This window comes from Emys orbicularis, chromosome 2 (genome assembly GCF_028017835.1).
Source record: "Emys orbicularis isolate rEmyOrb1 chromosome 2, rEmyOrb1.hap1, whole genome shotgun sequence".
In the NCBI taxonomy this organism is placed as follows: domain Eukaryota; kingdom Metazoa; phylum Chordata; order Testudines; family Emydidae; genus Emys; species Emys orbicularis.
Window position 1 is genome coordinate 76,996,100 of NC_088684.1, and position 60,438 is coordinate 77,056,537.

The following is a 60,438-nucleotide window of genomic DNA, read 5'->3' on the forward strand; positions in this document are numbered from 1 at the left end:
CAGTTGAGCTGACTCTGTTTGAACAAGTAGCAACCCCCCCGCTCATGAGGAAGAACGGACAGCTCCATAACACGAGGCACTGTGTTCAGTGACATAATCTCAGATTTGACAGTGATTTATTGTGACCTTATACTCGGTTTCCTCTCTTGTAAAATGGTGAAATGAGCTACCTTACTATCTGTATAACTACATGTTATGCTGAAAAGTACTGGAGACTGCATGTGTCACAAACCTTGTTGAGATTGATGGGTGTGAACATACACTTCAATTAACATAACTGTAAGAATAAGTTAATCACAAGTCCCTCCCTAAGACAAGACGAAAGGGGTATGTGAACCCACCCAGCAGCTTTGGACTGAATGGCTGGAGAGGCTTTGTTCAATATTGTTTGGGTAAGGATTGTGGGGGGTTGTGAGTGGGCAACCCACAAAGAATCAGACAGCAAGCCAGGAGCAGCTGAAAGCAAGGTGTTTGTTTGTTTGTTTTTGTTCAGGAAGAAAGTAAAAGAAGAAAACTACAACAAAGACTGGGGAGAATAACTTACTGTAGAAATGTTAATGAAAATAATGGTCGCAAATGGACTGCTAATAGCTCCATCTCCAGCCAAGGGTGGTTGAGAAAGAACTGAGGGGGGTTAGCCTGTGCATGCTGGCTAGCCTTGTGGCAGGGCAGGAGGAGAGACAGCTCACGTGCGGGCCTAATGGATGCTGTTACTGAAGTTCTCCAATCAGCAGTGCAGGAACACAAGCACACCTACAGTGGCACACCCATAGGGACACTACTCAAAGAAGAATTATTCCTTACACCAGGGATCGGCAACCTTTGGCGGCGGGAAGTGGCGCGGGCCGAGGGACGTACTGGCCGCCGCTTCCCGCCGCCCCCATTGGCCTGGAGCGGCGAACCGCAGCCAGTGGGAGCCGCAATCAGCCGAACCTGTGGATGCGGCAGGTAAACAAACTGGCCCAGCCCGCCAGGGTGCTTATCCTGGCAGGCCACGTGCCAAAGGTTGCCAATCCCTGCCTTACACAGTGTGTGTAGGATGTTCAGAAAATTGGGTCACTTACACCCCTGTTGATGTAACTGCTGAATTTTGCCCAGAGACTTTTAGAGTAAGCAGGTAAAATTTCTATGGACCTGAATTTGGCTCCAAGAGAATGTCTACATTTGGAGCTGGGTGTGTGAGGCCCAGCTCCTGAAGACACACTCGTGCTAGCTCTCGTCGAACTAGCATGCTAAAAAAATATTGCAGCTGCAGTAGTATGGGCAATGGCGGGAGGGACTAGCGGCCCAGAGTACAAACCTGTCAAGACTGGACCCCATGCATATGTTCTTCGTGTGGCTAGCCCAAGCCTCTGCCTGCACCACTGTGAGTGCCTGGCTATTTTTAGTACACTAGCTGGATGTGAGCTGGCATTAGTATGTCTCCTCAAGCTGGGATCACACCTCCAACTCCAAGTGTAGACATATCCCGAATGTTAATCTCTCGCTTTGCACACACAAGAATGAAATTTGCTTCAGCACATTGTCCCCTTGGAATGAGTGTACAAGTCTCTTAAACTGTACACCCTGAAAGGGCTTGGTTGAAACATAGTGCTAGAAAATAGCTATCTGAATTGTATATGTTTACTTACATTTAGACAATGCCAGTTATCCCAATCAGTGCTCTGGCTGTATCAGCTGCTCATGCAAAAGCCACAATGAGCAGGACAACAGACCTTCAAGATGCTGAAATGGCATTGGAGTTGGTCCAGGTTGCTTCCTTCAAGAAGGTGAAGCGGTAGTATTCTAATACAATTAACTTTTAGTTTAGAAATTAGATGGAATGACTAGACAATTTTAAATTATCTTAAAGGTCTTGGAGAACCAGAAAAAAAAGAAAAGTACATGAAGGGAACGTGGATGAGGGGTCAAGCCAAGAAGCGCTTAGTCAATATGGCATCAGATAAAACCAAAACAAATAACAACAAAAAGCCCTAGCTTCTGTGGTGCAGGTTAATTTTTTTTTTAATGTTCTCTTGAAGGAAGAGCTCCAGACATAAGAAAAGTCATGAACTGAAAGCACTTCAGGACTCCTACTTTTTCACCAGTAAAGATCGTACCCAGCCAGGGGAGCTGGAACAATTTGTACAGTAAGGGTGCTGAGAGCCATTGAACCAAACTGCAAACCCAGTATATAATGGAAACCATTCCAAGCCAGGGGATACTGCAGCACTCCAGCACCCCTAGTTCCAGCACCTATGTACCCAGCCAAGTATGTAATAATCTTAATAAAATATACCCAGTTGTTTTCTTCCTTTTTGAAACTCATGAGCCGGAGTGGGATGTCTGGTTTACTCATATAGAGCCTGATCTGTACATTAACTGTAACACCTTGATGTGTGTTTACTGCCAAAGTATTAATTAACAGCTTGAAATGTGTTCACTTCCTTCCTTCCAAGATTTGTTTTAGCTCATCTAAAAAGTTAAAATGTTTCACTAAATGTGATGGACCCAGTGCTAGAACCTCTGTAGGGAAATTTTCATTCTGAGACAACGTGAGTTAGGTCTTTGAGAAGACTATATAAGACCGGATCTTGATATATCTTTAGTACTGATTTTACTAGAAATGGTCATATTGCAATTCAGCTTCATCCCATCAAATTAGAACTCCAAGGCAAGTTCCTGTTGACAGTGAAGACATTCCCCAAATGCAGCACTTTATCACCCAACCCAGGTATGTGTTTTTAATTCCCCACCCTATTTGTATAAAAAAATAGTATTGCAACAGTTGGTTGAGCTCTGAATGGTGTGTTCTGATTGTTATCCCTCCCCGTAAAAAAGCACCTTTAGTCTCCTAATTTTATGCAGTCTTCATCGATTGCTATTTGAAGTCAGCGGCACTTAGTGTATGATTAAGTGTTTGATTGAATTGGGGCCTTGGTCAGTGGAGTACTATATACCTTAAGCTTTCTCGCTCTAATGATAGAGCTAGTCATGTTAGAGTTCAGGTGCCACTTTTATTTACAGGCCTCTTAAGAATAAATTGGATAAGCTTCTAGCTTAAAAAAATATTATATCTGAAGTCCTACGTCTTGTAGTTTGTTTAAAATTATGAAAGGCTGATTGTTTACAACATTCCATTCTTAAATATTTTTAGCCAGAGCTAGTTGAAACATATAAAATCATAAGACTTTTTTGTGTGTCTGCTGTTACATAAATCCAGGCAAATCTGTCTACATATTTTAAGAGCTGGGGCATTTTTGATTACTTACATGCAAATTGATCAGTGAGGTACCTCAGACAAGGGAAGTTATTTCAAGTCAGATACAGTAAGATACAGATATATATTTTTAATCCACCCTGCTTATTGCCTCTAATCACCCTTATTAGTTTTGCCTGACTGGTCTCTGTAGCCTTCAGCTCCAACAAAGGCTAATAGAAAATGGCTAAAAATGCTTTAAAAATATTAGCTGCATTTTCAGACAATGTTGTTGAAATGCCTTGATCACAGAGCCGATGGGGAAATGGTAACTGTTTTACACACACAAAAAATCTAAAGAAATTAAAATTTTTGGATTATGATTTTTGGGTAGAAATTTTCATTTTTCAATTGTTCAGGGCAGGAAGTTCTGTTTTTTAGTAAATTTTTTCAGTTTTCAAAAGTTTTCGTCTTTTTTTTGGACAAGTTGTATTTGCTATTATGTTAATACTTTTTTCAAGTACTTGGTATCTAAAATTAATGTGAAATATGTATTGGTGAATTGCCTACAGATCTGCAAAATCTCTTGGCACATTCTTTGTAGTAAGTTACACCTCTGGGCACTGTACATCCAAATCTACATAATCCAGTAGATCATTAATTTCTAGTGCTCAATCTGATTAGGCCCAGAGATGAAGGATGTCCTAATAGCTGGAGTGCTAGCCTGGAACTGGGGAGACCAAGGTTCAAATCCTCTTCTACCAAAGTCTTCCTGTGTGACCATGGTTTAGTCTGTTCATCTCTCTTTGCCTCAGTTTCACATCTATAAAATGGAGATAATAATACTTTCCTACCTCAAGGGGTTGTGAGGATACATTGAGATTGTGAGGTGCCCAGATACTACCATGGTGGGGCACTGTTTACACTGGCGCTTTACAGCGCTATAACTTGCTGCGCTCAGGGGGGTGTTTTTTCATACCCCTGAGTGAGAAAGTTGCAGTGCTGTAAAGTGCCAGTGTAGCCAAGCCCTAATACACACCATCATTAACACTCTGTCTGGAAATATAGCTAGAGATGTGTTTTCTGTGAAACAAGTACTCTGGAACTTGAGTGTTCTAAAAAGTCTGTCGTTTTTCCTTAAAACTGTTCTCACTTTTGCTAGATGTAAAGAGGTTAAAGCAGCTCTTCTGAAAGCATTCAGAGCAACTTGCTCACAATATATCCCTGTTCCTCAGCTTGTTCACTCTATAAAGAGTGGAAATAATCAACCTTTCGAATCTGAGGAAGTGTGGCATCCAGGGCCGGCTCCAGGCACCAGGCACCCAAGCACATGCTTGGGGCGGCACCTGGTAAGGGGTGGCGGGGGGAGCGCGGTGCGGCGCGGCATTCCGCCGGGGGGGCGCTCCGGCGGCGCTTGGCGGGGGGGGCGGGTTCCGGTGGCGCGGTGCTCAGCGGGGGGGCGGCGCGGGGCACGGCGCTTGGGGGGGGTGTTCCGGCGGCGCTTGGTGGGGGGGGGGCGGGCTCCGGCGGCGCGGCGCTCGGTGGGGGGGGGCAGCGCGGGGCGTGGCGCTCGGCGGGGGGGGCGGGGGCTCAGGGGGCGGCGCTTTTTTTTGCTGCTTGGGGCAGCAAAAAAGTTAGAGCCGGCCCTGGTGGCATCTCTTGGACAAGATGCAAAAAGACAGTCAAGTCATGGTGTCAGATAATGTTGTATTTATCATTTATTGCTTAGCTACTGTATGTACTCAGGTCTTTGATTCTAGTCTTGTTTTGAATGTTTTGTATAATAAAAATATGCAGCTGCCAGCAACATCTCATGAATCAGTTCATGAAAAGGCATCAGGAGCACTTAGTAAGCATATATATTTACTTGGATTTGTATGCCAAGTTGAGGTGCCAGCAGCACAATAAAACAGTGTCTCATTGTCGTCTTGGTAAAATGGATAATTGAGGCTGCCTGGTGAGACTTAAACAGATTTAAAAAAATCTAGTCTGTCTTTGTTCTGCAGATCTTCTTCATGTCAGACATCTCACACAATGACACATTTCCACGTACAATGAGTAGAAGCCTTAGGCCTACCAATTTCAGACACTTTATTGGTCTTGTCATAGTACACAGACTTTATCTAAGATGATGCTTAATTTTTCATTCTTAACAGATTTTAGCAGGATGGCTAAGATGAACAATAACTGTAAAATAATTGTGTGGTTGAGGCATCCAGGTGACTTCAAACACTGAGCTCTTGGTCATTGGTTTTTATGTCTCAGATTTCATTCATTTTATGTCACAGATGTCCATTCTGTTAAATGAAAAAAATGCATCTTATAACTAAGGGAAATGCCAAAACTTGAATGACTCTAGAAACACAAACAACAATTTTCAGGAACAACATTGAACAGTGTAATTTGAGTGCAGATCAAGACAAGGTAAGAGACAGAAATTTTAGGGGGTAGTGAATCTTTGTCAGTATGCTGTTGGAAGACTTGTACTGCATTATTGCTGTTCTCTACATTTACAGGGTACTCCCGTGCCTTGCTATGGATGCTGGGATTAGCCAGTTCTTCATCCTTGCTGTATTTTGAGGTTTCATCTTAATCAGATTGGAATAAAGAGTTTTCTCAGTTTAAGACTACATATGTACAACTCCCTCCCTCAAGAAGACTGCCAGAGACCCTGTTTTATTCAAGATTCAGTGAAGGCCACCTGATTCAGTGATTCTGGTTTTTAAAACAGTTTTAACCTGCTCTCTTCTTTATTGTTAATTATTTTTTTATTATTTTATTATTTTAACATATTATATCAAAAACCTTTTATTTGCAAAAGGAGCGGCCGTTGGACAGAGATGCTTGTCCTCCTGTGCAGAAACCCAGATGTTTTAAGATGAGCATTTAATAAAAATAGTAGAAAATGCAGTAGCAGATCAGATGTTTTAAGTTTGGGAATGACTGAGGACAGAGAAGATGAGGACAGTTACCAGTTGGAAATCAGGTTTACACACAGCGAGAGACAGCGAGAGAAAGGGTGTGTGTGTGTGTGTGTGTGTGTGTGTGTGTGTGTGTGTGTGTGTAAAATATATAATCCTGGCTTCAATGGAGTCAGTGGCAAAACCGCCATTAACTTCAATGTGGTGAGGATTTCACCCATCACGACTCAATGCGTTTTCCTTCACTTTTTAGGTTAACTTTAATTGCTACTTTACACAGGGATGAGTTGGAATCAAAAAACTTTAACAGTGGATATCTGAAAAACATTTTCTTATAATAGAATGGTTTATACCTTCTGGGGAAGCCGTATACACGTTGTTTGGATGTGTAATACAGAAAGTCGGCGTGTGTGTGTGTGTGTGCGTGCGCGCACGTGTACATACGCAGCCTGCGGCAGCAAGCTGCCCAGCCTGGGTTGACAGACTCAGGCTTGCACTATCGCACTAAAAATAGCTGTATAGACAGCGCTTTGAAATTGCAGCTTGGACTCTGGAGCCACCCACTCCCTCAGCTAGAGCTTGGGCAGTGAAGTCTGAGCCACAACTTCAAAATGCTGTCTATACCGCTCTTTTCAGCGTGCTAGCGTGAGTCTGTCTACACAGACTGGGAGGCTTACCATTGTGGGTGTGTAGGCATACTGATACAGGTTATATAAGCAAGGGCGGCTCCAGGCACCAGTGCAACAGCACGTGCCTGGGGTGGCAAGCCACGGGGGGGCGGCATATCGGTCGCTGTAAGGGCGGCGGTCAGGCAGCCTTCGGCGGCGTGCCTGCGGGAGGTCCGCCGGTCCCGCGGTTTCAGCAGCAATTCGGCGGCAAGTACGCCGAAGCCACGGGACCGGCAGACCATCCGCAGAAACGCCGCCAAATCCGTGTGACCGCGGACCGCCCACAGGGATGCCACCGAAGCCCGCCTGACTGCTGTGCTTGGGGCGGCAAAAAACATAGAGCTGCCCCTGTATATAAGCAACTGGCATTAGATGCAGGGATCGGATTTAGATAATACTATTTAGAGTGAAGGAAAGGAAGTACTTCAGATAAATGGATTGAAACCTTGCCACCTTGTTTAGTAAGTTACAGGCTTTTTATTTTATCTTTTTTAAGTATCAAGCCAGAGTGTCCTGGACATCTTCTTTTTTCCCTGACATTTGTTCAGCTCCTGTTCATTTTATATCACCTATTCAGCACACAATTATTTTGCGAAAAAGCCTTGTTTAGAAAATACCCGAATCTTTTAACTAAAAAGACAAATACTTACGTTTTCTAAAATCCAAGCTTCTTTGTTGTTTATCATTTTTTGGTGGTATTTCTTCCTCATGCAACATATACTTATAATAGTGACAAGTAGCATAATGACAAATACAGCAATTGTCGAAGAAACAGCTATTATAATATTTTCTTTAGTTGAGCCTCTCTTCTCACACTTTTCTCCCATATACCACCAGTCATCACCTGCTGGACATCTATAAAATAAGAGCAACACCTATTCAACAGCTAACAAAAATTAAAGAAAGATACAGTTCTGTAAACTGTAGGTTCGTTATTAGTATACACTAAACCTTCATGATGCAATCTAACTCTGAATTAAAGTTGCTCTATGGGGTATTCCCATCGGTACATACACACTACTTGAGCTGCCACCTTGCTGCTGTTGCCCTTTGCTATCCTGTTCCAAATGGAGCCACTCTAGTTGACAGCCTTCTAGGGAAAGCCTAAAGGCAAGACTGGTTGATCATTCTGATTACTTTAGCAGTTGTCTTGATTGTATGTGACCCTATTAAAAAAAAACAACCCAACACTGAAAAGGCACCACCTATGAGGAGAATTCAGTGTCCATGGACCTCTCTTCCCTCTGGCTGCTGTTTAGCTCTGCTTTTCCCCCTTGAACTGATGGCATTCCTGGTAATACAAAATTAATTTTCTACTCCGGGAAACTGGTGCTACTACCAGCAGAGCTGTTATTTGGTTTGCCTGTGTTACTGTTAATTCATCGTACTGACCTGCTGCAGTTCTGCCCCCCTGCCATGCTCATCTCCTCTCTGTTGCACTTCTGTTGCCTTCAGCCAATCACTTCAAAAGAGTGTGTGGATGGGAGCAGAGGGTTATCAACAAAAGCAGCTCAACCAACCCACCTGGTGGAACCATCCAGATGCCTTACGCTATCCTTACAATTCAAAAGAAATCAATTAGCATGTTCTAGCAACCCTCTTCTTCTGCACCCTCACCTCTTCCTCTCTCCCTCATTATCAATTAATCTCATCTATCAATTTTTAAACTGGAAGACAATCAGGACAGGAACTATGGGCCAAATTCTCAGGTCTGACCAAGTAGTGTTTGGCACGGGAGCTGGGGCCAAGGAAGCAAAGTACCCTAATTCTGTGGTTGGCCCAACTGAAGATGCTTCAGTCATGTCCCCTTTCCTTGGCCAGGCCTTCTCACCCAGTAGCTGGGTGGTATGTTGGTGTAGGGCTGCCACCTGGGGATTTTCCTTATGCTCGGGCAACTCCAAAAGAAATTGGTAAGACTCAAACAGAGCTGGACAAATTCCACCAAAAAGTAGAAATTGCCTTCTGTTCTAAAGAACTACTTCCTTCTCCTTAGCCAGGGCTGCTGTTGTCCCCAGGAGATATAATTTCTGGCACATGGAGCAGGTGCTCCTGAGGTCTTTATTGAAAAATATTACTGTAAATTTATAATACTACTGAGTTTACAACTGCCACTTTCCTTCTAATCCATAAGCCTGGCAGCCCTGTAGGCTGCCGTTTGTGGCTGTCTGGCCCCTTTAAACTCCCTATTAAATTATGGCCACAGTTCTAGAAAAGGATCCACTTGCATAGAAACTATGAGGTTACATGAAGTGCATTGGCTTCAATGAGATTTTGCATGATCAGGGCTTAAATTAAAAGCTTGATGCATTTGACCTTCAGAATTCTGCCTCACAGAAGTCCCAAGGTGTGCATGCTCTGGCATGACATTGCTGTACTACTAACCAACTGAAAGGATGATGATACTGAGATCTGGAACAATGTTAACCAATCAGATTGCATATATAAATGAATCCACCTTGCTTAGCTGTAATAAATTACATAAATGCTGCTATTCACGTCCTTGAAGGCAAAAACCTAGTTTAGTCATCAAGCTTCATGTCCCCTTTAGTTTCAAAGGCAAACAGTTAGACTTTTGAAATTCAGAGCCATAATCAGGACCACCTGATATTTCTGAAGAAACTGTTCAGAATGCATGTAACAAGACATATGTTGACTTCTTGTTTCAAAAATATCAGTTCCCTTGAGATTACATTTAACTTCTGTTTCATCTCCATTAATATTTAACTCTCAGATTAGGATGAGGTAATAATTATGACAACACATTAACAAATCTATTAAAAATAAATATAAATTAAAATAAATTAAAACAGAATACTTTAAAATAGGAAAAGGCTGAGACTGGGAAAAGCTGTGTTGCCCAATCTGGTCACAAATTTAGTCACCTGGATTTGTGATGTTGGAAATTCACTGTATTAAAACCTGCCAGTCTTCTCCGAGGGTAAAAAGTTTAGTTTATTTTCTTGAATAACAAACTCTACTACATGTTTTTTTTCTGATCATAAAATTAATCTTGGGATTGAATTAAGTCAGTTACCTGCACACTGGTTTTTCATCTACGACAATGGCGATACCACCATTTACACAGAAATTTGGAGTTGCTGTCACTGGTACTGTTGTGGGACTGGTGGTGGGACTGGAGTTGGCAACTGCAAAGCTTGGTTCAGTTGATATCAGATGTGAGATATCTAAAGGAAAAAAAAGAGCACGAGGTTTTCATGCCATACTATTTTTTAATAGACCAGCTGTAAGACTTTTCCATTACCCTGTTTTTGAAACTCTCTGATTTTCTGCAAATGGACACATTTCCCTACATGAAAATGAGAATACGTAACACACACAAGTTTGCATTACTGATGAAGTCTAAAAGTGAGTAGCAATAATCCACTGGCTGTGACACATCCTAAGCAATTTTCAGCTGTTATAAATACATAACTGGTATTTTCACCTTTCAGCAGCATGAAATTCCTCTGCCATGTTTTACAGTTTACATTCAGAAACAGACAAGAGACCAGAAGTGGTCTAGCTAAGAAATTTTGTATAGGAATAGCATCACATATTGTATAATTAGATTTTTAACCTAGTAATGAGCTAGCTAGATACAGTGAATATAGCTATCCATACATTTAGTCAAGCACATGATTAACTTTAAATACATGAGTAGGCCTGCTGATTGCCAGGCTACTCACGCATAAAATTAATCATGTGCATATATGTTTGTAGGAATGCAGCCTTATCTAGTACTAAAAACATCATACTGCATGCTTACTGCATTATAAAGAGTAACTTTATATAGCTACCATCAATGCTTACATACCTTCCATTGTTAAAAGAATGTAAACACCATCTTCTTTGATGAAGTTGAGGCTTCTAAGCCTTTCATGAGTTAGAAATCCACTAGTTCCACGTCCTGGCCCTCTCATGAATTGAGTCCCATTAGCGAAATTAGCAGGCGATCCTACTTTGTCTGGCCTGTCCCAAAAATAAGATGAGGAATCTGCAAGGGGGGGAAAAAATGTGTGTGTCCTGAATATTTAAACAGGAAGTTACTCAAAACTCAGCTAAGGAGTTATATTGGTTGTAGGATTATATATCAGAGGGGTAGCCGTGTTAGTCTGAATCTGTAAAAAGCAACAGAGGGTCCTGTGGCACCTTTAAGACTAACAGAAGTATTGGGAGCATAAGCTTTCGTGGGTAAGAACCTCACTTCTTCAGATGCAAGACATCTGAAGGATTATATAAATTACTGTCTCTCTCCCCACCATGCTTCCCGGGCCTGAGAATCAACTCAAGTGCGATGTGTCCCTCAGGAGGCTATATCAAGAAAGTCTTCTGGTGGTTTGCTAAATAGATTTTTATCTTGCGATAGGAGCAGAGGAACATGAGGCCTATTCTGTGCGTCATCCAAAAAAACTGTTGTGGAATCTTTTTTTGGAATAAAGTTGGAAGAAAAATTGATAACACCGGATTAGTTTTTAAAATGCATTAGTTTGGTGGTTCTCAAAGTGAAGCATTTGCTGGTAGGTTTCAGAGTAGCAGCCGTGTTAGTCTGTATCCGCAGAAAGAACAGGAGTACTTGTGGCACCTTAGAGACTAACAAATTTATTTGAGCATAAGCTTTCGTGGGCTACAGCCAACTTCATCAGATGCATAGAATGGAACATACAGTGAGGAGATAGATATACATACAGAGAACATGAAAAAAAAATGTGTGTGTCCTGAAGAATAAATATAAAGGATGCCACCTAAGGCCCCTGCTCAACCCTATTATCCTGCTCTGGGACACACAATTCCCCTGTGTCACGGCTTCCTTCCATTGCACCAAATTCCCTACTAATGTAAATAGGTGAAACTCCATTGAAGACAATGGAGCTGCACCTAGTTGTACCAGGAGAGAATTTGACCCATTGTCTTTTTGTTCTTTTCTTACAAAAGCAAGACAATGTGTTGGATAAACAAGACATTGTAGTCATCAGTTTTTAGCTAACCTGTTAATACAGATAGATCTGTTGTTACACTTCTTTGATTTGACATGCGTTGACGAATATCAGGATTTTGATCCAACAGCATCATAGTAGCTTGTTGCCATTCACAAGGCCACTGCAGATGATCATCATTTACTCCAGAGATTAAGTGCAAATATATCGCTAAGTTAAATGGGTTGCCACTGGTACCATTCACATACAAGCCAACCTGAAAAGCATATCCTTTACTAGAGTAAAAAGGCGGACTGTATATTTTCCTCCCTGCAGGACTTGTATTGAGGAGATGTGTGAAATTTCGTATATGCCACACATGATGGGGACACTGTGTTTCTGAAAGGTTAATGTCATCAATAGAGAGGCCTCCATTTGATGAACCATTTCCTTTTACGCCTTCAAATACAATCCTGAATTTCCTTGTGGCCTTCAAAGGAACATGGTAAAGCTGCCAATAATCCAGAGGTGAACCTGAAAAAGATGGCAAACAAAGCAGTCAAATGCTGTACAGTATTCAGGACCTGTTACGACATTACACAAAAATGTATTAATTCCACTAGAGTTGAGGTTGTGTCAATATCTCTCTTATAAACGCTGCTTATCATGAAATTTAAATATGCGTGCAGGAGCACATTCTTTTCCCTTCTAATTTTCTAACGTATGTTTAGTTCTTTAACATGCATAATATTTACTGAATTTAATAGTGGGAAAAAGTTATTGTTCTTAGACATTTCTTTTTCTTGATTATATATTTTCCAAAGAATTTGGCAGTGAGTTAATCCAAATGTGATAACTGGACATGCACAAAATACTACCTAGTATCTCTGTAACAAACCTCTCCTAAACAAAACAATCCACCTCTACCACCACCAAAACACAGCCCATGCACATAAACAGCTGCATATCTCAAGAACAGAAAAGGATGGATTTATTTTAAATCAGATCTATTTAAATTACCGATTTTAATCATGATGTAGATCAGCAAGCAAGAAACCTTGATTTAAATACATTTTATTTTTGTTTTGCCTTTGTACCATTTAGTTATTTTCCTAAAGAAAGACTGATTCTCATTGGTTGGTAACCATTAAAACATGTTGATTTGCAACTAAATATAACTTTTGCACTAAATTTGGTGCTTCTTTTTCCTAACCAGGAGAATACGCTGTACATATTTATTTAAGCAGTTATATAGCTTAATTTATACATAGTCAGATTCTTAATTTTTACATTTTTATATTAGAAAATGGTGAATGATGCATTTCTTGTTTACTAGATTAATTTTTACTTGTGATTTGTGTCAAGCTCTATTTGTATGGAAATTCAAATCAATTAAAATGCACAAGAGCAGCATTTTAATTTTTGTATTAAATAAAAAATAGCTGTGTGTACCTTAAATATTCTAGATGCATAAGGAAAAAAAGTTTATCACACATTAAGTATTGAAAACTACCTGATTTATTAAGCAAAGGAAATATTATCTGTATTTAGTGAATAGAATGGATTATTTCCTATCCCCATGTTCTCCAGGATTTTCGAACTAGCAGATCTCATCCTCTCACACCTGTTTTCTTGGTTGCCAACTGCTTTCTTAACTTTGAATTAATTAATCATTGAACTGCACCAGTTGAATAAACTGAAATGCAGAAAATATTCTCTGCAGCTGCAGAAGAGACTACTGCTATCAAACTCTGGTTTAGCATGTCAACAAACTGGTTCCAGGTGCTTAGCCAGTGACTTCCACCAATTCAGTGGTTTGACTTCCTTTAAAACTTGGCAGCAAATGTGTACTGCTTAAAGGTTGTTTTTTTGTTTGTGTGTATTTAGTTTAAATGATTAATAGATAATAAATTTAGGCCTTAACATAGGTTTTCAATTTCAAATTTAATTTTAAATAGCTTTGTTTTTAAAAAAAATCCTGTACTTAATATACATTTTTTAAAAAATCTGATTTAAATATTTTTTTTTAAATCCATTGACTTATCCACCCTGTACTGCAACCAAATATCCATGAGACAGATTTCAAGAAGTAGGCTGAAATATATAGAGAGTAAACTTTCTGTCAGGATAGGTTTAGTGAGAGTTAGGGGTTCCCTTTAAATTAACTTGAGGTCTATACAGGCCCTGAGAAGCCCTGATACCTGTTTGTATGAGAGGAATCTGACACTGTATAGGGATGCCAAGAGCACGAGAGCAACTAGCAGGTGAGGTTCATGAGGCAATCAAGCACGCAGGAAAAAAAGGCGTAGAGGACTTGATATTTGCTACAGGGAAGACCTTGCAAGCAAACAGGTCCAATTAGATGTAGGCTATGTCTACACTATGCAGACTATACCCACATAACCATGTCAGCATAACTATGCTGGCATAACCCTGTAGTCACAGCCTGCATTGACAGGTTTTTTCTGTTAGTGTGGGAATACCGCCTCCCTAAATGATTGATAGCTACTATTCTTTCCTCAACATAGCTGCATCTACACTGGGGGGAAGGGGGCGGTTAGATCGGCATAGCTATGTCCATGGATGTGTGGTGTTTTTCACACCCTTGGTCAACACATCTATATTGACTAACTTTTAAGTGTAGAACAAGCCTTAGTTGTAAAGGGGAACAAGTCTATTTATTATTATTTAGTATTTATCATTCTTCAGTCTAAAAGAGTAAGCATATGGATAACTGGGTAGTCTATGTATAATTATTATGCATTTACCTTTTCTAATGAGATCTGCTCTGACTTATTAACAATGACAAAAGGTCTTGTGCCTGATCCAAAACCTGATGAATCAATGAAAAAACTTCTGTAGATTTCAATGCATTTTAATTAGTCCTTATATGGGAAATACACTATTGTAGACTGGTCCTGTAAACCTGGAGATTGGTGAGGCTTTTATCAGTTTTAAAGTTTATTATATGTTCAAAAAAGAGGGAGGAAAGAAACAGGAAAGAAACTTGCATATTGAGTACATTTTTCAAAATTGCCCAAGTGACTAAGCCCTGTTGATTTCCAATCGGAGTTAGGTGTCTAAATCACTTAAAACTTTTTTACAGTTGAAAGCTCACAGAATATATCATGCTACGTGTCAACTGCAAATTATGATATGTTATTCACATACTTCTGTGAAGTTAGTCCAAATACTGTTAAATAAATGTCTGGAAATATTTTTTTCCAATCTGATAAGATCCCTCAGACCAGGGCACTAGGCTAATCTTTTAGAGTCACTCAGACTTTTCCACTTTTGTAATATTAATATCTTAACTATTAACATTAATTTGCTCTGCAACTTTTTATGTTGTCTAAGACACATCTACCTGCTGAGACGTTGCACCCCATAAGGCTTTATGGAATATGCTTATGAATGTGTATGTGACATAACTGGAATATGTTTTATGCTACATATGCCATGTAACATATCTATGTAAAGGTTATGATCTACTGAATCTATTCATCCTATTTGTATGCATGTGTCATTGTTGTATTCGAAGTTATGAATATTGGCTGTGTACTTGCTTGATTTCTAAGTAGCCTTAGTAAAGCATTTCGTCAGCTTCCTGAGAAAGGAATAAGAACAGGAGTACTTGTGGCACCTTAGAGATTCTAAGGTGCCACAAGTACTCCTGTTCTTTTTGCAGATACAGACTAACACGGCTGCTACTCTGAAACCTGTCATTATGCAAGGCACTGCATTTAGCCGTATGGAGTGGAAATCCATCAACTTCATGAAAAAACTCGTACAGATACAGACAGACATCATCTTCCTTTCCAAATGCAAGCAGATGGACATCATACCAAAAGGACTAAAGGTAAAAAATCCATTACAATCTACATATCACACAGACTATGCTGAGAGACTGTGTCACACACTCTCAAAGAAACTGCGAAACAAGTCTCTAAGGTGCCACAAGTACTCCTGTTCTTTTTGCGGATACAGACTAACACGGCTGCTACTCTGAAACCTGAGAAAGGAATGTGCAAGTTAAGTGCCCAATCAAGAAGCACTTAACGGACAATGGATCCTGGAAGGCTCCAATCCACATAAGAAGTCTACTTGAGGACGTTCAAGGCAGCAGGTGAACCCTGGTTGCTACCTGTAAGTTCTGAGTCATGCATGGACATGTGACTTGCCCATGTGACTCCAAAACTCCATCTTGGAGCTGGACTTTGCATAGAAGAGAGGAGGGGGCCTCCACCCACAAGAGAAAGTCTATTCAAACCCCTGGGAGACCCCTCCATTTTGTCTTCAGCTGGCTCCACCCCCAAGGATACCTGAGAGAAACTGGAACAAAGGACAGTAACTACAGGGGGTGTGAATGATTGCTGGACCCAGACTAGAAGGAGGGTAGTCTGTAAAAGGAAGCTTACTGGAACACCTCTGAAGGTGAGGTTTTATCTGTATTCAGTTTGCTTGCTGTATTAGACATAGAGTTGCGTGTTCTACTTTATTTTGCTTGGTAATTAATACCTGGGGGGGGGGCAATCAGCTGTGTATACCTATCAGTGTTATAGAGGGCAAACAATTTATGAGTTTACCCTGTATTATACCCTGTATACAGGGTAAACTCATAAATTGTTTGTCCTCTATAACACTGATAGAGAGGTATGCACAGCTGATTGCCGCCCCCAGGTATTAATACATGCTCTGGGTTAATTAATAACTAAAAAGTGATTTTATTAAATACAGAAAGTAGTATTTAAGTGGTTCCAAGTAGTAACAGACAGAACAAAGTGAATTACCAAGCAAAGTAGAGTTGCGTGTTCTACTTTATGTCTAATACAGTAAGCAAACTGAATACAGATAAAACCTCACCCTCAGAGGTGTTCCAGTAAGCTTCCAGTAATCTTTATACAGGGTAAAACGGATTTATTTAGGGTTTGGACCCCATTGGGAGTTGAACATCTGAGTGTTAAAGACAGGAACACTTCTTAACCTGCTTTCAATTAAGCCTACAGCTGTTAGGGGACATGGTTCAGACTTGGGTCTGGGTTTGCAGCAGGCTAGCGGGTCTGGCTCAAACCAGGCAGGGCACTGAAGTCTCAAGCTGCCAGGGCAGGAAAGCAAGGGCAAAAGTAGTCTTGGCACATCAGTTGGCAGTTCCTAAGGGGTTTCTGTGATCCAACCCATCACACCTGCAATTTTAGATCAGTTACCATGAATGCTTGTGGATCTTTAGCTATGTTAGGTGAGAGAACCATATTGATGGTAAGTGCAAGTCAGTTGTAGTACCGACTGTATTACTGGAAAATGACTGACTGAGGTTGCATCACATATTATATCCTCAGCTAATAGAATCACTGCAATAACAAGAGAGAAGAAAGCAAATAATGAAACTACAGAGGACAGGAGTTAAAAGATAAACAATGATAAAGGAAAAATGCCACTTCACTATACTATGCTTTTCCCTCCCAGCAGTCTGTTAAGCATATTGAATATATATCCAACCAGAAGGCACACATTTAAAAAGCAACTTTATTTCATACCTTGTATCCTTTCAATGAGTCTTAAACCACTAGTGGAGCTGGCTAAAGCATACTCCCTGACTAAGATGTTCAGCTTATCACTTTCATGACCACTGTTGTAATAATAGAATTGTAAGCACTGAAATCCTCTTTTGGGATACAGAATTCGGCTCTCCAGGGTAGCTGTGTTTCCCACGCTGCCAGCACTGGTATTAAAATGCATGAAGTACCCAGTATCTGTCAAAGGTGCATGAGAAATGCAAAAGAAAAAGAAAGAGTTTTCTGGTTACAGTTTTATTAATATTATTTAACATTACATTGTGATCATGCGTAGGGGACTCAGCGTGTTAGGCCCATTATAAATGTAGTAAATGATGGTCCCTACCTCAAAGGCCGTAGAGTCTCTGGGGATACAGTATTGGAGTAAAGAGAATTTTTCTCTTTTGCTGGCTATTTTCCCCATTTGCCTGTCTCTTATTATCCATGTTCCAAAGCATAGGCTTTTCGGGTCTAGCCATTTAGGGACATAGGACTCAGGAGCGGATTTACCATGAAACAAGCTGTTCGGTAGCATGGGGCCCCTGATGACAGGGGCCCCCCAAAATGCAGGACAAATCTCATCTGACAATCTTCCCCCTAGTCCCGGCAGGCGGCGCAGCAGGGCTCAGGCAGACAGGCTGCCTGCATGCTGTGGCCCATGGCCCCATGCTGCTCCTAGAAGCAGCCGGCTGCTGGCATGTCTCTGCATGCCCTTGGCGGGGGGGGCGGCTCCATGTGCTGCCCCAGCCCTGGGCGGCGCATGGAAACCTGCTGCCCTGCTGCCTTCCTCCCCCCAAGGGGCACGCAGAGATGTGCCAGCAGCAGGGCTAAGGCAGCTCCCTGCCCACTCTGCCTCCCTCCCTCCATGCCGCGCTGCTCCCAGAAGCGGCCGGCTAGTCCCTGTGGCGCCCTGAGTGCCAACTCTGCAGCTCCCATTGGCCGGGAACTGCGCCTGCGGGTAGCGATGCGTGGAAATCCCCTGTCCCCCCTGCCTAGGAGCTGCTGCCGGAGGAGTGTGTGCGCTGGTCGCTTTGGGAGCCGCGCCGCCCAAGGTAAGCGCTGCCCCCTCCTGCACCCCAGCCCAGAGCCCACTCCCTGCACGAAACTTCCTCCCAGAGCCCAACCCCTAACCCCTCCCGCACCCAAACCCCTTGCCCCAGCCCAGAGCCCGCACCCAACCTTGCTCCCAGAGCCCACACCCCAACCCCCCACCCCAGCCCAGAGTCCGCACCCAAACTTCCTCCCTGAGCCTGCACCCCTCACCCCCTCCCACACTCCAACCCCCTGCCCCAGCCCAACCCCCGCACACAACCCCCAAACTCCCTCCCAGAGCCCAACCCCCGCACCTCCTCCTTCACCCCAACCCTCTGCCCCAGTCAAGATACCTCACTTTATTTTCATTTACTTCCCATAATAGGAGGAGGATGAAGAAAAAAAGAATGAAAACAGGGAGGGGGGGAGAAGAGAGAAGAGAGAATGTTCTTTTTCTTGGGTGGGTCCTGAGGGGGGGCCCTGAAAGTGAAGCTGTGCACAGTGCTCCACTAACTCTAAATCCGCCACTGATAGGACTGCAAGGGGCCTCCTGATCTCTGAGTCTAGTCCCCTGCTATCTCAGGCAACCCCGTCATAGAATCCCATTAATAAACTATCAAGCTCTATCTTAAAACTAAGTCAAGTTGTTTGCCCCAATGACTCCTTTCCAGATGGCCCATTATTTGCTTGCATACACTACCTGGAGAGTTGGCTGATGCTGTTGAATCAAAACTCATGATGTTTGTTTTGGCAGGCTCAAAACAATCAGTTTTTATTCCCAATGAACTGTTTGCCCAACCCAAATAATATATATTCTCAAATCCCAACCCCTTCCAAAATTACTACTGAGCAGTTAATCACAAACAAGAATTTATGGTAATAGCAGAAATATTTTTCATATATCTGAACTACCATGGTTTGTAAATCTTTTTTTAAGCCAGTTAATACATCTTGTATAGTTCTCTTGTTTTATTACTATACCAAAGGCCAGAAAGCAGAGGAAAGAGATTAGAACTTTCAACCTTCATTAATATCTACAGCAAAAATGACACGTGTCCCTGATAATTTTATGCTGCTTGGTTAAAAATTCATCCTCAGTTGCACTCTGAAGAAGATCAAAGTCACAATTCTGCCCTAGCAGAAAACATTGTCAAGAGATAAGATTCCTTGACATTACCTTTGCAGTGTCCCATATTGGTATGATCAGTGTGTGGGCCAGCAGGTACCTGAGACACACGCTGCCAGTCACTGTTATCTTCTGAACTTTGAATCATGCCACACACATTTTCAAGTTCAAAACTGCATGTGTCCATAAAGCTTAGTGAGGAGGCTGCAAGATACAAAAGGAAGTAAGTGGTACATGTGAATTCTAGTCTTCCGAAGCTGGTGTCAGAGAGAATACTAAGACATTAGGCTCCTATGGAATCCTATGCATCCACCAATCCCGTCAAAGTCAATATGAGTTGCATGTTTAGCACTTCACATGAGTGGGCCTTTAATTAGCTGTGACAGACTGGAGTGGGACTGACTAATGTAAAGTTTGGGTTCTTTTTCAGCAATCGTGAACATCAAGTGACTCCATCGTACCTGAGAGATCCATTAATCATCTTCTGCATCTCTTAAGTGTTGTATTTATATTGTGCAATAGACAGTTGTTTATAAAAATGATAGCCCAGATCCTCCAGTCCTTACTCAATCAAAATGAGGATGGACTCTCCTTCCCCTTCAGATCTCCATCTCCTCCAGTTATCCCAGGCATGGCCACTGGTTTTACCAAAATTTCCCTGATGAATTGGTTAGACTACTAATTTTGGAATATCAGTTGAATGTAACACTAAAGAGCAGTAAGGAGGACATGATTTAGCTGGGATTTTTAAAAAATGTAACACAAAAGCCTGTTTGCATTTGAAACCTATGATTGCATCAGCCCATGGAAATTTTGAAAGTTTTGTCTGTCTCATATAAAAATAAACTAAAACCATACTGACTGAATGCACAACACGTGGTTTAATAATAAATATTAAGCAGACTGTAAGGGAAAGTACAGACCAGATTTAGGTCTCTGTCTAAGCTAGGAGAGAGACTGGTTGAAATCCTGGCCCTGATTAAATCAATAGCAAAACACACATAGACTTCAATAGGCCTATGATTTCTCCTACTGAGTGGATGTGAATGGAGATAAGGATAAGAGATATAGAATGGCACATATGTAGTGAGGAAATAATAAAATGTGGGGAAAAGACAAAGAAAGGGGTTGTACACAATTTACAAAAGGGGTAACGGTCAGAGTTGCAAGAGATAAGGGGAGGACCCAGCTATGATCCCAATTCAACAAAGAATTTAAGGACACTGTGACGGGGCAGAATGGCCCCGCACTTGTAGAACAGGGGTTAATCCTTCGTTCCTAGCAGAGGAAGCCACGCCCCGGAAGCTCTGCTGGGCATGCTCCAACTGGAGAACAGATATAAAAGCCTGCAGATCAGCTCAGTCTGGGCTGACTGCCGGAGGAGGAGGACGCACGCCGCTAGCTCCTGCAGAGGGAGGGCCTACAAGCCAGGATCCAGGAGTCAGTCAAGCCGAGGCACTACCTGAGACCCCGACGGAGGACCCCCGCCGCAGACGAACTGGTATTCATGGTAGGAAGTGACCCAGGGGAACTATAGAGATAAATAGCATTAAAGCTGTATTGACGCTCGACGTGTTGCGGGCAGATCCCCGCCGAGCGAGTGGCAAGGAAAGCTTGCCACTACCAGGGCCCTGGGTCGGGGCTCGGTGGAGAGGGAGGGCCTGAGTCCCCCTACCCCCTCACCCCAAACCGTGAGGGATCTTATATGGACTCTGGCCGCTAGGCCGCGCCACCCCGCTCGAAAGGGAGGTTCTATGGACTCTGGCCGCTAGGCCGCGCCACCCCGCTCGAAAGGGAGGTTCTATGGACTCTGGCCGCTAGGCCGCGCCACCCCGCTCGAAAGGGAGGTTCTATGGACTCTGGCCGCTAGGCCGCGCCACCCCGCTCGAAAGGGAGGTTCTATGGACTCTGGCCGCTAGGCCGCGCCACCCCGCTCGAAAGGGAGGTTCTATGGACTCTGGCCGCTAGGCCGCGCCACCCCGCTCGAAAGGGAGGTTCTATGGACTCTGGCCGCTAGGCCGCGCTATCCCGCTCGAAAGGGAGGTTCTATGGACTCCGGCCGCTAGGTTGCGCTACTGCTCCAGACGGGGGACAGTAGAGAGGGAGGCCAAAAGGCCGTAACAGGCCACCTGCAGAGGGGCAGCCACAAGGACTGGAGAGTGGTGAGGCGCCAACACCCCATCCTACCCCTGCCACAAGGGGGCGCTGTGGTGCCAGGCCCGCCACAACTGGTGGAGAATGTGGGCATCGATCAGGGCCTGACACAAGGATCCAGACGCCCAGAATAGACCCCGAGAAGCTTTTGAAATGGCTGCTGGAGAACCAGCAGCAGCAGGTGGTGCAACAGCAGCAGCAGCAAGCGCAGTTGCTCCAGCAGTTAGCAGCACAACAACAGTTGCAAGCGGTGCAGCTGCAAGAGCAGCAGCAACGGCTAATTCGAGAGCTGACAGACCAACAACAGGCTAACCAGGAGCGACTGGTTCAGCAGATGGCGACGCTGATAGGACAGGCACCGGGTCCTCCCCTAGGCGCCGCAGGGGGCAGCGCCAGTGAGGGGCTCGGAGGACTACCAGTGTGCCTAACAAAGATGGGGCCGGGAGATGACCCCGAGGCCTTCCTGGTGACTTTTGAGCGGGTTGCAACTGCCGTACAGTGGCCCCCCGCACATTGGGCCGCTATTCTAGCACCCTACCTGACCGGCCCAGCTCAAGCCGCCTACCGTAACCTCGATCCACAGGACGCACTGGACTATTTGAAGGTCAAGGCCGCTGTCTTAGACCAACCGGGCGTCAGCCCGGAAACCTACCGCCAGTGACTCCGTAGAGAACGGTACACGCTGGGAGCCAGACCACGAGCCGTGGCCCAGCGAATCCGTGACCTCTGTTGGAGGTAGTTGAAACCAGTAAGACGGACGAGTATTCAGGTAGCTGAAGCTGTGGCACTAGAACAGTTCCTGCAGACCCTTCCCACCGGGGGGAAAGAATGGGTACAAAGACACTGCCCCAGGACCCTCACAGAGGCGACCTCCCTAATGGAGGATTACCTGGCAGCAGAGGGAGAACCGAAGACCAGCCCCAAAGGGGGGGACCCGGGGGAGTGGAACCTGAACCCGGCCTGGGGGGCCCGTAAGGTGGACGGGGGAGGCCCCCGTCGATATGCCCAGCCATCAGGGACACACACGACCCACAGCGCCAAGGATCCATCCGGATCGGACCTCATAAGAAGTCAAGACGACGCGCCGGGGCGGCAGAGCAGCCCCCGCCACACCCCGACCGAAGAAGGGAAGCGGGACCGGTGCTACGAGTGCGGACAGGTAGGGCACTTCTGGAGGGAGTGCCCATACATGGATTGTAACTATGGACAGGTGTGGGTGACCAGACACCGGGCCCGGACCTGGGAGCCGGGGAAGATAGTCATACCGGTGAAAGAAGATGGGACGTCTACCTGGGCCTTGGTGGACTCGGAGTGTAGCCAGACGGTCATCCAGGCCGGGCTGATAAAGCCCTCTGGCCCCACCGGGGCCCCCATCAACCTGCAGTGTATTCACGGGGACGTGAAGCCATACCTCACCATCTGGGTGCAGCTTGAGGCAGCTTAGCACCGAGTGCGGTGTCTAGTTGGGGTGGCCCCAAAGTTAGCTTACCCCGTGATCCTAGGACGTGACTGGCCGGGCTTTGCTGACCTCTTGTGGGAGTAGGGTATGCAGCCTGGGAGGAAAAGTGGGGGGTGTGCTAGAAGGCCTGGATTATTAGGCCAACCAGTGGCGGACGACCCCCTAGAGGGGCCCTCAGGGAATCCAGAGATAGAGGAGGGGAGCCGAACCCCTACCGAGGCCCCGACGGGAGAGGACCATGGATGGCTGGAGGTAGACGCCAACTTCCTGGAAGAGCAACGGGGGGATACCACCCTCAGTCAGGCTTGGGAGCAGGCGATGGGACCACCCGGGGAGGAAGACTGGCCGCAACGCCGTCAGCAAGGACCCCAATTTGAGATCCATCATGATTTACTCTATCGGGTAGTCCAGGAACCACAGACGAAGGAAGACCTGTGCCAACTGTTGGTCCCGCGACGGTTCCGGCAGAACTTGCTCCACTTAGCTCACTCAGTGCCGTGGGCTGGGCACCTGGGGAGGGAGAAAACGCTGCAACGGGTAGCCCAGAGGTGGTTCTGGCCAGGCATCCATAGGGAGGTACGGGACTACTGTGCCTCCTGCCCTGAATGCCAGAAGACTGGCCCAAAAGGCGTACCAAGAGCCCCCCTTGTGCTCTTGCCGGTGATTGGGACACCCTTTGAACGGATAGGCTTGGACTTAGTGGGGCCCTTGGAGAAGAGTAGCTTGGGCCACAAGTATATCCTGGTCGTGGTTGACTATGCAACACGGTATCCAGAGGCGGTACCACTACGGTCCGCCATGGCTCCGGTCATCGCCAACGAGCTCTTGCAGATCTTCACTCAGGTCGGCCTGCCGCGGGAGATACTAATGGACCAAGGGACTAATGTGACTTCTAGACTAATGGCAGAGTTGTGCCGGCTGCTGAACATCCGGGCGCTTAAGACCTCAGTCTACCACCCTCAGACGGATGGGTTGGTGGAGAGATTTAATGGCACCTTGAAAGCCATGTTAAGGAAATTCGTGGACGACGACCCCCAGCACTGGGATAAATTGCTCCCAGCACTCCTCTTTGCTGTGCGAGAGGTGCCACAGGCTTCCACAGGGTTCTCCCCTTTTGTACTCCTCTATGGGAGGAAGCCCATGGGAATTCTAGACCTCCTAAAAGAAACATGGGAGGAGCAGGAGACCCGCGTCTGAGGATCCATCCAGTACATCCTCCACCTGAGAGAGTGGCTCCAAGAGTTGGGAGCCTTCGCCCGGGAGAATCTGGTGAAAGCCCAACATAACTAAGAGGCGCAATACAACAAAAGGGCCAAGATGAGAAGTTTTGAGCCTGGAGACCATGTCCTCTTGCTGCTTCCTTCCTCCAAGTCTAAGCTGCTAGCTAAGTGGCAAGGCCCCTTCGAGGTGACCAGACGCATTGGGCCTGTCGACTATGAAGTGCGGATGTCAGGGCGAAGGAAGGACACTCAGGTCTACCATGTAAACCTCCTCAAGGCCTGGAGAGATTGGGAGGGCCTGATGATTGCCCCGTACCCTCCAGAACCCGAGTTAGAGCCGTTGGCAGGGGAACCAGGGACAGCGGCCATAGGCCCGGAGCTTGACCCGGTCCAGCAGGAGCAGGTACGACAACTGATTTCAGCTTTCCCCACAGTCCTGTTGACACAGCCCGGGAAGACCATGCTGACCAACCACCATATTGCCACTGTCCCCGGCCACAAAGTGAGGGATGCCCACCGCTCACTCCCCAGGAAGATGTGGGAGACGGTGAGGAGAGAGCTCGATGTGATGTTGGCCCTGGGGGTGGTCAAAGAGTCGCGGAGCAAATGGCGGAGCCCCATAGTACTTGTTCCCAAGCCAGATGGAACGGTCAGGTTTTGTATTGACTTCCGCAAGGTGAATGCGATCTCACATTTCGATGCCTATCCCATGCCCCGGGTGGATGAGCTGCTGGAGTGACTAGGCAAGGCAGAATTCATCTCCACCCTAGACCTGACTAAGGGATATTGGCAGATCCCATTGACACCGGCCTCCAGAGAAAAGACAGCATTCCCAACGCCATTCGGCCTCTATCCATTTACAATTATGCCTTTCGGGTTGCATGGGGCCGCGGCTACCTTCCAGCAGCTCATGAATCAAGTGCTGAGCCCCCACAACGCGTACGCTGCAGCATACATCGACGACATCGTCTACAGTGCCAATTGGGAGGAACGTTTCCAGCACCGTGCCAAGGTGCTACGAGCATTGGGAAAAGCAGGGCTCACCGCAAACCCAGCCATATGTCAGTTGGGCCAGAGAGAAGTGACCTACCTGGGCTATACGGTAGGTCGAGGGAAAATCAGCCCTTTGGTAGGCAAGGTGGAAGCCTTGAAGAACTATCCAACGCCCACAACTAAAAGGCAAGTACGACAGTTCTTAGGGCTGCCCAGATACTATCGTAGGTTTGTGCCTAACTTTGCCACGCTCACTGCCCCCCTGACGGATTTGACGCGGAGCTCCCAGCCACGGAAGGTCCAGTGGACGGAAGACTGCGAGAAGGCCTTTTGCGCCCTGTGGGAACGATTGACACGGGAGCCAATACTGATCCAGTCTGACTTCGCAAGGCCCTTTATCCTCCAGACTGACGCCTCAGAGGTAGGGTTGGGGGCCGTACTGTCGCAAGAGGTGGGGGGAGAAGAACACCCCATCTTGTACCTAAGCCGTAAGCTGTTCCCCCCGAGAAACACGGTACTCCACCATAGAGCGGGAGGCCCTGGCAGTGAAATGGGCAGTCGAGGCCCTGAGGTACTATCTATTAGGGAACCCCATCTCTTTGGTAACAGACCATGCACCCCTCAGGTGGATTAACAGCATGAAAGACGCAAACACACGGATCATGCGGTGGTACTTGTCCCTCCAACCCTACTCCTTCCGCGTGTTACACCAGCCGGGAAAGGCTCATGGGAATGCAGACTTCTTTTCCCGAGTCAGGGAAGAGGAGGGGGAGGAGACGGTCAAGGGTCAGCCGGCCCAGGCGGCTGTCTTAAGGGGGAGGGTGTGTGTCGGGGCAGAGTGGCCCCGCACTGGTACAGCAGGAGTTAACCCTTCCTTCCTAGCAGAGGAAGCCACGCCCTGGAAGCTCTGCTGGGCATGCTCCAACTGGAGAACAGATATAAAAGCCTGCAGATCAGCTCAGTCTGGGCTGACCGCCGGAGGAGAAGGACGCACGCACGCCGCTAGCTCCTACAGAGGGAGGGCCTGCGAGCCAGGATCCGGGAGTCAGTCAAGCCGAGGCACTACCTGAGACCCCGACAGAGGACGTCCCAGGGGAGGAACAGACCGGAGGACCCCCCGCCGCAGACGAACTGGTATTCATGGTAGGAAGTGACTATGGGGAACTATAGAGATAAATAGCGTTAAAGCTGTATTGACGCTCAGCGTGTTGCGGGCGGATCCCCGCCGAGCGAGTGGCAAGGAAAGCTTGCCGCTACCAGGGCCCTGGGTCAGGGCTCGGTGGAGAGGGAGGGCCCGAGTCCCCCTACCCCCTCACCCCAAACCGTGAGGGATCTTATATGGACTCTGGCCGCTAGGCCGCGCTACCCCGCTCGAAAGGGGGTTTATATGGACTCTGGCTGCTAGGCCATGCTATCCCGCTCGTAAGGGAAGTTATATAGACTCCGACCGCTAGGTCATGCTACTGCTCCAGACAGGGGGACAGTAGAGAGGGAGACCAAAAGGCCGTAACTGGCTGCCCGCAGAGAGGCGGCCACAAGGACTGGAGAGTGGTGAGGCGCCGACACCCCATCCTACCCCTGCCACAAGGGGGCGCTGCGGTGCCAGGCCTGCCACAGACACCCTTACATTTTAAGCACATATGTAAGTCCCACTGACCTCAAGTGCTTCATGTGCCTAAAGTGTGTTGCTGAACTGGGACCTAAGCAAGCAAAGGGATTTTTACTAGGAGCTTGTAGAATTTTAATGCTCATACTTATTGTAAAATGTTTTTTGAAACCATAATTGGTTTTTTTTTAAACATAATGTCTAATGATGCATGATTTGCTTGTTGTTGTGGTGAGGTTACCAAAAAAGTTATGATCTGCAAGCCAGTGTATACTTATCTGAACTGGTTTAGCCAATCACAATTACAGATTTGTAATCCCCTTTGATAATGGAACCATATACTATAATTCTCCCTCCCTTGTTTTCATTCCTCTTCTTGAATTACCTGGCCTATGTGCAGAGGTACTGGTCTCGCACTATCACCATGTATTTTCTTCAGAGAAACCCCCCGCCGTGTAATTTGATGACACACACCCTATATCTCCCAAATTGTGATAGGGAAGGGTGCAGCCAATGCAGATATAATAGAGACAGCAGCGATGTGAATTTTTCTACAGTGTCTATCGCAACTGCTGGGGAATCAAAAAACTTTGTACAGTAAAGCATGTCTTAAAAAAACAACCACCCAAGGGATAACACAAATCAGCTGCCTAGTAAAGGTGTTCTTTAACTAAAGGTCAAATAAAGTTTTATTGGAAGCTTTGCATTGCCTCCTAAAGAGCAGGACTCCTGCTGGTGTGGTCTGTTATTTCTATCTGTCTTAATTGTACTGATATTTCTGGTGCTGTTAACACACCCACTTTTCTAAACCGTTAGCTTCTCTTTTACCTGTGCTGGATAAATGTTTCTTGATTTCTTCCATATAATGGACAGAAAAAGCAACAATGATTCAAGAGAACTTGAAAAACTTACTGCAATTGTATAGGCGATTTAGCTTCTGGAGATCATAATCACTGAAATCCATTCGTTGCCCAATCACATCCATGAATTCTGGTATGTTAGTTACTATGGTTGGTTCAGTTCCATTCATGAATGCCGTTTTACTATAGTGCATCACAGAAGTGTAATCGTAAGGAACGTTCAGGGCGCTTGATGTTTTATCATCATATGTATTGAAATTGTGTTCTTTACCTAATGAAGAAAATGAAAGGAGAGATAATTGATCAATCAGGATATAAAAGCAGACTGTACATATACGTATTTTAGGTAACTTCTATATTAAGAAAACTGTGTAATTTAAGGGTTCTAGGACTGAGTCATAGATTTTTTTTAAGGGCAAAAGGGAGCACTATGATTTTTTTAGTCTGCCCTGCTGCATAACACTGACCATAGAATTTTACCGCATGATTCCTGCATCAAACCCACAACTTCTCATTAAACTATAGCATATCTTTTGGACCTCCAGTCTTGATTTCAAGACTTCAGGTGATGAAGACTCCACCACAATCCTAGGTAAGTTGTTTCAATGATTATTTACCATCACTATAAAAAAAATACTTTATTTCTGGTCTGAAATGTTTGTAGTTTCAGCTTCTGACCATTGAAACTTTTGACTTTGATGGTTTAATATAAAACGTCTGGTAACTCCCAGTACGCATGTTGCACCAGTAGCATACACGCAGGATGTCTGTTCTGTTTTCAGTTTGCATTGTGTGAACACATGGTGGTAGTTTGCTGTGAACTGATGGAATAGCATTCTTGGGGCAGAGATACATGGTCCTTTGCTTCAGAGCAGGGCAGGAATTGGGATACGTTATTGCAGGCATGACTGGGGCTGGCTCTTCAGCTGGCTGGCATCAAGGTCCTGGATCCCAAAAAGCTCCTGGCTCTTAGGGGACAGTTCCTCTCTAGCATAGGTGCTGACTCCATGGGTGCTCTGGGGCTGGAGCACCCATGGGAACAAAATAGTGGGTGCTCAGTACCCAAGGATGGTCCTGCTGATGTGCTCCTCCCTTCCAATGCCTCCCGCGATCAGCAGTTCAGCAGCATGCAGGAGGCGCTGGTGGGAGAGGGGAAGAGCGGGGACAGGAAGAGGTGGGGCAGGGTGGGGCCTTGGGGGAAGGGGTGTAGTGGGGGAGGGGCCTGGGGCAGAGCAGGGGTCGAGCACCCCCCGGGGAACTCAGAAAGTCGGCGCCTCTGCTCTCTAGTATCCTCCCGCTCATCCTCTAATGGACCTTGCTGATTGTCCTCAGTGTCGGGGGAGAGTGCAGCCGGCAGGCTCCATATGGTGTCTTGGATGGGTAGTGCTATAATTGTGTAGGACAGGGGTGGCCAACCTGTGGCTCCGGAACCACAAGCGGCTCTTCAGAAGTTAATATGCGGCTCCTTGTATAGGCACCAACTCCGGGGCTGGAGCTACAGGCGCCAACTTTCCAATGTGCCGGGGGATGCTCATTGCTCAACCCCTGCTCCAAAGTGCTCCCTTACTCTGGGTATTGCACCTGGCACAATGAGGCCCCAATCCTGCATTGAGGCTTCCAGGAAATACCTTGATACAGATGATAATAATAATTGAGGTCTATTGCCCTAATTAGAGTCCCTTAACATTTATCTCTTTGGTGTGGGTAGTTGTTAAAATAAATAAATTGAGGTGAAGGAATTATATTTTTAAAACCCTACTGTAGCTGTACACAGATTAGTCTTCTCCATTGCCTTAAGTGAAAAGAACGCAAATGAAAATGGTTTACCAGACTGAATTCTGTCCCGCATTATGGAGACATAATCATCCCGGTCGGATCGTGATTGCTCATGCCAGAATCCAAGTGCATGAAGGAACTCATGTTGAATAGTCCCAATCCTGTCGCAGTTGGCTCCAATTGAGAGTTGCTGCTTCCCTTGTTGGCGGTTCCCTACAGAGGACCAGCAACTAATAATAAAATAAAATGCAGGACAGGTCTGAGAAATACATAACTGATATCCCCCAATAATCTTTTTAATCAGTCTGTTCTGACAGATACAGTTTAAATGTAAGAGTTACAAAGTTTTATGAAATAATGTGTTTGCTACACAGAGAACGCATTTCTTTTTTTCTATAATTTATTCTGGTTTAATATATCTGGAGTTAGTTCTTCAGATTTGTCCCTTCCTCTAATATTCAGTTTAGTGGTTTTCACTGTGTTTGTCTGTCTGGAACTTGTTTTGTTTCTATTGGTTTATTTCTTTAACAGGAAAATGTCACAATACTAATGACAGAAAGGGTTGATGAGATTTTCATTGATACTGCAAAAACCCCAGAAATGAGGAGCCACATAAAATTTTGCCAGAAAGGTGATTCCCCTGGAAAATTTTAAGAGACAACATTCAGGCCATCTAATTTATTTTTTTAATTAAGGATTTCCCCCCCCCCCCCTTAGTGAAATTAGTTGCTTGTGGAAGCTGCTGGCATTGGCAGCCCTGAAGAATGAAGCCATCTGTATAGCCTTAAAAATAGGGAGACAAGTTGAGTCAGGTAATATCTTTTATTAGACCAACTTCTGTTGGTGAGAGAGACAGACTTTTTGGTTCTGAAGGAACTCAAATATAAAATTGTAGAACTAATTGTGGTATGTAAAACCTAGCACTTAAATCAGCTTCTGTACCAGATGACTAGAGGATAGCTAATGCGACACCAATTTTTAAAAAAAGGCTCCAGAGGCACTCCTGGCAATTACAGGCTGGTAAGACTAACTTCAGTACCAGGCAAATTGGTTGAAACTATAGTAAAGAACATAATTGTGTTCAACATATTGTGTTCCATACAGCTTTTGTAAAGGGGAATCATGTCTCACCATTAGAATTCTTTGAAGGAGTCAACAAACATGTGGACAGGGGCAATCCAGTGGATATAGTGTACTTGGACTTTCAGAAAGCCTTTGACAAGGTCCCTCACAGAAGGGAAACTAAACAGTTTTATGCAAACTAAACAGTCATGGGATAAGAGGGTAGGTCCTCTCATGGATCAGTGCTGTTCAATGTATTCATAAATGATCTGGAAAAAAGGGGGAAACAGCAATGTAGCAAAGTTTGCAGATGATACAAAATTACTGAAGATAGTCCAAAGCTGACAGTGAAGAATTACAAAGGAATCTCACAAAACTGTGTAACTAAGCAACAAAATGCCAGATGAAATTCAATGTTGATAAATGCAATGTAATGCATACTGGAAAACATAATCCCAACTACACATGCTAAATGATGGGGTCTACATTAGCTGTTACTGCTCAAGAAAGAGATCTTGGAGTCATTGTGGATAGTTTGTGCAGCATCAGTCAAAAAAAGTTAACAATGTTGGGAACCATTAGGAAAGGGATAGCTAATAAGACAGAAAATATCATAGTGCCACAATATAAATTCACAGTATGCCCACACCTTGAATACTAGATGAAGTTCCAGTCTCCTCATCTCAGAAATGTTGTCAGAAATGGAAAAGGTACAGAGAAGGCCAACAAAAATGATTAGGTGTATGTCACAGCTTCCATAGGAGGAGAGATTAAAAAGACTAGAACTGTTCATCTTAGAAAAGAGAAGACAAAGGGGGGATATGATAGAGGTCTATAAAATCATGGATGGGGTGGAAAAAGTGAATAAGGAAGTGTTATTTACCCCTTCACATTACTCAAGAACCAGGAGTCACCCAATAAAATTAATAGGTAGCAGGCTTAAAACAAACAAAAGAAAGTACTTCTTCATAGAGCACACAGTCTACCCAGGGCCTACAACGTTTTGGCACCTGAGGCCGGGAGCTCAAATGACGCCCCCTCGCTTGGGCCAAAACTTTGAAAGGGCTCAATTCTGCCTTCTTCCTGTTCTACTCCTCTCATGGTACTGCTCTGCTACCTACTTTAATAAAGGAGAATAACAACTTAAAATGCCTTGTTCAAAAATTTTAAGTAACACTTAACTTTCAAACACCTGAACAGCAAATGTAACTTTTCTTGTCTGCATAGTAAACACTGACATTTTTATCTGTTTGAATAATCAAAGTGGTGCTTTCCGTGCCTTCTTGGTTGCAAAGATTTGAACTGCTTCCTGAAGGTCCACAGTCTGGACCAGCTCGTGCTCTATTGAGATGGTTGCAAGGCCGAACAGCCTCTCCTGTGTCATTGTGGAGTATAGATATGTTTTTATTAACTTCAGCTTGGAGAAGCTGCGTTCTCCACTGGCAACTGTTACAGGAAGTGTTAGAAGTACGCACAGAGCAACAAAAGCATTTGGAAAGAGGGTGGTCATCTTATTTGTGCACATATATTCCAGAACAGCCTTTGGAGTTGATCCTGCTGAAATGTATCTTGAAAGGGCTTTCAGTTCATCACCTAAATCACTCGCATCAATATCGCGCATGTCATCATGTGTCAACACTGTCTCTAGTGCCCTGCATTGCTGGTGTAGGTCTTCTTCAGGTATAGTGAGGAGTTTTGGAATATCATACAACATCCCAAATATACTGCTGTGTTCCTTGAGCTGCATGAAACCTTCTTCAACTGACTGTATTGCACAATCTAGCACCTGGTTAAAGAATTCAACTTTGAATTGTTGTTTGGGGTCTCGTATGGGATTATCCCGTGCCTCGTAATCAAAATGTCTTCTTCTTCGGTGACTCTTGTATTCTTGAATGGGTGGGAAAATAGCTTCAGTGTGAAGTTCCTCTGCCAACTTCTGTGCACTCTTTAGAACGTTTTGAAATCCCTCATCTGACTTGTAAGACTATAGATATGACTTTGCTTTGTCCAGTTGTTCCATTGTAGGAGCTGGATTTTATAATGCAGGGCCGGCTTTAGCAAGAGCGGGGCCCGATTCCTGGGGGCGTGGCTTGCCGCAAGCCCCACCCCCAGGAATCGGGCTGCGCTCCGGCCGGAGCTCCAGCCGGGGTCGTGGGGCTTGGGTCTGGCCCGGAGCCGCTCAGCCGGGGCCGGGCTGGAGCTGAGCCGGGGGGCTGGGCCCGAGCCGAACCCGAGCCGGGGGGCCGGACCCGAGCCGGGGGGCCGGACCCGGGCCGGGGGACCGGACCCGGGCCGGGGGACCGGACCCGGGCCGGGGGGCCGGACCCGGGCCGGGCCCGAGCCGAGCCGCGGGGGCCGGGACGGAGCCGAGCCAAGCCGCGGGGGCCGGGACGGAGCCGAGCCGAGCTGCGGGGCCTGGGCCAGGCCCGAACTGAGCCAGGGGGCCGGGACGGGCCCGGGACGGGCCCGAGCCGAGCCGCGCCAAGCCTTGGGGGCCGGGCCCGAGCTGAGCCTTGGGGGCCGGGCCCGTCCCGAGCCGAGGGAGCCGGGCCCGAGCTGAGCTGCGGGGGCCGGGCCGGGCCCGGCCGGGCCCGAGCTGAGTTGCGGGGGCTGGGCCCGGCCCGAGCCGAGGGAGCCGGGCCGGAGCCGAGCCAAGCTGCGGGGCCTGGGCCGGACCCGAGCCGAGCCGCAGGGGCCGGGATTGAGCCGAGCCGAGCGGGCCGGGCCGGCGCGCTCGGCCAGAACCGGGGCCGGCGCCCCGGGGCCGGAGCTGCTGGAGCCAGAGGTGCTCGGCCGGGGCCGGACTGGGCCGTGCCGCGCCTCCCCGGAGCGCTTCTCACGTCCCCCTCCCACACCCCTGACTCAGCTTACCAGGTGCTGCCTGCCCGCCCCTGCTTCTTTTCAGATTTCCCGCGAACCTCTGATTCGCGGGAAGCAGGGGCGGGGGAGGAGCAGGGGGCGGAGCGTTCAGGGGAAGGGAGGAGGGGGAAGTGAGCTGGGGGCGGGGTGGAGAGCTGTGGCGCGGGGCCCTCTTGGCGCGGGGCCCTCTTGGCACGGGGCCCAATTCAGCCGAATCGGCTGAATCGGCCTAAAGCCGGCCCTGTTATAATGTACTATGAGAATTAATGTATGATTGGATTTCATCCTGTCAGCCACCCCTTTTGAATAGCAGAAAGGAATGACAGACCAGAACAGGGGTTGGCAACGTTCGGCACGTGGCTCGCCAGGGTAAGCACCCTGGCGGGCCGGGCCAGTTTATTTACGTGCTGACGCGGCAGGTTCGGCCGATCGCGGCCCCCACTGGCCGCGGTTCGCCGTCCCGGGCCAATGGGGGCGGCGAGAAGCGGCGTGGGCGAGGGATGAGCTGGCCGCGGCTTCCCACTGCCCCCATTGGCCCGGGACGGTGAACCGCGGCCAGTGGGGCCCGCGATCGGCCGAACCTGCCGCGTCAGCAGGTAAATAAACTGGCCCGGCCCGCCAGGGTGCTTACTCTGGCGAGCCGCGTGCCGAACATTGCCAACCCCTGGACCAGAACAATCCTTATGAGTGATTATGGTCACCCTTTTGTTTTAGAATAAGTTATAAAGCTACGATGGTTTCCTATATGTATTACAAATCAGGAAGTAAGAGACAGGATTCTCTATTGTATCTATGTTAAGAAGATTAGAGGAATGTTGAGGGCCTGAAGCCCCAATGTGAATTGTTTTAGTTATAAGATTTAGCACGGCTTGATTTACAATGTATTCTGCTGAATATACAATACTGCTGTCTGTATACCTTTGAAGGTTTCTGTAAGAGATTGTTTGTGTGAATGAGGAATGCATTCATCAGGAAAAGATAAGGTGTGAAAGCCATCACAAATGTCCAGATGGTCAAGAAGAAGTGAGAGACTTGGAAAGACCAGGAGACCATCAGAAAACATCCATTGTATCCGATGTTAAACATGTTAGCAGCATTGATGACCTCAGAGGTGAGGCAGGCACCCCCAAAGGCGAGACAACAAATAAGAGATAACGATGGGAAGCCTGACAATAACCATCAAATGATAACACCACTTAAGGACTAATGATTACAGGATGACATTGCAAAATGCATGGACTCAAATGGGAATTTATAACTATAAAGCTGGGGTGTTTTGCCATGGAACTCTGGGTTCAGTCCTGCAAAGCCTCGGCTCACGACCGACAGAACCCAGCTCCACACTCGTGCTCAATCTAACTGGCCATTAGATTGACTCGAGCTACAACAGACTGGTAACTATGAACATCACTGGCAGGACTCTGTGTGTGTGTGTGTGTGTGTGTGTGTCTAAAAAGCATATGCTAACTGTGGTATTCTCAATAAATGCTGTGTATTTACCTTCCTCTATAAAGATCCCATGTGCTTTGTATGAGCATAATACCATTGCTCCAGATATATCAAAGTCAACACCTTGGAGTCTCTTGCTTACAACATTTATTTCAAACAGTATGTCATGCCACAACATTAAGCCACACAGAAATTTGAAGTTATGTATGTTTCTGGTGATTCCATTTCCCTCTGCCACTGTTCTCCCACGAACAGTTCCTGTCATAGCATTATCCTCCATAATGGCAACTATGGCATCATCTATCTTCCCAATTTGGTGTTTGATAGGCTTTATCGCCTCCATTCGACTTTCCCATCGTGTGGCTTCAGTGTCAGAGACTGCATTACTGACCACCATGTTCAGTGAATGAGAACTGCATGGGACAAAAAAAGCTCAAGGGTTTAACTCTCAGATGCACTCCTCTGTTCTTTCCTCTCATGTTGGTACCATTATCGTAGCCCTGACCTCTCATGTCAGCTATCACAATTCCCGTATCTTCCAACTTTTTAAGAAGCACATTTGTCATACCAGCTCCTGTAGTATCATCGATGTCAATAAATTCTAGAAAATGCTCTCTGACAGTCACCATTGAAGGGACATTTTCACTAGGTTCTGTTGTTGTTACAAAATGCACCATTTAAGTCATTTGTCCCGTATGGCTGATGTCAGGTGTGCAGTCCAGAATAATAGAGTAATATCTTGCTGACTTCAGATCTGCCACAATCTTCTGTTTGACTTTTGTTGCCAGTAACTGTATGATCTCATTTTGAATTGTTTTTCCAATGTAGTGATATGTGTACATTTCTTGGGTGGTGACTCTTCTTAGATGCTCCTGGAGTACAGCATCAAACTCAGCCATCAGCTCCACAATTTTAAGGAAGTTTCCATTGTTTGGCACATACAGCCGATCTGAAGTGCCACGCAGTGCTAGGTTTTGGGTAGCAAGCATTCTCACAATGACAATGAGCCTTTTCAGAACATTTTGCCAGTAAAGAGACTCTGATGCAAGCTTCTCATGATGCTGATCATCTATGGTGGCCTTTAACCTTAGTCTCATCTCACGCTCTTTCCACCTACAGAATGCTCTGTGGTGATTTGCTGCCTTCTCATGGCATGCCAGATTTCTAGCCAGATTTTTCCAGTCCTTTGTTCCTGTAGAACCCAATGTGGCTGGAACATTAGACTGGAAGAGTTTGCAACAAAAACAGTATGCAGCTTTCTGGGTTTTTGAGTACATAAGCCATGGCCTCTCCACTTTGTCACCATTGGGGATTTCACGCCAGTAATGTGTTGGATGGAAACTTCTATTTTCATTGTCTTTGGGGAACATGAAGTTTTTCACTTGCTGTGGCCCATGCAGTACAAGGAAGTCCCTCAGGCTACTGCTCAAGTGGGTCCACAGTCCTGGATCATCTAGACTTAAGGAACTAAACTCAGCAGCAGCTGTTTTTTGCGCCTCCACCACACTCTTCTCTGATCTACACTTTTCTTCAGGAATGTGCATGGTTACATCCATTTGAGATGGAGATATGGATGCTGCAGTAGCTGCCAGGTCACCTGCACTCTGACTAACTGGAAGATCAGGCATCTCCTCACCACTCACATCCTCACTGGGGCCGGAAGGCTCACCGTGAACATTTGTGTCTTTGTATCTCAGGAGAGCTCCTTCCTGCTTAAATAGAAAAGCTTCCTTTGCTTTCTTTCTTTTTCTGAATGCTGCCCCAGAGGGGCGTTTTCTTCTTTCACTCATGACTGCTGTTCTGTGCCAGCTATAGTGGCTCTCAACACTCAGTTGAAGGGGACAAATAAGCAGGCTGGTAGCAGGGCCTGAGTGAGGAAAGATATCAGCGTCTTAAAGGCCTAACTGGCTCCTACTACTTCAGTTGACTGCCTGTTCTCCTCAAGTGGGTTCAGGGAAGCAGCAGGAAACAGGAAGCTCCCTGAGAAGCTGGTGTTAATCAGTCCAGCCTCCTGGGGGTGCTCTCCCTGCAGCTCCTGCTGCTTTCTGTTATTCCCTCTCACCTTTTCTCCTCCCTGCCTGTTATGTCTCTTGTGCCCTCCTTCCTCCAGCACAGCACTCCACCATCTCTGTGCATCTAGAGCAGAGAGAATACATATGCACCAGCAGCAGACACAATTTTCTACACTCTGGGTCCTAGTGGCACCCTCCACACACAGTCTGGCACCTGAGGCGGCCACTGCATTTTGTGTCATGGTAAGGCCAGCCCTGAGTCTACCTGTGGAACTTGTCATCATTGGGTTAAAAAAATAATTAGATACGTTCCTGGAGGAAAAGTCCATCTTGACTAATTGACCCCTATGCTCTGGGTGTCCTTAAGCCTCTGATTGCCAGATGCTGTGACTGGATGACAGGGGGTCACTTGATAACTGGCCTGTTCTTTTAATTCCTTCTGGGGCACCTGGCATTGGCCACTGTTGGAAGACAGCTGGGCTAGATGGACCATTGGTCTGAGCCAGTATGGCCAGTCTTATGAGCTTACACAGAGCTGTTCTTCAGGTCAGCAGTAGTCCAGCTTCCTGACAATGTGCTGCAACCTTTACCTAAAGAGAGCAGGTAGTTCCTCAGTCATCGAGTTCTTGATCTCTGTTATGATCTTGCTAACAAGAGTGTGAAGTGTAACGATCGTTTGTGATGTGGAGACATTTCCATTAAGAACTGACTGAGATCATCAACTCATTTCACACACAACAGCAATCAGATGGTAACAATTTTCTTTTGTTACTGATGTCATTTGAATTTAAAAAGACAACCTAGACATTAAAATACTCCATATCCCATTATTAATCTTCTGAAACACCTACTTCCCCACCTCTCAATGCCTCTTTTATGGAGGCAAGCAAATCAGATACATTTATGTAAAAGAGGTGATTCATCAAATCTTTTCTGGGGTGATAAAGTTTTATGGATCTGTTTGTCATCCCCATGAAGTTTACGCTGCTGCCCAAACTACACCCTTTAGACTAGGGTTATTTAATCTGCAGACATTGGAGACTTGACTGAAACAATCAAAGTTATGTAGGACAGAGTGAAAAGTGATCAGTTCTTGCCTTTTTTACCCTGTCCTATAACAGAACATGGGCACACAGGGAAACAAAAGGGCAGTAAGGATGGAACCAATTTGAAAAAGTACCTGTTGAAACTTGCCAGCCAAGAGGCTATAAAGTCATATACTTTAGCTGCATTTTTTAAAGTTTGACTATCAATAACTTTTACTGATAAGCTAATCAAAATGATAAGGGTAATCAAACTAACTGTGTAAGCATATAAGGAAGGAATTTCTCCTTAAGCACGGCATTGCATAACTTAGCAATGAAGGCTAGATACATTACCAGACTAGATGGGCCAATGCTTTTGTCTGCTATGGCAAATTCACCTCTAATAGAGGTACAAAAAGGAACATAATGACAATTGGACCTCTAACATAGTGAATGCCAGTGAAAACGAGGTAGGATCTGAGTCTAAAATAGGGAAAGAACAAGTCAAAAATACTTAGACAAGTTAGATGTCTTCAAATCACCAGGGCCTGATGAAATACATCCTAGAATACTTAAGGAGCTGACTGAGGAGATATCTGAGCCATTAGCAATTATCTTTGAAAAGTCATGGAAGACGGAAGACATTCCAGAAGATTGGAAAAGGGCAAATATAGTGCCCATCTATAAAAAGGGAAATAAGGACAATCCGAGGGATTACAGACCAGTCAGCTTAACTTCTGTACCCGGAAAGATAATGGAGCAAATAATTAAACAATCAATTTGCAAACATCTAGAAGATAATAAGGGGATAAATAACAGTCGGCGTGGATTTTTCAAGAACAAATTGTGTCAAACCAACCTGATAGCTTTCTTTGACAGAGTAACAAGCCTTGTGGATGGGGGGAAGTGGTAGATGTGGTATATCTTGACTTTAGTAAGGCTTTTGATACTGTCTTGCATGACTTTCTCATAAACAAACTAGGGAAATACAACCTAAATGGAGCTACTATAAGGTGGGTGCATAACTGGTTGGAAAATCGTTCCCAGAGAGTAGTTATCAGTGGTTCACAGTCATGCTGAATGGGCATAATGAGTGTGGTCCGGCAGGGATCGGTTCTGGGTCCTGTTCTGTTCAATATCTTAATCAACTATTTAGATAATGGCATAGAGAGTACACTTATAAAGTTTGTGCATGATACCAAGCTAGGAGGGGTTGCAAGTGCTTTGGAGGATAGGATTAAAATTCAAAATGATCTGAACAAACTGGAGAAATGGTCTGAAGGAAATAGGATGAAATTCAATAAGAACAAATGCGAAGTACTCCCCTTAGGAAGGAACAATTAGTTGCACACATACAAAATGGGAAATGACTGCCTAGGAAGGAGTACTGTGGAAAGGGATCTGGGGGTCATAGTGGATCACAAGCTAAATATGAGTCAACAGTGTAATGTTGTTGCAAAAAAAGAAAACATCATTCTGGGATGTATTAGCAGGAGTATTGTAAGCAAGACATGAGAAGTAATTCTTCCACTCTACTCTGCGCTGATTAGGCCTCAACTGGAGTATTGTGTCCAGTTCTGGGCACCACGTTTCAGGAAAGATGTGGACAAATTGGAGAAAGTCCAGAGAAGAGCAACAAAAATGATTAAAAGTCTAGAAAACATGACCTATGAGGGAAGATTGAAAAAATTGGGTTTGTTTAGTCTGGAGAAGAGAAGACTGAGAGGGGACATGATAACAGTTTTCAAGTACATAAAAGGTTGTTACAAGGAGGAGGGAGAAAAATTGCTCTTAACCTCTGAGGGTAGGACAAGAAGCAATGGGCTTAAATTGCAGCAAGGGTGGTTTAGGTTGGACATTAGGAAAAACTTCCTAACTGTCAGAGTAGTTAAGCACTGGAATAAATTGCCAAGGGAGGTTGTGGAATCTCCATCATTGGGGATTTTTAAGAGCAGGTTGGACAAACACCTGTCAGGGGTGGTCTAGATAATACTTAGTTCTGTCTTGAGTGCAAAGGACTAGACTAGATGACCTCTCGAGGTTCCTTCCAGTTCTAGGATTCTATGATAATGATGAGGTTTATTAAACACCATTGGCTAAATCTTGAATTCTTACTGTTGAAGTCAGTGGGAGTTCAGAAGTCCAGGATTTAGCCCTATATGGTCTTTTTGATCTGACTGCTAAAACATCTGGATTTATTAGCATGGAAAATTCATAGGTCTAGGACCATAGATTCATAGGTTAGGTTCAGCCTTTCAATGCCTAATGTTTAGACGTTCTGCCAGCTAGTGGAGTCCACAACTCTGAGTTAGGTGTCCAGGCTCCCAGTCCCTGTATAATGCATGAGGAGAGTCAAGTGCCAAGAATAGGATCCACCAAAGCCCAGCATGGTACTGAGTGGGGAGACGCCTAAGCTAACAAGTAGAAAGTGCAGAGGAGAGGATTGGTTGGCCTAAGCCCCACTCCTCAAAAGGAGGTAGATATCTAAAATAATACCTGTTCCACTTTGTATCAATAGTCATTAGAACAGGGCCTGGAACGTGGATCTCACACATCCCAGGTGGGATGGGTAGTTCCAAGAGTCATTATCATTGTCTCTCTGGCCCAATGCCTTAAGTATTTCATACAAGGTGGAAGAGATTCAACAGGAGAGACTGAGAGACAGGCATCCCTGAATACTTTTTAGTGTAGTGGTTAGGGCAGTCACCTGTCAGGTGGGAGACCTCACTTCAGATTCCTGCTCCACATCAGACAGAGGTGGGATTTGAACCTGACTCTCCCCCCTCCTGGGTGCATGTGCTAATCATTGGGCTAAAAGTTACAAGGAGGTGGCACCACTAATAGTGTTTCATGTGAAGCCCGATCTACTAGGCATGCTCTCAATATGCCTATTGGAATGGGCCCCACAAGCAAGATAGATGGGGCAATGCCTAGTTCGAAGATCTTGCTGGGGCATGGATGTGAGCTGGGTATGAGGACTGAAGTGGCTGTGTGCATGTCCAGTGGCTGAAATTTAGGTAACTACAGGGTTAGGTGGCAGCAGAGTGGAGGTTTTGAGGCTCTATATTTTGGAGTTAGGTGCCTAAATCCCTTTGTGGTTCTAGCCCATAGCATTCAGATCACACTTGCACCTTGGTGGTTCACAATTAGTCTATACAGGTCTATAAAGTAAAATATTTATAGTGATAAATAGCCTGGGGCTGACTTTGTATTATTTTCCAGACACAGGTGGGAGTCAAAACAACCCTGCTATGTCACTACCCATATGTAATTCCCTTTATTATGGTTGGAAATTTTGCAGTCCTGCAGTCTAGGCTATGGCATTCCCACTGGGGGGAATTTTTTTTTTATAAGGCAAATTTAGTATGAGAACATGAGAATAGAACTTCATATGCTCAAAGGCCAAACAAGAAAAAATGATTTGATCAAATAGCTTGATTTACCATGAAAGGTAAGGTACCATGTCTGTTAAGGATTCAGTTCTGTACTCAGTTGCATTGGTACAACTTCCATTGGGTCCTAGAGTGTTTGTTTGCAAACAAGTATAATAAGGGAAAACTTAACCTTTACCAAGTTCATACCACGTTTTGGACTATTATAGTTTCCAATGTGTAAAATCTGAGAAATGACTAGGTTGAGATACGGAATTATATTCAGTTCCCAAGTATGTTTTGGAGAACATACTAATTAGTGCACATAAATATTGGCCATTTTGCCAAATGGAATGAGAATTTGTCACATTTTTCCTCTTACCCACTGCCCTTGAACACTGATATATAATTTTTTTCTCCTTCCCAAGGTTTGAAGTCGATACAGGTTTTTAGGCGATACCGTTCAAATGCTTTGAGGAGAAGTCCTTTAGCATTCATTTCTGTAAGGGAAAAAATAGCATTGTTATAAATATAAGGCCAAATCCTGAGGTCCTTGCTGAGCTTTTATAGACCTCACTCTGACAAACTGCTATTAAAATCTTGGAGTTTTGACAGATTAAGGATTGAGCAAAAATTCAGTAAAGGCCTAAGAATCTAGACTGCTGGAAAATTGGATTCTACCTTTGTTTTGTTTAAACATAATACAATATGTTTCATGGGTGATTTTCATATATACAATATAAGATGATGAGTATATAATGCTTGATCCTGACAGTTGCTGAGTGCTCTCAACTGCAACTGACTTCAGTGGAGTTTATAGGACCAAGGATTGAATAAAAACGGAGTAAAAACCTCAGATTTCACCCAGAGCAAGTAAAGGGTTATAAACACCTCACTGGCATTGTTCAGATCCTTGAATGCTAGCAATACATCTGGATCATCTGCTCCAGGAGACTTACTTGGCTTAAATCGGTTAATCTTTTCCTTCATCTATTCATATCCAAACTATTGGTCACTCTGAACCATGCAAATGGAATAGTGAGATTCCCTAAATTAAAAAGATCCCCAGTAACTTTTTTCTTTCTTTTCACTTAATGCAGTGTCATACCTTAGGCAGATGACTTTAAAAACAAACTTGTATTTAAAACTAGTGCAACTTTTCAACCAAAGCAGACACTATTATATTTATTTATGAATTTATTTCAAAGGCAAATACGGTACCCAGGCTATCCTCAAGGACATATGGGATGGTGAGGGGCCACCGATAGTTGTCACCAATAATGGAGTTTCGTTCCTGTATTTGAGAAGAAAAATAAATGTAAAGAGTTCAAGTAAGGGATGACATAGGAGTAGGTAGTAAAAAGAAAATGTAGTAGCTCTAACCTGCAAGTAAGAAATATGTCTCTTATGAATCTGTGTGAGTAGTTGAGAAATAAGCCTAGGAGCACAAATGCTGAGGAATGGCTCAGTGGTGTAGGCTTCAGGTTTGAAATACTAGAGACCATAGGCACCGACTCTATGGGTGCTCGCACCCATGGAAAAAAAATGGTGGGTACTGAGCACCCACTGGCAGCCCCCTTATCAGTGCCTCCCCCTCTCCCCAGCACCTCCTGCTCACCGTCATCAGCTGTTCCACGGCGTACAAGTGACGCTGTGGGGAGGGAGAGCGAGGTCGGGGTGTGCTCGGGGGATGGAGCAGAACGGGGCAAAGCAGGGGCAAGAAGAGGCGGGATGGGGATGAGATCTTGGGGGAAGGGGTGGAGTGGGGGTAGGGCCTATTAGAACATTAGAAAGTTGGCGCCTATTCTAGAGACTTCCCAGGACCAGAGTTTCAAATCCCAGCAGGGTCAGCTAAACCCTAAATTCCTTGACGTTTATAAGGGTCTATCTTTCAGTATATCATTATAATATAAAGTCCTATCTACTCTGACTGGAAATTAACAATCCCATGACTCTTTTCATAAGTGTAGGAATTTGTTCCAGTGGCCTTTCCTTACTGTCACTGATGTACCATGTGCAGATTGATTTCCATCCTCCATCCCAGAAGTAATTCAGTAGTGACTAATAATCATCTGCTCCCATTGAATTAGATGGCAAAATTGCCATTGACTTGAAAGGAATTAGGCTAAAGTAGATTGTCAGGCATTCCCACTGGGATTCTTTGAGATATAATGCATTATATAATGCAGTGATTTTTTGAGGTGAATAGGGATACTAGAGGGATGTTCTAAAATGAGATGCTAATCAAGGACCTAAACTTGAATGAGGAGGCAACTCACATGAGGAGGAAAGGTTTGCAGGGAACAGTCTGAAGTTTCATATACTGACAAATATTGTGCAGAATTGCAGATAAACTAAGGATATCTCAAGTACGCCTGTCTGCATGTGATTAATGCCAGTACTCTTAAAACTACAAGTCGAAATCACAGTAAGGGAAATAAGAAGTTTATTACATTGATCTAATGGCTGAACTGATTTTTATTCTAGTTAATGCTTCTGTAAATGTACATGACTCGTTCATTATCTATGACATTTATACAAATACATTCCCAAAGTATTTCAATTTATTGTTACATAAACAACATTTATGGCTAGTTCAAGCTGGATGGGCTGGGCATGTTCAGATCAGCCGTGCTTTATATTACATAAGTCAATGACACATTTCTGTTTTTATATTTTATGTTTGAACTCACCCCATCAAGTTTGATATCTCCCTCAAAAAGGTTCAGTCCTAAAGCTAAAAAGTAACAGCTGATTAACATTCAGACATTGTACTGATCTCTCTGTTACAATGAAACTTTCAAAATATGAAAAAGAAAATTAAAAAATAACCTTCATTGATGTCCAAGACATCTCGATCAATTCCACCATCTACATCTACTTCTGAAAAACAAAAGATAGGACATTAGTCTTTGCTATTATCTTTATGAAGTGTGAAAATTAACGTAATAACAATAATAGTAATTATAAATCTGTCCCTGCTGTGTTTATGAGCAGCTGTTTTTGTTGGCTGCCTTCAGTGCACTCGTATAGAACTCTAAACAGAACTCACCAAATGACTCTGGAGTAGGCTAGTGAGGGAGAAAAAAAAAGAGAGAGATTATCAGGATACACAAAATGAAATCCTACGAACATTATTCTTTTAATAATATTGCAGATCCAGCTTGAGCTCAACTAACAGCATTTATTGCTGGCCACTTTGAGTGTGCTTTAATAGGCTACAATCAGGTTGCACTGGGAACCATGTGGCTGTTTGTGTGTGTGTGCATGCACTCAGATGTTCCAGTACAGAGTATAGACTAGATAAGCCAAGAGATCCTTTCCAGCCCAATCTTCCCTGATTCTATAATGTCAATAGTCCTCCATTAAGTACTAAAGTTTTATGGCATTTATGTCCTACCATCACATAAATCTACCTTTAAAAAATGTTATTCCATAGTACAATGTCTAACAGATACACGTATACCATGGGAATGATACCAAAGAATTTTTACAGACTCCATCTGCTTTTGAAGAATCCGATCTTGTAAACTCTTACTCACACATGTAGCCCTCACTTATATGGGTAAAGACTACCCACACACAAGTAAGGGTTGGCAGGCTCCAACTCAGCTTGCATAGAATACATAGTTGTCATCCTGTGCATTTTCCTAGGCTTATTTAATTTTCTTTTACATGGAGTCTGATCCAATGTCCATTGAAGTCAGTAGGAGACTTTCTAGTGTCTTCAATGGGCTTTAGATCAGGCTCTCAAGTGGCCAAATCAGAGCAGTTTCATTGAGAGGAGTAAATGAGTGCAAGGTGAGGATGAATGTAAGGAAATTAAAAAAAAAAAAACCCTACTAATAAGAAGTGTTCCATGTATTGGTTTAGAGGCCAGAGACTGGTAATGAAAGAGTATAATTTGCAGCTGGACTGAATACACAGAGGCAGGGCCGGCTCCAGGCACCAGCCCACCAAGCTTGTGCTTGGGGCGGCACCTGGAGGGGGGCGGCGCGGTGCTCCGGCCGCCGGGGAGAGCGGGGCCACGGCCGGGCTCGACGCCCTCCCCCCGGCGCTCTGGCCGCCCTCCCCCCCCGGCGCCCTCCCCCCGGCCGCCGGGGGGAGAGCGGAGCCCTCGCCGGGGCTCGCCGCCCTCCCCCCGGCGCTCTGGCCGCTGGGGGGGAGAGCGGAGCCCCGGCCGGGACTCGCCGCCCTCCTCCCAGGGCTCCAGCCGCCCTCCCCCCTGGTGCCCTCCCCCCGGCTGCGGCCCTGCACAGAGGAGCCAATTTATTTCCAAACAGCATAAAATCTCATAATTCAATTAATGGTGATCTGATTTGAAAGTAATTAATAATTGCCTTGATAGTTAATCTGACTAAAATTAATCCCCCAAGAATGATTTAATTAATATTGTCAGATTTATGATGGTTTATCCAAAAATTGAAATAACAGTTTCTATAAACATAAATTAAAAAAAAAAAAAAAGCTTTATCCAAAGTGCTGAATACCTTTAGTGCCATTAATAAAAGGTAAAGCATTTCTGTGGTCGCTATGATTACAATCACAATGCCTCTGGGCTTCAAAATCCATCATGCAAACAACAAATACATCACAAAGCTAATTTTTTTTCAGTCCCCGGACAAGATTTTCCAGCTGCATCAAAACTTTCATAAGTAGAACCATAAAACAATTTAATTGATTCCACCCTATACACTCCTGGTGAGTAAGAAAAAGCATGAGTGGGAGATTATTCAAATACCAAATTATTTCTAATTCCTCATGTAATCAAATCCAGCCCAGGTCAGCAGTGACTGAAAATTGTCACCAACTGATGGCTTCAATGTTGAAGGAGTTGGTGTTTTCCTGCTAGATAGGGTCTAATCCTTACTCATGGCTATGGAATCCAACATGTCCCAGTGAAATTACCTGTTTTAGTGGGGATACTTCTGCGTGTAAAGATTACTCGGGGAGCCCCAGCTGCAGGATCCAGCTGCAGGTGTCCATAGCCTCAAAGCCAACACAATTTATCAGAATTCCAGCACCTACTATTTTATGAATAGCTACAATTTTGTACATTTATAACAAATTCACAATTAAGAATAACACTGCTAGCTGACACTAATTAAGGGTGTGTCAAGGAGAAATCAGTTAGTCCACTGAATTACTTTTTTAAAATCTAAACGGAAGACGTTTCCTCTTTTCTGAATAATTTACCATTTGTGGTTTATTCAGCCTAACTATGGGAAACACTTTGAGGCACGTGAATGATGTTATATACATTAAAATGTAAGGTGGCCAGATTCTGCCACCTTAACTCATATTAAGTAATACATTGCTCCATGAGTTGTCCCAGTGATACCGACATGAGAAAAGGTACCAGATCCTGGCAAAGTAATAACAGTGTAATCAGACCCCACTTCCATCCACACGGTGTTTGTCTGACCCACAGATTCAGAATATTGTGTGCTCCAAATACTTGCGAATCACACTGGGTCTTATTCACAGAAGTGGGAAAATACTGCATTTCTCTGGAAAAATATAAGGCAGTATACAATTTCAAAGTTGCTATTGTTGTACGTTGTCATAAAATAGCTCACCAGAGGTTGGGGAAGCTGCTAGTACAGCCAAAGAAAAGCATGTCCAGCTTGACTAAGAGGGCATTCGCTTCATTGACATATTTATTATATTAAACAAAATACTTGATATCACTATCTGTATTCCAAATAGTAGAATAGATGTTACCACTTACCCTGGTCCCAGTGCTGGACTATGTATGCAGCCAAAATTGTTATAGAAAAATCAATGGTAGTTCTGCCTGAGCAAGGAGTAGTAGGATCAGGCTCTCTAGATATAGAGCTGGACTGATTATAAGTAGCAGCAAAAAGAAATCTACTCAGAAAACAAAATGTTCTGTGCCCCGCCTCAATGTTCTTAACAATTGGAGAGAAACCCTCATTTGCAGGAACTATAGGCATCAGTTTTTCTTTTTTTCACAAGCTTGTCATGACCTATATTACAATTCAAAATGTAAAGATTCTTTGTTTTCTTACCAGACCACAGCCAACCTGAAGAAGACACCAAGTCAGGAGCAAAGGCATAGACAACATACCCATCTTGCTTTACTCTGCGAAAGGTTATGGACTCAATTGCAGAGCAACTTTCTAATTAAGGAAGTAAATTTAATACTTTAGAACCTTTGCCCTGGTATCTGTAGCTAGCTGTTTTGTATCTTTATCTTAAATTGTCCAATCAGTAAAGTCTATCAGATTTATTACCATCATACATGTGTTCACTGAGATCATTAATGCGTATTTTACAAGTAACTTTTCCTTATGAAAAATAAGAGTAATAATACTTAGCATTTAATTTTGGAAACTAATCACAAGACTCTTGTGAGGCAGAGAAATTATTATTAATATACCTATTTTACAGAAAGGGAAACTGAGAGAGAAAGTTTGTGACTTTCCTAAGGCCACATAGGAGGACTTGTCAGAGCCAATGCTCGAATTTGAGACCATGTTTATCTATATACAGGGTCGGCTCCAGGCACCAGCCGAGCAAGCTGGTGCTTGGGGCGGCAGCTTCTAGGAGGCGGCATTCCACCCAATCCTAAGGCGGCACGGCTGCTTTTTGTGTGTGTGTGTGTTGTTACGCTCCGGCCGCCCTGTAGGGGGCGGCGACACAGAGGATGGGAGCGCCCTGCAGCAAGCCCGGCAGAGCAGCCCGCGTCCTTCCCTCCCAGCCGACCGGAGCAGCGCAGAGCCCTCCCAGCAGGCGGCGGGGCGGGAGGGACCGTGTGGCAGCGCCCCGCTGAAGCCCTGGCCGCCCTCCTTCTCTCTCTCTCCCTCCCGCTCCCACCCCCTCCCCCCTGCACCCTGGCTCCGGCCGCGCCGCAGGTGTTTTTTTGCTATGCTGTTCTGGCTGCCCCGGTGTTTGTTTGTTTTTTTGCTTGGGGCGGCCAAAAAGCCAGAGCCAGCCCTGTCTATATAATGCCTTTCTCTAACTTGAAGTACTGCATTTGTCAGTAAGTTGAATCATGGTATCCTGCTGGATCATTTACAAGTTTCCTCAGATTGAATTTATTCATTTTGGCATTACCATTTTGTTATCCTTGAACACAGTTCTACTTCTGTCTAGATTTTGTTTAGTAACTTGCAAGCCTCAGTTAAGCCTTCTACTATTTTGCATATACAGTGGTCACCATTTGCCAACACAAATGATTATCACAAATGTTCCTTATACTTAGAATAAAAGGTACCTAAGTTTGGTAAAATTAGGTAACCATGAGTTTAATGTGCTCCATCTGATCAAGATTCCTCAAAAATGTAATGATTACAATTTTTCTGTATTAGACATTAGATTTATATATCTACTATCCCAATTTTGGCTAGTGGGATCTCAAAGCTGAACAAACTTGAATTAATAAAATGTCCCATAAATTTGAGTATCAGCACTGCTGAAGAAGAACTGGCTGATGGTAGATAATGGGGACAATGGAATATTTTCTAGCTGTTCAGGTACATGATGCTTTTCTCGTAACCCAGTGAGGGGCAGAATCTTTGGGAATAATTATGGAGGTAGGTGTCTATTGTTCCATATGTGGGTACCAAATTGACAGCCCTGAGGATTGTCATTCTCTATCCACAAATAATGATCTTGTCGGGTGTCACCTAGTCAATGCTCTTTGGAAGCTGTGAGGTCTCTATGTTGTCTCTCTCGGGAATCTTCTGAGGTTTTTTTATGTGGATTTATCACACTGCAATCCTTTTCGTAGGTTGTCCGGTTGGAATTATACTCTGATTATAATAGAATCTAAGTGCTTTGTTGAGATATGTGATGGGGCAAGGTCAGAAGGCTATAGGAAAGTAGTGAGGAACAGGTATGTTAGCCCCAGGCTAAACAAATCCCTGGTTCCATGGTAACCAAATGGCAGTTGCTCCAAGTTAATCAAGACACCTGGGGCCAATTAAGATCCTTCTAGAAAGCAGCGGAGATAGCTAGGTTGATTGGGACACCTGAAGCCAATCAAGGGCAGGGCCGGATTAACCTTTTGTGGGCCCGGTGACAAACATATTTGTGGCCCTCCATGGAGACAATGGAGCATGGCGCAGGGAGGTCAGTCCCCAGAGTGAGGGGCCAGCCAGAGGCAATGGGGCATAGCATGGCAAGGGCAGCCCTGCTCCGCCCAATGTGAGGGCACTATTTACAAATCGGCAGGTGCCAGATGCAGTGGCCTGCCCGACCCTGTGCTGCCAGCATGCCCCTTCCACTCTGGGGCAGGCCCATGCCACACCACACAGCCCCCCCGCCCAACACCCCCGACTCTCTATGGCCAGAGGCCCCCTGGACCCACTATTCCCAGTGCCCCCCCAGAACCACCCACAAATGCACAACGCCCTGCACAACGCCACCTCTGCCCACAGCCCCACCACAACTGCCCAGCACCCCCCACACAGAACCCCCACTCCCTAGTGCCCCAACACACACAGATCTTCCCCGCCCCTTCACAGCCCAGCACCCCCCACACTTCCCACAGACCCACTCCCCAACACCCTGCCTCCCGGCCACACTCACCAGCCCTTCTGGGAGGCGACAGCGTCTGCCGGGCTGAGCCGGCAGCACAGCCAGGGCTGGTCCCAGAGCCAGGAATCACTCCGGTCCCTCGGGAGTGGCGCGATCAGCCAGGCCAGGGCCTGCCCCAGAGGGGCTCCCTCAAGACGCACTTGCCTGGAGGGGCCCAGCCAAGCCCTCCGCACTGTCTCCGCCCCACACCTGGCTGAGACTGGTTAGGATTCTGCACCAGTCCCAGGCGGCTCAGCTCCAGGAAGACAGGTGGGGCCCCACGGGTGATGGGAAGCAGAGACTGCCCAGAGCTGGAGGTGCACTGGGGTCTGGCCAGGGGGCTGAGAGGAGCAGGGGATGGGGACAGAGGGCGGAGAGGAGCCTTCGGCCAGCCAGCAGGCAGGCCAAGAGGAGCAAGTGGTGGGCGGGGGGAGCCAGCGGGGTCTCAGGGCGCAGTGCAAGTGGATCAGGCCGGGGCCCCTTCTCAGCATGGGCCCCGCCCCATGGAGCCACTGGAGCCATTGTAAACCTGGTACTGTCTGGAACTAGTTAAAAGCCTCCCAGTGAGGCATGTATTTCACAGGGCCGGCTCCAGCATTTCTGCCGCCCCAAGCAATAAATAAATAAATAAATAAAAGCCGCGATCGCGATCGGTGGCGGCAATTGGAAAAAAAAAAAAAAAGCTGCGATCGGCGGCGGCAGTTCAGCGGCAGGTCCTTCGCTCCTAGAGGGAGTGAGGGACCTGCCGCCCCCGAATTGCCGCAGGTGCCGCCCCTCTCCCTTGGCCGCCCCAAGCACCTGCTTGTTAAGCTGGTGCCTGGAGCCGGCCCTGGTATTTCAGGAGCTGTAGGAGAAACTGGGCAGTACAAACCCTATCAGGCACAAGGAAGGAGGGCCTGAGGTAAGGGTGAAGTAGATATTGAGGAAGTGGGGGCTGCTGTTGGGAAGTTGCCCAGGGAATTGAACTTGTCCTGTTTCAAAAGGTCAGCTACCAATAGCTGCTACTATTAGGGTCCCTGGACTGGAACCTGGAGTGGAGGGCAGGCCTGGGCTCCACCCCCACCCCTTCTCCCCCACTCTCCTTGATTAATCACAGAGACTGTGAGACGACAGAGACTGTGCGAGGGAGGGTTGCTTCTTCCCACCTCCCTCACTGGCTTATGATGAAAATGGCTCAGTAGGCTGTGACCCTTGCCTCTAGAGAGAGAAAGGCCATATGGACGGTCAGAGTGAGCCGCTGAGGCTAGCGAAAATCTGCCTGGAAGTGCGGGACCCACTGAGACAAGGTCGGGGCTTTGTCACAGATAGTAATGTTGATAATCTTGCATGAGCCCTTGGCTAAGGCCTGGTCTACACTACAAAATTAAGTCGATTTAAGTTACGTCAAAGTACAGCTGCTGCAGTAATTAAACAGCTGCTGCATGTCCACACTACAATCCTTGTGTCACCGGTGTGCATCCATATTAGCAGCACTTGTATCAACACACAGAGCAGTGCACTGTGGGTAGCTATCTCACTGTGCAACTCGCCACCATCTAGCGCAGGGTGTTTTGGGAAGAGTTTGCAATGCCTCATGGACACAAACCAGGGCTTAAATTCAATTGGAGCCATACAGAGCAGAGCTCCAGTATATATTTTCAAACCTGCAGGAGCCCCGGCCTTGCCCCTGTGGTCACGGGTGGCAGGTTTGTAGAAATTTTGGTGGTGCCCAGAATGCCCAGAGCCCACCCCTCCAACTCCTCCCCCCCAAACTCCACCCCCCACCTGCCTAAGGCTCTGGGAGGGAGTTTGGGTGGGAGAAAGGGGTCTGGGGTGCAGGCTCTGGGACAGAGTTTGGGTGCTGGGTGCAGGCTCCGGGATGGAGCAAGGGGTGGAGGGTGCAGGCTCTGAGATGGAGTTTGGGTGTAAGCTCTGGGCTGGGGCAAGGGGTGGGGGTGCAGGAGGGGGTGAGGGGTGCAGGCTCTGGGAGGGAGTGCGGAGGGCTGGGGTGCAGGCTCTGGGAGGGAGTTTGGGTGCTGGGTGCAGGCTCCGGGCTGGGGGTGAGTGTGCAGGAGGGAGTTTGGGTGAAGGCTCTGGGATGGAGTTTGGGTGCAGGCTCTGGGTTGGGGCAAGGGGTGGGAGTGCAGGCTCTGGGAGGGAGTTGGGGGCAAGAGGGGGTGTGTGGGAAAGGGGTGGGGGTGCAGGCTCTGGGAGGGAGTTTGGGGATGGGAGGGGGTGTGGAGGGAGGGGGGTGCAGGCTCTGGAATGGAGTTTGGGTGTAGGCTCTGGGCTGGGGCAAGGGGTGGGAGTGCAGGAGTGAGTGAGGGGTGCAGGCTGTGGGAGGGAGTTGGGGGCAGAGGGGGGGTGTGGGAAAGGGCTGGGGGTATAGGCTCTGGGAGAGAGTTGGGGGTGGGATCATAGAATCATAGAATATTAGGGTTAGAAGAAACCTCAGGAGGTCATCTACAGGGCCGGCTCCAGGCACCAGCCCACCAAGCTTGTGCTTGGGGCGGCACCTGGAGGGGGGCGGCGCGGGGCTCCGGCTCCAGCCGCCGGGGAGAGCGGGGCTGCGACTGGGCTCGCCACCCTCCCCGTGGCGCTCCGGCCGCCGGGGAGAGCGGAGCTGCGGCGGGCTCGCCGCCCTCCTCCCGGCGCTCTGGCCGCCGGGGAGAGCGGAGCCCCGGCCGGGCACTCCGCCCTCCTCCCGGCGCTCTGGCCGCCGGGGAGAGCGGAGCCCCGGCCGGGCTCTCCGCCCTCCTCCCGGCGCTCTGGCCGCCGGGGAAGCGGAGCCCCGGCCGGGCTCGCCGCCCTCCTCCCGGCGCTCTGGCCGCCGGGGAGAGCGGAGCCCCGGCCGGGCACTCCGCCCTCCTCCCGGCGCTCTGGCCGCCGGGGAGAGCGGAGCCCCAGCCGGGCACTCCGCCCTCCTCCCGGCGCTCTGGCCGCCGGGGAGAGCGGAGCCCCGGCCGGGCTCACCGCCCTCCTCCCGGGGCTCCGGCCGCCAGCGGAGCCGCGGTGGGCTCGCCGCCCTCCCCCCAGCACTCTGGCTGGTCGGGGAGAGCGGCCCGCGGCCGGGCTCGGCGCCATCCCCGGCCGCGCTCCGTGGGGGCGGGAGGGGGGGGGGCGGAGGCTTTTTTGCCTGGGGCGGCAAAAAAGCCAGAGCCGGTCCTGGTCATCTAGTCCAATCCCCTGCTCAAAACAGGACCAACACCCACTATATCAGGCGGGGTTGTGTGGGGAAAGAGTGAGGGGTGCAGGCTCTGGGCGGGAGTTTGGGGACAGGAGGGGGTGCAGAGGAAGGTGGTGCAGGCTCTGGGAAGGAGTTGGGGGTGGGAAGGGGTGTGTGGGAAAGGGGTGGGGGTGCAGGCTCTGGGAGAGGGTGGGGCAGTGCGGCGCTTACCTGGGACTCCTAGGCAGGGTGGGTCAGGGGGCCTTAATGTGCTGCTACTCCCAAGCACTGTCCCCGGAGCTTACTATTGGCCGCAGAGGTGCTTGGGGTGTGACACAGACCCACCCCGTCCCGGGGCTGCAGGAAGGGGCCGGCAGCCACGTCGAGCGAGCAAGCAAGAAGCTGCTCCGCTGTGCTGCGCTGCGCTGCTGGTGGTGAGTGGGGCCCAGAGCCGTTTTAAATCACCCGGGGGACACGCGGTGGGGAGTGCCCAGGGGCAGAAGGTGGGGGCGAGGGAGAGACCCGGCCTCAGACATTGCTGGAACCGGGCCCCGGGCCAGGAATATTCCTGGTGCCCAGGCCCCACGGGCCCATAGAACTCGCTGCCCATGCCCGTGGGACAGAAGCCCCAATCCACGGCGCCCCTCCGCCCCCCATGGGGCTGAACCCCCTAGAGATCCCCCCCACCCAGCAGCTGCAGCCAGGAGCCCCGAAGAGGGTGGGAACTGGGGGACTCTGGGAAATTGTCTCTGAATATTTAAGCCCTAGCGCAAAGGAGTTGTGCAAGGGTGGCTGGGAACATGTATTCAGCATCCCATGATGCAGTTTTCTCCATCCCATCATTCGATGGCAATTCTATTACATTTCATGCTGTTTTTCGGAAGCCCTGCTAACCGCACGTCCGCCATCTCTGTGAGAAGCATAGATCCCGCACTGCTCTTCAGTATTGCACCGAGCATTACAAACACAATGTGCCTGATCCTGCAGTACTTCCTAAGCTGCGAGTCTGATGACGATGACTTGGTGGCTGCCTTGCAGTGCGCCGTGGAAAGAAACAATTCAAGATTGCTGTTAGCATTCACCGAGCAGCTGCACATGGTGGATCGCTAGTTCTGGGCCTGAGAAACAAGCATGGACTGATAGGATCACATCGTTATGCAGATATCGGATGACGAGCAGTGGCTGCAGAACTCTCGGAAGCGCGAGGCCACATTCCTGAAACTGTATGCAGAGCTTGCCCCAGCGTGCCAGCGCAGCAACACCAAAATGAGACCTGCACTCACAATGAAGCAAGTGGTGATCGCTGTGTGGATGCTGGCAATGCCAGATTGCTACTGATCAGTCAGGAATCTATTTGGAGATGGTAAATCCCCTGTGGAGGTTGCTGTGATGCAAGTGTGCAGGGCCACTAATTGCATCCTGCTACGAAGGACTGAGTCTGGGCAATGTGTGGGTAATAGTGGATGGTTTTTCCGCAATGGGGTTCCCAAACTGCAGTGGGGCGATAGATGGCATGCATATCCCTATTTTGGCACCAGACCACCTTGCAATGGAGTACATCAACAGCAAGGGTTACTTTTCTATGGTGTTGCAAGTGCCAATGGATCACTAGAGTCATGTCACCGACATCAATGCGGACTGGTCAGACAAGGTGCATGATGCATGCATCTTTAGTAACACAGGCCTGTACAGAAAGTTGCACATGGGGACTTTCTTTCCGGACCAGAGGATTACCATTGGGGATGTTGAAATGCCAACAGTGATCCTTGCCTACCCTTTACTCCCATGGCTCATGAAGCAGTACACCGGCCACCTCGACAGCATCAAGTAGTGCTTCAACAACAGGCTCAGCAGGTACAGAGTGACTGTTGAATATGCCTTTGGCGGTTTGAAGGGCTGCTGGTGCTGTCTGCTCAGGAGATTAGACCTCTGTGACCAGAATCCCAGGGGAGCCAGCTGAGGTCACTCAATTAGGGTGAACTGCAAAGAATGGGGCAGGCAATCCCCAAAGCTGGTGGATATTCCAATACTTAGATTTACCAAGCCAGCACAAAACAGCTTCTTTTGTACCTCACTGGTTACTCAGAAGTCACCAACACAGTTCCCTTAAAGTAATCCCTCAAGCCTCCACTTAGACACCCAAGTCAAATATGATGAGGATTAATGAAAATCTTATTCATCATATAAAAAAGTTCTACCAATCCCAAAGGATTGGACACATTACCTCCCAGGTTAATGAATATTCCAGATCTTACCCAAATACACGCTTACAGCCAATTCTTATTAACTAAACTAAAATTTATTAAAAAAGAAAAGAGCGCGAGAGAGTATTGGTTAAAAGAAGAGAAAGTTACTCACCTTGCAGTAACTGAGGTTCTTTCAGATGTGTGTCCCTGTGGGTGCTCCACTCCAGGTGACGGTGCATCCCGGCGCCGTTGATCGCAGATCTTTGGTAGCAGTGCCTGGTCAGGATGCACAAGCTCAGCTGCTGTCTCACGACATCATTAGGGTCTGCCTGAGTGCGTGCGTCCCGCACCCCCCTCAGTTCCTTCTCTACCGTAGAGTTGTCTGATTATTACTCCAAAGTAGAGGGGAGGAGGGTGGGTGGTAGAGCACCCACAGGTACACACACCTCGAAGAACCTCAGTTACTGCAAGGTGAGTAACTTTCTCTTCTTCGAGTGTTGTCGCTGTGGGTGCTCCGCTCCAGGTGAATGTGAAGCAGTACCCATTATGGTTGGTGGGATTTTGGAGTTGCATGAGGGATAACGGTAGACAGTACCGTATGGCTGACTATGGTGTCTGCTGTGGTATCCGGTGTGATAGCATAATGTTTGGCAAATGTGTGGTCAGATGTCCATGTGGCCGCCTTACATATGTCTCTAATAAGTACGTTGTGCAGGAAGGCAATGGACGTTTACATTGCTCTAGTAGAATGAGTTCTAACACTCTCTGGTGGTTGAACATTCTGGCTCTGATAGCAGGATCTGATGCAGTCCGAGATCCACTTGGAGAGTCTTTGCTTAGAGATAGCCTCTTCCTTTGATCTCTCGGTAGTAGAAACAAATAGCTTATGGGATTTATGAAATGGTTTAGTTCTGTCAAGATAGAATGTAAGAGCCCATTGGACATCGCCCGCCGATTCCTGTGGAGTCATGTGAGGCTTGGGATGGAATACAGGTAAGTGTATTGGCTGGTTAAGGTGGAAGGTAGACACCACCTTGGGGAGGAATTTGGGGTGGGGTCACATAGTAACCTTGTCTTTAGAGAAAATGGTGTAGGGAGGGTAGGCCATCAGGGTGCTTATTTCACCAACCCTTCTCATTGACATTATGGCAACCAAGAAAGCCACTTTCATGGACATGTGAAGCAGTGATGAGGTAGCCAGGGGCTCGAAAGGAGGTTTCATAAGAGTGCGGAGAACTAGGTGGAGACTCCAGGAGGCTACTGGTGAATGAATCTCAGGGTAGAGATTTTGCAGGCCCGTGAGGAAGCATTTTATGGTAGGGTAGGCGAAAAGTGAATAGCTGTCCAGAGTGTCATGGAAGGTGGTAAGGGCCGCAAGGTGTACTCTGACAGAACTGAGTGAAAGACCATCCTGTTTTAGTTCAAAAAGATAGTCTAAGATGTCAGGGAGGGTTGCAGTCTGGGTTGACAAGCGTCTGTGAAGAACCAGGTGGAGAAGCGTTTCCACTTTTGCAGGTAAGTCTTACGAGTGGAGTCCCTTCTATTGTGCAGGAGGACGTACTGGACCTGTTCTGAGCAGGCTAATTCGTGGGATTGAAACCATGAAGGAACCATGCCATCAGATGGAGTTTCTGGAGCTGCGGATGAAGAAGCCGACCACAGTTCTGGAGAGGAGATCTGGTCTGTCGGGGAGAGTCCTTGGAGGATGGATGGACATGCGTAGCAGGTAAGGATACCATATCTGTCTGGGCCAAGCTGGAGCAATACGTATGACCCGGGCCTTGTCCTCTGTGATTTTGCGTAGAACCCTGTGTATGAGTGGAATCGGTGGAAAAGCGTACATGAGGGAGTTGTTCCAAGGAATGAGGAATGCATGCCCTAGAGATGCGTGCCCGAGTCCCGCTCTGGAGCAAAATAGATGGCATTTGCGGTTTTGAGGAGTGGCAAACAGGTCTATCGATGGAGTGCCCCAGTGGGAGAAGAGCTGTCGGAGTATCGTGGGATGTAATTCCCATTTGTGTTCCTCGGAGAAGTGTCTGCTGAGTGTGTCTGCGGTAGTGTTGTGACACCCAGGCACGTAGGAAGCGGTGATTTCTATGTGATGTTGTATGCACCAATTCCATAGTCAGATGGCTTTTGTGCCTAGGGAGTGAGATCGTGCTCCCCCCTGCCTGTTGATATAGAACATACATGCTATATTGTCCATCAGAACTCAGATGGACTTGTTCTTTATGGTGGGAAGAAAGTGAAGGAAAGCATACCTGACGGCTCTGAGTTCTAGAAGATTGATGTGCAGACGCGTCTCTGAGAGGGACCAGTGGCCTTGTACCTTGTGGTTGCCTAGGTGCACTCCCCAATCTATCAGGGAAGAGTCCGTGGTGAGCATGAGTACTGGGGAGTGTGGATGGAAGGGAACACCCTTGCACAGGTTCTCTGGTTTTGTCCACCAATGTAGGGAGGCCAATATGTTCGGTGGTGGAGTCAGTGTTATGCAGAAACTGTGTCTGCTGGGTTTGTAATTGGAGTTGAGCCAACCCTGAAGGCATCTCATGTGCAGCCTGGCATATATAACCACGAAGGTGGTGGCTGCCATGTGACCAAGAAGCTGTAGGCAGGTCTGTGCCTGTATTCTGAGGCGAACAGAGATCGTGCGTAGGAGATGTGTAATAGTGAGGAATCTGTTGTGTGAAAGCGAGGCTCTGGTTCGAATTGAGTCCAGGCGAGTTCCAATGAACTCTATCTGCTATGTAGGTATCAGGGTGGATTTTTGGAAATTTATTTGCAAGCTGAGACTGTGGAAAAGAGAGATGGTAAAGTTCGTCGCTTTTAACGTCTCATCGTAGGAGCTGGCTTTGATAAGGCAGTCATCTAAGTAGGGGAAAAGTGTAATCCCATGTTTGCGGAGGTGGGCTACAACTACAGCTAGGGTCTTGGAGAATGGAGGAAGCGTTTTCCCCAGTCATGGGCGGCCCACAAGCAGGACTGCGGTAAATGGACTGGGGAACCAGTGAAAATAGAAGGACCAGCAGTCCCCCCACAGAAACAATATCCTATCCCCACTGCGGCACGCCAGGCTGTAGCGGAGATAGTTAGAGTGCTGGAAGGGCAGGGAGTAGTGAAAAGAACGACTTCCCCCTTTAACTCCCCCATATGGCCTGTGAGGAAAGCTGATGGTGTCTCATGGAGACTGACTGTTGACTAGGCTGGTCTGCTGCGGAGAGTGAGTGTGAGCGGCGGCCCAGAGTGATTTTTATTTCGCTTTTGTAGGAGCCGAGAGACGTCTGTGAGAGCCCCACAGGGGGTCTGAATCTGCTCCGGGGGTGTCAGGCAGGCTTGGTGCTGATGTTCTTGTCAGCACCGGGGTGGAACATGTTGCCAGCACCGGGTCCATTGTCGGTGCCGGCAGGACTGGTGCCGAGGAGAGCTTCCCGCTGTGGGAAGTCGGGTCCCTGCTTTTGCGCCCCGCGTGAAGTGCTGGGGCGGTCAGAGTTGCCTGCTCTCGGTGCTGTCAGCACCATGGGTAAAGACCTTGTGGGAGATCCTTTACCCTTTTGAGTGTCTCTGAAAGGAGACATTAGGGCTTCCTGCCTCTTCGCGTGAGAGGGTGAATCCACGCTCCTGGTCGGTTCTGACTCGGCAGGGGCAGGGCTGGCTCTGGGCACCAGCAAACCAAGCATGTGCTTGGGGTGGCACAATTTCAGGGGCGGCATTTCCGGCCAAATTTTTTTTTTTTTTTTTTTTTTTTTTTTTTGCTTGGGGCGGCAAAAAACCTAGAGCCAGCCCTGAGCAGGCGAGTGTGAGGGAGAGGGTTTACTGCCCTTCTCCATAGGTAGCTGCAGAGCTTTCTCCATGAGGAGCATTTTTAGCCGCAAGTCTCTGTCACGGCGTGTCATAACTATAAAGGGAAGGGTGACAGCTCTCCTGTGTACAGTGCTGAGATCCCTCCTGGCCAGAGACTCCAAATCCTTTTACCTGTAAAGGGTTAAGAAGCTCGGGTAACCTGGCTGACACCTGACCCCAGGGACCAATAAGGGGACAGGATACTTTCAAATCTTGGGGGGGGAAAGGCTTTTGTGTGTGTCCTTTGTTTGAGGGGTTGTTCGCTCTTGGGACTGAGAGGGACCAGACATCAATCCAGGTTCTCCCCATCTTTCTAAACAAGTCTCTCTTATTTCAAAATTGTAAGTAAAAGCCAGGCAAGGCGTCTTAGATTTACTTTGTTTTCTCAACTTGTAAATGTACCTTTTACCAGAGTGCTTATCTTGTTTGCTATACTTTGAACCTAAGACAGAGGGGATTCCTCTGAGCTCTTTAAGTTTGATTACCCTGTAAAGTTATTTTCCATACTGATTTTGCAGAGATGATTTTTACCTTTTGCTTTAATTAAAAGCCTTCTTTTTAAGAACCTGATTGATTTCTCCTTGTTTTAAGATCCAAAGGGGGTTTGGATCTGTATTCACCAGGAGTTGGTGAAAGGAAGGAGGGGGGAAGGGTCAATTTCTCCTTGTTTAAGATCCAAGGAGTTTGGATCTGTATTCACCAGGGAATTGGTGAAAGGTTTCTCAAGGCTTCCCAGGGAGGGAATTCTTAAGATGGTGGCAGCGGACCAGAGCTAAGCTGGTAGATAAGCTTAGAAGTTTTCATGCAGGCCCCTACATTTGTACCCTAAAGTTCAAAGTGGGGATACAGCCTTGACACGGCGAGCTCTAGTTTTTAAGTTGTTACAGTGGAGACACTTCACAGGGACATGTTTCTCACGGAGGCATTTCACACAGAGTGAGTGCCTGTCAGACCACGGCATAGACTCCCTGCAGGAGCCACATTTCTTAAAGCCTGGCGACCCCGGCAAAATGAAAGTATGAGTGGCCGGGGAAGTCTCGAGAGACTAACTTGAAAAAAAAATTATTATTTTTTTTTTAAACTAATGAACTATGCTAAAGGAAAGGGAGAACTGGGAAATGGCTAGCTAACTATTTCTATTTTTCTCTACTTATTTCCTACAGTAACCAGGGAAGAGATGAGCACTGTCCCTAAGAGGAGATTTTGGAATTAATTGATAAACTTAACAATAACAAGTCACCAGGACCAGATGGCATTCACCCAAGAGTTCTGAAAGAACTCAGATGTGAAGTTGCGGAACTATTTACTATGGTTTGTAACCTGTCCTTTAAATTGGTTTCTGTACCCAATGACTGGAAGATAGCTAATGTAACGCCAATATTTAAAAAGGGCTCTAGAGGTGATCCCAGCAATTAAGACCAGTAAGTCTAACGTCAGTACCGGGCAAATTAGTTGAAACAATAGTAAAGAATAAAATTGTCATACAC

General features: G+C 46.7%; 1 protein-coding gene across 1 annotated transcript; it reads right to left on the reverse strand.

Moving 5' to 3' along the window:
• Window positions 1-6,319: 6,319 nt before the first annotated feature.
• Window positions 6,320-47,331, reverse strand: MEP1B (meprin A subunit beta). Its single transcript, XM_065398309.1, has 15 exons — window positions 47,269-47,331; window positions 44,289-44,307; window positions 44,069-44,113; window positions 43,930-43,973; window positions 42,458-42,530; window positions 41,619-41,736; window positions 29,510-29,688; window positions 27,735-27,953; window positions 19,442-19,594; window positions 17,215-17,430; window positions 11,753-12,214; window positions 10,582-10,761; window positions 9,802-9,952; window positions 7,418-7,622; window positions 6,320-6,400 (listed from the first exon to the last, which is right to left on the reverse strand). Exons 1-15 carry the CDS (start codon window positions 47,329-47,331, stop codon window positions 6,320-6,322), a joined length of 2,208 nt encoding a protein of 735 aa, XP_065254381.1.
• Between the last annotated feature and the right edge of the window lie 13,107 nt (window positions 47,332-60,438).

What these genes read in the sequence shown, in the direction of transcription:
- MEP1B (XM_065398309.1), bottom strand. Translation starts at nt 47,331, where the DNA reads ATGGGTATGTTGTCTATGCCTTTGCTCCTGACTTGGTGTCTTCTTCAG. An exon ending in CAATATGGGACACTGCAAAG is followed by an intron (nt 17,431 to 19,441) that starts GTAATGTCAAGG and finishes CACCTTTGACAG; the next exon opens with ATACTGGGTACTTCATGCAT. An exon ending in AGATCTATCTGTATTAACAG is followed by an intron (nt 10,762 to 11,752) that starts GTTAGCTAAAAA and finishes CCCCCCTTGCAG; the next exon opens with ATTCCTCATCTTATTTTTGG.